At 47.7% G+C, this 71,387-nt stretch overlaps 2 protein-coding genes across 2 annotated transcripts; one reads left to right on the top strand and one right to left on the bottom strand.

Annotated features, from left to right (window-relative positions):
• The first annotated feature begins 7,757 nt into the window (after positions 1 to 7,757).
• HMGCS2 (3-hydroxy-3-methylglutaryl-CoA synthase 2) lies at positions 7,758 to 22,124 on the top strand. Its single transcript, XM_055312654.1, is given in 10 exon segments — positions 7,758 to 7,938; positions 12,546 to 13,000; positions 14,559 to 14,684; positions 15,253 to 15,417; positions 16,771 to 16,936; positions 18,461 to 18,631; positions 19,709 to 19,815; positions 20,649 to 20,774; positions 22,019 to 22,078; positions 22,081 to 22,124. Coding segments are annotated over 10 exon segments (1,524 nt in total). The 5' UTR covers positions 7,758 to 7,834.
• Positions 22,125 to 27,414: 5,290 nt separating this feature from the next.
• Positions 27,415 to 54,970, bottom strand: PHGDH (phosphoglycerate dehydrogenase). The gene is made up of 12 exons (XM_055312376.1): positions 54,700 to 54,970; positions 49,843 to 49,994; positions 48,035 to 48,100; positions 44,212 to 44,266; positions 44,013 to 44,111; positions 36,019 to 36,151; positions 35,403 to 35,551; positions 33,782 to 33,934; positions 30,797 to 30,929; positions 29,740 to 29,870; positions 28,623 to 28,860; positions 27,415 to 27,716 (listed from the first exon to the last, which is right to left on the bottom strand). Exons 1-12 carry the CDS (start codon positions 54,835 to 54,837, stop codon positions 27,562 to 27,564), a joined length of 1,602 nt encoding a protein of 533 aa, XP_055168351.1. The 5' UTR covers positions 54,838 to 54,970; the 3' UTR covers positions 27,415 to 27,561.
• Between the last annotated feature and the right edge of the window lie 16,417 nt (positions 54,971 to 71,387).

Raw genomic sequence — 71,387 nt, 5'->3', positions numbered from 1 at the left:
TAGCCTCAGCAATCAGACAAAAAAAGACATGAAAGGCATTCAAATTGGCAAAGAAGAAGTCAAACTCTCCCTCTTCGCCGATGACATGATACTCTACAGAGAAAACCCAAAAGACTCCACCCCAAGATTGCTAGAACTCATACAGCAATTTGGCAGTGTGGCAGGATACAAAATCAAAGCCCAGAAGTCAGTGGCATTTCTATGCACTAACAATGAGACTGAAGAAAGAGAAATTAAGGAGTCAATCCCATTTACAATTGCATCCAAAAGCATAAGATACCTAGGAATAAACCTAACCAAGGAGGTAAAGGATCTATACCTTAAAAACTACAGAACGCTTCTGAAAGAAATTGAGGAAGACACAAAGAGATGGAAAAATATTCCATGCTCATAGATTGGAAGAATTAATATTGTGAAAATGTCAATGTTACCCAGGGCAATTTACACATTTAATGCAATCCCTATCAAAATACCATGGACTTTCTTCAGAGAGTTGGAACAAATCATCTTAAGATTTGTGTGGAACCAGAAAGGACCCTGAATAGCCAGGGGAATTTTACAAAAGAAAACCATATCTGGGGGCATCAAAATGCCAGATTTCAGGTTGTACTACAAAGCTGTGGTCATCAAGACAGTGTGGTACTGGCACAAAAACAGACACATAGATCAATGGAACAGAGTAGAGAATCCAGAAGTGGACCCTCAACTTTATGGTCAAGTAATATTCGATAAAGGAGGAAAGACTATCCACTGGAAGAAAGACAGTCTCTTCAATAAATGGTGCTGGGAAAATTGGACATCCACATGCAGAAGAATGAAACTAGACCACTCTCTTGCACCATACACAAAGATAAACTCAAAATGGATGAAAGATCTAAATGTGAGAGAAGATTCCATCAAAATCCTAGAGGAGAACACAGGCAACATCCTTTTGAACTCGGCCACAGTAACTTCTTGCAAGATACATCCACGAAGGCAAGAGAAAGAAAAGCAAAAATGAACTATTGGGATTTCATCAAGATAAGAAGCTTTTGCACAGCAAAAGAAACAGTCAACAAAACTAAAGACAACCTACAGAATGGGAGAAGATATTTGCAAATAACATATCAGATAAAGGGCTAGTTTCCAAGATCTATAAAGAACTTATTAAACCCAACAGCAAACAAACAACAATCCAATCATGAAATGGGCAAAAGACAAGAAGAGAAATCTCACAGAGGAAGACATACACGTGGCCAACATGCACATGAGAAAATGCTCTGCATCACTTGCCATCAGGGAAATACAAATCAAAACCACAATGAGATACCACCTCACACCAGTGAGAATGGGGAAAATTAACAAGGCAGGAAACCACAAATGTTGGAGAGGATGTGGAGAAAGGGGAACCCTCTTGCACTGTTGGTGGGAATGTGAACTGGTGCAGCCACTCTGGAAAACTGTGTGGAGGTTCCTCAAAGAGTTAAAAATAGATCTGACTGTATCCTGTATCTGCTGAGTAATATTCCATTGTATACAATGAGGGAGAGTTTGACTTCTTCTTTGCCAATTTGAATGCCTTTATTTCTTTTTGTTGCCTGATTGTTCAGCCTGCTTCCAATATCATTCTTGCCTCCACCCATTTCCTCCATCCTCCTCTCCCAGGCATCCTTCAGACTCCTCAGGGATTGCTCACAGCTTTTTAAAAAGCATTCTCCGGATTCATACTTTTACTCATTTTGCCAGTGCTTTCTGGGTTGATTTGGGAAGAGGCATTCAACAGCTATGATTTTGCCATGTTGCCAAATGGAAAAAGTTTCAACGTAAAATGCTATGCAAATATAAAATAGGCTAAATAGGACAAATACTTGATAATTATCAAAATTCTGAGAGATCAGAAAAATATTTCTTATATAAATTGTGTATTTTGTAACATAGTATTTGTTATTGACATAAAATGACCGTGAGAACATAATTATTTTTTTAACTGCTTAAATATCTGTGAAGATAGAGATTTGGCAATAAATTCCAAAAAGTGATGACAGCTGACGCTGGGGTTTGCTCATCGAGACTCATGGGCAACTGTACCATCACTACACTGTGTCTCCCTCATGTGGAAATTGAATCCTCCCCATTTGAGACTACAGATCATTTTGCTACGTTTGTTCCCTTGGTGATACAACAAATGCAAGGTAACATCTGGAACAGTAAAACTCCAGAAACAACAAAACACCAGCACTCAGGGGTTTTCTGAGAAATCCCATCAGACTCCACGCCCTTTCCCCTACTTCTCTCAAGACCTCTCACCTAATTAGATAGTAATCTATACACACTAACTTCAAGCTTCAGTACTCCTCCATGAAACTTGAAACTCAGAAGCCTTGGAATCAAAGGTCTGAGTGTCTGAGTGTTACCCCAGGCAATCGCAAAAGGCAAGACCTGGCAAGTAAGACACTGGCTAACCAGTAACTAAATCACAAGCAGCATAGGCTCCTCCCTATTGACAGCAGAATTCACATGTAGGTATAGTGAGAGAGCCCTAGAAGTGGATCTATGACACTGATTTCTACTCCTAGCCCTTACCACAAACTAATCATATACCCACAAGCCAGTGTGCACTTCATCTCTCTAAGCCTCGATGTCCAAATCAACTTTGTAGAACTGTTGTGAATAGAGATTGCATGTGAAAGCACTTCAAAACTGATAACGCACCAGATATGTTTGTATTGTATGACTATGATATAAATATGGTTAATTTCCCAAAACATAAAGACATCTCTCCAGACTGTCCATAGAAATAACTTTCCTAAAATCCTGAAAGCATATTTCCTTTAGATTGAGATGTAAAATGCAAATCTCCATGGGAAGGAGGTCCACTTCAATTTATCAGTCACCAGAACCTAGGGTAAATACATTTTCCTCCCATTTGTTGAAATGAAGCCTCTGAGTTTCTGAGGTAGAAGAGAGACAGATGTGGCTAGAAGGGAAAGTCTACCTGGGATACTTGTTTATAATTTGCTCTCCTAAACCAGCACTCTTGATAGAATTACGTAAAAAATAAATATTGATTTGCAAGCCTTTCCTCTGGATATCTAAACTTTTTCATCCATAATAATCAATTTCTCTGATTCTTAATGTTTATCTAGCTCATGACACTCATTTTTGATTAATCAACACTAAGCTGAAAAGCTGCAGCCCAGGAGCTGAAAATCTCAAAGCAAAAATAAAAATGTCTATTTTCATTTAGGAAGTATCAGAATGTGATAATTCATTTAAGTGCTAGAGATGTGTCTTCTTTAAACAAAATAGCCAGATTTTGTCCTCTATTTCCTTCAAAACTTGGAGCAGTTAATAGAAAAAACAGTTACTTGACTGTGTTTGAGTACAATTACTTGACTAAGTTAACTAAATTCCCTTCACGATGGAAAGCAATCACCTGGTGGTATTTTGCTACCATTTCCCGAGTTTATACTTTATATAATGAATTCCCAGTACTTCCTCGATTTACAAGTTTCCCTTGTTTCAAAGGTATAACCACATGAAATTTCCACTTTTTCAGGTCAAAACTGGTTGAAGACTGGCTCAGATTATGCGCAGGTCTAGATAGTCTAGATTCAAAGCCCATTTCCGCTGCTTCCTAAGTATAAACCACAGGTGGTTATATATTCTTTTCTAGGCCTCAGTTTCCTCATGTGTATAATGGATGCTATATATATCAGTCTCAGTTGTGAAAATTAAATGAGGCAATGTATAAAAGTACTTAGCACAGGACCTGACGCATGGTGATTTCTTAGTACATGCTGACTTCAACAACAGAAAAGAGTAAAGTTGATCTTTTCACCTGTATTTTCAGTGCTTAGCATAGTGCCAGGTTTATTGTGTATACTAAATAAAGTTTATGCTAGACTGACTGGTTTTGATCTTCCATGTTATCAAAATGGTCTATTATGCATCCATAATCCTGTGTGAATATTTGTATATTTGGTCTCTAAGCCTAATCCTCCTATTAGTTTTTCAGTCAAATGGGGAGCGTATGGGAACCACCTGGAGCACTCCAGCATTTGGAGGAAGGGCAGCAGGGAGGAGTGGTAGAAGATCTGGAGAAAAATCATGGGAATGTCAAGCCCTATAAGGCAAATGAAAAGGGTATTTCAGGAAAGAGGGAGTGAGTTTTGTGAGTCCGGGGGCAGTTGGAGACTCTGTACTCCAGGGCTGTTTACTAAGGCTGCTATGTCCAAGCCAATGTGGACACAAGGCTGGGGCCCATGCACTCATCCTGTCCCTCTCTCAAGGCTCAGGTCAGAGGCACGGAGCTGGTAAGCAGCCCACTGACCACGCACATGCTGGACACATGCCTCAGGGCTCCCAACCCAGGGCCTCTACCTCCATCTGTCCATGCTTAAGGACCATGGCCAGCAGTGGACAGAGCTGAAGAAAAGCCAATTCATGGGGCTTCTGCCACCAGGCCCAATGAAGGCAGGCACCTACAAGCTGTCCTTTGACACCAAGGGCTACTGTAAGAAGAGGGGGCAGGAGAGCTTCTATCTGTATGTGGAGGTCGCTTTCACCATCACCAATGAGAGACACAGTTTCCATATGCCCCTGCTGCTGAACCCATGGTCCTACACCACATATGGAGGGGGCTAGTAGCCAAGCCATTGCCACTGGCCAACTGCTGGCCTTGTGAGCATCAATCCCATCCCCACAGCTCACTGCAGCACTATAACAGAGGGCACCAGGTTATGCTTCCTGTGGGAGATTCTAGTCCCCCAATGTCCAGTAGCAGCTGAGTCTCAGGCATCAATAAAGTCGATGCTGGCATAAAGAGGGAAAAAAAAGAATGAGAGGTAAGGATGTGAAACATTGAAAATAGACAATATTTTTAATGGTTTTTGCTATACAGTAGAGCATAGATTTGGTGGCACACTTGGTAAAACATTTATGGTCAAGAAGGAGTTTTTTAAAAATGGGATTATAGGGGATCCCTGGGTGGCGCAGCGGTTTAGCGCCTGCCTTTGGCCCAGGGCGCGATCCTGGAGTCCCGGGATCGAATCCCATGTCGGGCTCCCGGTGCATGGAGCCTGCTTCTCACTCTGCCTGTGTCTCTGCCTCTCTCTCTCTCTCGCTCTCTCTCTCTCTCTCTCTGTGACTATCATAAATAAATAAAAATTTAAAAAAAGGGATTATATACTTCTTATAAGTAGAAAGGAAAACTAATCAGAAGGAAGAGAGGGGGTAACTACAGGTCCACAGTCCCCATGTAGATCAGAGGTGATATAATCAGTGCACAAGTGGTAACCTTGACCTTAAACTTAACAGGGACTGTTCCTCTAGGTAGGAAGTGGGAAGGGAGAGTATGGGGTATAAAGGCAGGGAATTTGTTGAATTTGCTAATGGAAGACAGGTAGTTCTCTTCTGATTATTTCTATATTCTTAGTGAAATAGGAGTCAAAGTAATCAGCTCAGAATAAGCAGAGGATAGGGGCTGAAGAGAGAAGAGAAAGTATAACTGGCTCTGTTGGGACTGGAACAGCCAATGGACTAGGAAAATGTAGTAGAACTGGCAGGGTATGCTGGGGGTCCATTTAAAACATGTGGTTGTAAATTTAAAGCTAACAAATCAGTACAATATTGTGTTTTTCTTCAGCCATAGTTAGCTGCTCAGATATAGGCATAGAGGAGACCAGAAGTGGGTTTTACCATATTCAATGGTTTGCTTGGTTAGTCTGACAGAGAGAGTAATGGCAAGGTGTGTGCAAGAGACTCTTTATGGTAATGCACCATGGGTAAGCTGAGCTGCATAAAGAGATAAAAGAGCTCATTTAGAGGTTTGATAAATGGCAAAAAAAAAAAAAAGTGGAGGAGCTATTGGCTGTCCTAGTGGGAGAAAAACGTGGGCTTTAAAAGTGAGCTGGAAAGTGAGGTTATTAAAAATTAAGCTGAATGAAATTAAAATTTAGGAGGTGGTATAGATGCTGGATAAGGTCAGGAGTGTGAGTAGAGAGTGGGAGGCTAAAGGCATGGGGGGGACAAGATTATGGAAGTGGGAACTTAAGTGAAAGGCTGGAGTGGATGAATTATCTATGTGGAGATTGACATTTTCACGAATGCTGAGAGAATTGATGTGGAGAGGAAAACAGTGATTCATGTGCTTCAATCTACATGAATGAAGGAAGTAGAGCAAGATTGTCAGTTGACTCAAGAATGAAGGGTACTGGGTAGCTCAGAGTGATGACACGGGCTTGAAGAGAATGGGGCTTTGGGGAGGAGGGAGAGGAAAAATACTTTGGCAGTATCAATGCAGAGCAAAGAAGACATGAGCCTTAGTCTAAGCAGAGCGGTATCTTGGGTACAGGTGGCCAGGGGGTGGATTTTGTGGGGCAGGCAAAAAGCTCAACCACCATTTGAAAGCTGTATGTTGAGACAGAATAAGAAACAAAGGTCATTTTCAGAAAAGAAATTGGAAACAAAGAATTTTAAATTGATGATAGAACTTTGCAAAAGGCTCAGGGGTAGGGCATGGGTGACAGAGTAAGCTGGGAGGTTCGGTTAGAGCAGTAATACATCAAGGTGTGTGGGGTCAAGAATCTAAACATGACGAAAGACTCAGGAGACATGGACTTCTGGGGGAAACGTAGAAGGTCTCTGCCAGCAGGAAAATGAAGTTACCTCTGACTCCCCTAAAGCAAGAACCACTCTGGCTCTTCTCCATGCCTTCCAAAGAGTCACATTAGATGGGGGAGTTTTACTGAGTGAACCAATGAATAAAGGCATGACCCTCATAAAAGACAGAGGAAGACTAATGCCATGAATGAGAAGGTCAGATGGCAGGAAATTTTATTGATAAGCAGAGTGGAAAGACCAGAATCTGGAGTCAAAAGACATAGATGAGTCCCCAACCTGTCACTTAGGTCTTTGGGAAAGTCCTGCCATCTGACTACGTATGTATCACTGGCCTCATCTGTAAAGTGGACCTTTCCTCCCAAAGAGAGCCCCTTTGGGGATTCTGCACTGCTATTGTAGCCTTCTTGCAGTTCATTTGGAGGTTGTGTACAACTATATTTACATAAGAGTGACAGTAAAGAGAGGAGAGATGTGGTGTGTTCCACATCCTCTCTACCCCAACCCCTTGCCTGTGTGCCAATATCTCCTAACTACTTAAAGGCCACTATTAAAAGATTCATTCTTTTGGTTTTGAAAGATGTTCCTTATTATGCATAATGCATTAGAATAATAACAGCTAACTCCACAGAGAGCATTCTGGAACAGCAGCCAGAGACCAAGATGGGGCAGATGGGGTCATCTCAGGATGTGTGACAAGGAACATCATAGCCCCCTGAACTGGCTGGTCATAAGTAAGGCTACCAGAAGAGCTGAGAAAGGAGGAATCAGGGATCCCTGGGTGGTGCAGCAGTTTAGCGCCTGCCTTTGGCCCAGGGTGTGATCCTGGAGACCCGGGATCAAATCCCACGTCAGGCTCCCGGTGCATGGAGCCTGCTTCTCCCTCTGCCTGTGTCTCTGCCTCTCTCGCTCTCTCTGTGTGACTATCATAAATAAATAAAAATTTTTAAAAAAAGTATTAAAAAAAAAGAAAGGAGGAATCAGAGCCACCCATTCTTACACCTGCTCAGAATCAGGGCAGCTGTGTACAAGTTGGAGAGATGATGTTTTCCTTCAACTCACCCATGTCCTGAAAGACCTTTGGCCCAGTTTTAGAAGCCATCTGAGCCTTGATAAGCAAAGGCGGAGCTTCCAGAGTCAGGAGTCTCAGAGCTCTATAAAGCCCAATGGGGTGCTTGCTGGACAGCTCTCCCAAGGACTGTGAATTGTTGGTTCTGTGCTTCTACCTCTGAAAATGCAACGGCTGTTGACTTCAGTGAAGAGGGTCTTCCAAGTAAAGACAGCAATGACGGAAGCCTTCCTCTCACCAGCTAGCCTTCTTCCAGCAGCCCACCAAAGGTGAGTCACATTGTTCCCAGGGACTGTTGCAGGCCACTCTTTGAGAAGTGTCGTGGAACCAGTAAAAGATAGGCAGAGGGCTTGACATAAGGGAAAGTTCCCTAGCATCCCAGGGAAAAGTTGGCGAGTCTTGTGCACAGCCTTAGATAAGCAGGTTAATCTGCTAGGGTCTCAGTTACCTCCTCTCTAAACAGATGGTCCCTCTCAGTTACAGAGTTCCAGTATCCCAAATCTCTGATACCTGCTATTTATAGATGATGACATCTTTCACTGCACCAGCTGCATGAAGCCGTGGAAATATGAGTACCAGGGTCCCTAGCATTCTCTTCTCCACCACTGTTTCCCCCTTTCCCCCAAATCCTGCCAAGACCTGCAGCATTCTGGGTCAACTGCAATGTTAGTCAAACCAGCTCCTTCAAGTCATTGTAGCAAGATTCCAAGTGGACTAGGGATCAGAAGCATGATTCATGAAATGGGGAAATGGGATGTAAAGGTAAGATGGTGTGTCTGTGTGCAATGTGTGGTGCATAGAAGCACACATGCATGCCTTTTATTTGTAAACACTCCCTGGTTTGGCCCACATGCTTGAAGCTTGTGAACACTGATGGTAATTAATAGCTATAGCTAAGGTCTTGGGTCTCCAAACCATCCACTGGACTGTGGGACTAGCCCATCCCTCCCACTTCCACACTGCATTCCATGAACACATAGAAAAACGATGTTGATCCAATGTCTTTCCTTGCCTGGGATCCAGGGACCTGACTGTATAAATGTGTGGAGTAGGGAATGATGTTCCTTAGCCTTCTTATTTTCTTCCTAATTCTCTGCCATTGTCCACACTCTCCTCCACCCTCTTTAGACAGGGCACATGTCCCAGGTCAGCATTTAAGCTGTTATTGTATTTGTGAAGATTGACATGGATTTTTTTCAATAAGCCCAGCAAAAGACAAACTTTAGAACTCTTCCAACTTGCCCCTTCTGGCATCCTTGGTTCACATGTTTCCCTTTTCCAGGGTACTTGCAGCTCATCCCACTTTCTGTGGCCTGAAAGTATTAAAAATCTTTCTTGAGTCTCTCTGTGTCTCTCTTTCTCTGTTCATCTGTCCCATCCACTACAACCTGCACCAGCTCTAAATCCAACCCAAGAACTTCCATCTAAGCTTATGCTTCACCACTGATTAAAGAAGAATCATGCCCTCCACTTGGTAGTCCCCATCTGTTTTTCTCATGTGCTGTGTCCCTAATCCTCTTCACTCTTCACTCCCTACTTACTTAGTCACCTCCCGCTATGAATGCCGCCCCATGCAACCCCCTCTAATTCTTCAGCATCAGAAGTTCCACTCATCCTTCAAAGTTGATCTCAAATTTAGCCTCTTCCATGAAGACTTTTCTGAGCCTACCACCCACATGAAATCTCCACTTCCTCCAAACTCCGTAGGATTTTGCCTATATCCCTCTTGAGGCTCTTCTCACACTCTGACTCCCAGCATGTGCTTGTGTATTCCTCCCACTGATTGAGGAAGTCCTAAGAATCTTGATTTCCTCTTTTCTTTTCCCACCTTCTCTACCTCAGCACCCTCTCACTAGCACAGTGCCTGGCATGTAACAGTGAATTTTGAAACATGAGAGGAGGAGAGATGGAATAAAGAAAGAAAAGCTTAATGGTTTAAGCTTAATCTGAAACCAAGTAACCTCAGAACAAAACCAATTTTAAATTAAATACAGTGATTATTCTCCAGAGAAAATATACAACATTAGAAGAACACTCTTAACTGCAGTGGTCTGAACTTTCTGGAAGCCTCTACAAGCTAACTTTTTCTCAAGGCTCCAGAATCCATTTCCAGAAATAGCCCCCTACTAAGATCGTTACAAAAGTTACCAAGTGGCTGATTCTTGGAACCTCTCCTTGAAAGTTCAGATTTCTAACTGGAAAAAGAGTGAGGCAGTGAGCTCAGAAAAGGCAGAAGGAGAATGAGGCTGAGGGGGAAGCCAGCCAAGCATAGGAACAATGCTGGCTAATCATTGGCTCCTACATACTGGGGAGGATTCTCCACAAATATTTGTGAGTACAAACTCCAATTACCTGGGGAACACCAAATAAATAGGGCAGATAACTAAATTCCAAGCCTCTCTTGTCAGATACAGATGAATATTTATACTCTGCCTTATGATCTTGTGATCTATTTTGCCTCACAATGCTTCAAAGTGACATTTCTGATGGGAGAACTGGGGTTTACCAAAAGCCCAGACCTCAGGATTATTGACAAACATACTCAATCTGAGCTATAGTTTCTATGCTGTAGAGCTAAATGCATGTACCTGTGAAGCCATCCTGTCATTCACCATGGTCAGGAATTCTGTAGCCATGGGCAGCCTGGGTAGCTCAGGGGTTTAGTGCTGCCTTCAGCCCAGGGCCTGATCCTGGAGACCCAGGTTAGAGTTCTACGTCAGGCTCCCTGCAGGGAGCCTGCTTCTCCCTCTGCCTATGTCTCTGCCTCTCTCTCTCTCTCTCTCTCTCTCTCTCTCTGTGTGTGTGTGTGTCTCATGAATGAATAAATAAAATCTTTTAAAAAAGGAATTCTGTAGCCAGATATGAGTCAAAGGACTCTGGTGGCACTGGTGAATGCCTTGGTGGTCCCACAGTGGTGAAAGGACAGGATATTTCTAACACATGCATAATGATGAAGGTACTCTGAACATCGCTTCAATGCAGACTTTGATTTCACCATCTGTAAAATGAAGAATATCACTAACATCACAGGATTTCAGGTACTTTCATGTGGGAACAGATGGAGGTGGATTTGGTGATTTCTATATTTGTAGCTGGAAGGAGAAACTCCAGACTTTCACCAGGGGTATTAGTAGTCAGGATTGAAGACAAGTGGGTAGGTCTAGGGAAGAAACAGATTATCTTCTCCCTCTGTTCCCATTTAGAATTGTTCTCTCTGTCTTCTGTATTCTTACAACCTTTTCTTGTTATACTATGTATTAAGCTGTAAAATGTCTGCCTCTTCCATTAGACCATGCTCTCTTGGTGAGCACAAAGATGCCTTCTTCACTACTGTGCATCTGGAATCCAGCACTGTGTTGGATGTGCTCCATAAATATTCAGAGGCCCAATCAGAAAAGGCAGAGAGATAATTTGCTTCGACGTGGATGGACCTGGAGGGTATTATGCTGAGTGAAATAAGTCAATCGGAGAAGGACAAACATTATATGGTCTCATTCATTTGGGGAATATAAAAAATAGTGAAAGGGAATAAAGGGGAAAGGAGAAAAAATAAGTGGGAAATATCAGAAAGCGAGACAGAACATGAGAGACTCCTAACTCTGGGAAATGAACTAGGGGTGGTGGAAGGGGAGGTGGGCGGGGGGTAGGGGTGACTGGGTGATGGGCACTGAGGTGGGCACTTGACGGGATGAGCACTGGGTGTTATTCTGTATGTTGACAAATTGAACACCAATAAAAAATAAATTTATTAAAAAAAAAGAAAAGGCAGAGAGAATGGAATCAAGCAGGAAATTTCCTTAACAAGTAGAAAAACAACAGATGTGTTCTTGTGTAGTAAAAAGAAACAAGGAGGAAGGGAATAATGAAAGGAGCACCTTAAAACTGAATGAGATTTTTAAAGTCATGACCTATGAGGTTTATAACATGTGTAGAAGTAAACCATATGACAATAATAGCTCAAAGGGTTGGAGAGGATAAACCAAGTTAAAGTATGGTTTTCACTGTTCAGAAAACAGTAGAAGTATTCATTTAAGTTAGATTACAATAAACCAAGCATGCATATTGTAATCTGGTCATTATTAAAAGAAAAGGAAAAGACAAAATGGATTAATAAATACTTGCTTAATCCAGAAGAATGCCAGACAGAAGAAATAAAGAAGCAAAGGACATATGAGACAAATAGAAATGGTGAGATAGTAGATTCAATCCCATCTATATTAGTCATTACAATAAATCTAATTGAACTAGTTACGCCAATTAAAGCACCAATATTATAAGACTTGTGAAAAACAAACAAAAAAGACCCAACTATGGGCTGTTTGGAAGAGATGTGTGTTGGGGGTCCCTGGGTGGCTCACCAGTTTGGCGCCTGCCTTTGGTCCGGGGCATGATCCTGGGGTCTCGGGATCGAGTCCTGCGTCGGGCTCCTGGCATGGAGCTTGCTTCTCCTTCTGCCTGTGTCTCTGCCCTCTCTCTCTCTTTCTCTCTCTCTGTCTGTCATGAATAAATAAATAACATCTTTTTTTTTAAAAAAAAGGAAGAGATGTGTGGTAAATATAAAGACCCTGAGAGATGAAAGATATAAAAGGACAACAAAAGATATACCACGCAAACAGTAAAGAAAAACTAAGGCAGCTTTCTTAACATCAGGAAAAGTAGACTTGGTGGCAGGAATATCACAAAGATAAATTGAAGAGGGACCTTTGATAAGGATAAAAGGGTTAACCCAACAGAAAGATAACCACCTTAAACTTGCACTCATCTGATAATATAGCTTCAAAACACATGAAAAATGAATGAAATGATTACTATATTGTATTTTGAGAAGACTCACTGGAGACCATTACTAGGATTTTGATTGTTATTTCCACTACAGGCTTTCTACAATCTCTGCTGGCCCCTTGGCCAAAACAGACACTTGGCCAAAGGATGTGGGCATCCTTGCCCTGGAGGTCTATTTCCCTGCCCAGTATGTGGACCAAACAGACCTGGAGAAGTATAACAATGTGGAAGCAGGGAGGTACACGGTGGGCTTGGGCCAAACCCATATGGGCTTCTGCTCCGTCCAGGAGGACATCAACTCCCTTTGCCTGACGGTGGTGCAGCGGCTGATGGAACGCACACAGCTCCCATGGGACTCTGTGGGTTGGCTGGAAGTGGGCACTGAGACCATCATTGACAAGTCCAAGGCTGTCAAAACAGTGCTCATGGAGCTTTTCCAGGATTCGGGCAATACTGACATTGAGGGCATAGATACCACCAATGCCTGCTACGGTGGCACTGCCTCCCTCTTCAATGCTGCCAACTGGGTGGAATCCAGCTCCTGGGATGGTATGTGCTTCCCAAGATCTTATGTAAGAAAGGAACAGGGTTAGAGGTCGAATCCTCAGTTTTGTTTCTTCATTTCCCCAGCGATTTCATCAGGGAGGGGACGACAACCTATTCACACAGCTGCTGCTATCATCGACAACCACAATGATGATAAATGCTTAGACCTGGATAGCTTTATACTGTTAATTAGGTAGCCTGTTCACATAGCCCCCCAACAGCCTAGGAAGCAGGCATTATGCCTGATTTATGGGTAAGAAAAGTGGAGGATCTGATATCTGTGGCATGGATGAGACACCCAAACAAATCCAACATATTCCTATTTCTCATAAGTTTCTCCTGAGCCTCTGAGAGATGGAGATTTAAACAAGCTTGTGTATTAAAGAGAAAGCATGCTGGTAGAAATAGACCTAAAGAACCACAGGATAAAAAAACAAAACGAAGAAAAGAGTCACAGGACAAACTATTACATGGAGTATTTATTCTCTTACTCCCTTGCCTGGTTACTAGGAAATTATCTTTTGCTTAACATATTTTTTTTAAAAATTTATTTTATTTATCTGCTTATTTATGAGAGAAGGAGGTGGGGAGGGACAGAGGGCATGGGATAAGCAGACTCTGTGCTGAGCCCCAAGCCCAGTGCTGGGCTTGATCCCACGACCCTGAGATCATGACCTGACTGAAATCAAGAGTTGGATACTGAACCCCCTGAGCCATTAAGGCACCGTATATTTTGTACTCAATATATTATCCTGTATCTTGCTTAAATCCCTTAACTACTTTCAGCCTCAGAGCTCTATTTGGCAACCAGCCTTGCAGGGCTGGTAAAAGGACTGTACAAGAGATCCATGAATATTATCTGTACAGTCAAGGCACTTAGTATGTTTACTAAGTGGAAACTGGAATTTAAAACATTCATAATTAAAATGATTTATAATTAATATAATTAACGTAAGTTATAAAATTGATTATAAATTCTTAATGTTGGCAGGGACCTTAGAGATTATCTAACCCAATATTCTTTATTTCAAAGCAAGGCCAAGAAGAGGTGGATGATTTGCTGTGCAGTGCATTTCCAGGCTGCCATTCAGAGATCTTCTCACCCATCTGAAGAAGTATATATATATATATATATATATATATATATATATATATATATACATATATATATATTCCAACTCCAAGTATATAAATAAATAAATATATATATATATTTATATTTGGGGTTGGAGTTGGAATTGTTATAATTCTTAGAAGAAATTTCTTGGGTTTCAATGAATTTGTGTTGGAATCCTGACTCTGAATCCTTATCATGCCATCTATTAATTGTGTGGCTTGGGCCAAGTGACTTAAGTTCTTTGGGCCTCCATTTCTGTGTGGATAAGGAGGGAATAACTGTACCTGATATATAGACTTATCATGAGGAAAGAGATTTTTATTTTTGTTCACTGGTCTGTCTTCAGTACTCAAATTGTGTCTTGCTCACAGGAAGCACACAGTCTACTTGAAGTTTGGGTAGTGATCTGGAGTAGAGATAATTACTTCTTGTCTCTCATTACAGGTCGCTATGCGATGGTGGTCTGTGGAGACATTGCAGTGTATCCCAGTGGGAATGCTCGCCCCACAGGTGGGGCTGGAGCTGTGGCCATGCTAGTTGGGCCCAAGGCCCCTCTGACCCTCGAGAGAGGTCTGTGATAAACTGTGGAAATGTGGTACCAAGAGACTGTGCACAGCAAATGCATAGCTCCCAATCCCAAGTTGGCATACCCACTACACAGGGCTGAAGTATGGATTTGAGGATGACATGATTTGCCTTCAAGGGGCTGAACTGGGGAACAAAGGGCAGAGAGGAAGGAAAGAGAGGGATTAGTGAGGTTTCCTCTTCTGCAACATCATGCATTGTAATAATGATGCATGGAATGTATGACATTGGGGCTGCAGATGAGGCTCTTTAAGGAGCCTGACTGACAATTTAAGGTGAAAGAAGATAATTGGGTATAAGGAGAAAGGTTCTCCTTTGAGACTTTTGGCATCTATTCCAGATTTGGTTAAGGCCATATACGTATGGAAATGGAAATATAAATCTCATTTATATAAGAGTAACCATCTATTCAACTCCCTTTAAATTTGGGAGGGATGTTGAGTGGGCTCAGACAGAGAAATGCCAAGAAACTGTTAGTATATGGCTCTCTATCCTCTCTGCTCCATGGGGGCTGCATTATACAGTCCCTGAATCTCTCTGTGTGCCTTGCCAGGGCTTAGAGGAACCCACATGGAGAATGTATACGACTTCTACAAACCAGATGCGGCTACAGAGTACCCAATAGTGGATGGGAAGCTCTCCATCCAGTGCTACCTACGGGCCTTGGACAGGTGTTACACATTATACCGTCAAAAAATCCAGAAACAGTGGAAACAAGGTATGGGACTCAGAGGACAGAAAGTAGATATTCTGTTTCTGGGGCCATGAGTTGGTTCTAAAAGCTTTAGACAAAGTTTCTTCTCCCCTTCAAAAATGATCTCAAGGGAGTTGCTTCATGTTCCCTTCCTCCTACACCCTTCTCTGGGTCTATGCTAAAGTCCATCTGGAAGCAATCCAAATTCAAGTATGAACCTGCCTCTAACTTGAGCTAAATGAAAGAAAGTAAACAGCCTAAGGCCAAAGCCGCCAATAGGAAACCAGTGGGTGTCAGCCACCTAGGGAGGTGCTGTGGTGAATCAAGAATAACCACATCCTACTAGGGCTTGGATTTGTTTCTGTTGAAGTCAGGATTGATTTGACTCACAGTTTGTAATTTGCTACCTTTTAAAGTCTGATCGATGATGAAAATCTTACTTCTACTCTCAGTGTACTAAAGTGTTAGTGATTTTTCTTTGGATGGTAATGTTACAAATTAATTTTATATTCACCTTTAGTTTGAGTTTCCCTGCTAAGAAAATACGTACTGCTTTCATAATCAGGAAACAAACTTTATTTTAAAAGTTCAGAGCAATCTACTTTAAAAAACAGAAGGGTTCTTACCTGATTAACCATGGCCTGAAGGGCACCTGGATAGGCAGTTTTCAGTGTGGGAAAAGGCACTTGTGGAAGTGTCAGAGCACAGGCACTTGTGGAAGTGTCAGAGCACAGGGTGACCTTAGGAGCCGTGTCTTACCCCTTTCCACTGCACTGAAACAGATGCCAGCCATCACTGCTGGCCCCTATAAGTAAGCAGTGGACTTGGACTTCTCTACCTTCCATCCACTGTAAACTTGCTATTGGCTAATTGCTCTCACCAACTCTGAATTCTTTCAGCATTCTAATTTTAGAATATAGAATTTAACCTAATATAGAATTTGATTGATGCTGCTTTGGCTCTCAGTACTAAGAGACAGTGTGGGGTGTCTATAGGGTCAGAGACATGAGAACCTAAATCCAAAGCCAGCCATTTTCAAGCTGGGTAACCTTGGACACATGACCTATCTTCATATTTTAGAGACTTTGTTTCCTCCTCTGAAAAATAAAGAAAGTACCACAACACTAGTTTGATTTGGAGGAATTATCTGTCATAAAGGTTGGCAATAGTAGACAGGAAGAAAACATTTGTTTCTTTTTTTCTTTCTTTATAAGTAGAGTGCTTAGTAAAATGCTTGTAAAGTCAATGAACGAACCTTACATGTGTTTGCTGGAGTAGGAGCTGCCACAAGACTCTCAGCATACTTAGGTCTTGGGGTGTAGGTCTACGTGGTTCATCTGCCATAGCACATCCTTACTTTCACACTTCCTCTTCCAGCTGGCATCGATCGGCCTTTCACTCTCGATGACTTACAGTTTATGATCTTTCACACACCCTTCTGCAAGATGGTCCAGAAATCCCTGGCTCGCCTGATGTTCAATGACTTCCTGTCAGCCAGCAGTGACACACAGACCAGCCTCTATAAGGAGCTGGAGACCTTCAGGTGGGTCCTCTTTGGGGAACCTAGAGGTTCTTGAGGGCTGAGGAAGGAGGAGATTTCCTCACACCTTGAGTTTGTATCATCAGCCAACCCTGCGGGGAGGGGACAGTCCTCCAAGACAATAGAAATGACACCAAGTCCATATGGTCTGCATAAGGCCCTCCACCTTTTATCTCTAGAGAGCACAGGGAATTTGCCAGCATCTCTAAATAAAGTGGCTATAAGAAGCATCAGAGAATAAGAAAAAGGGGAAAGGGAGAGTGGATAAATCATTCAGTCAGTAAACATTTTGTGAACATCAACTATGCGTCAGGCATCATTCTAGACTCTAGGGATACCAAAATGAATGTGACTCCATGATCCTTGCCTCAAGGATCTTACAGTCTCTATGGACAGAAACACCTCAAAGCAAATAATCACAGTACAGGATGGCAACTTGGGAGCAACAGGCCTCATTCTCACTTGCCATTGTTGAGTTAATGTCTTGCCCTATTAACTTAATTTCCCTATCTATGAAATGGAGATAGTCCAGCTCACCCCCTTTGAAGAATATTGTTTATTGATGCATTACTCCAAGACATATAGAAAAGAATTATCTTCAATACACAATTCCCACTGGAAACAAAATATTCCCTTTTCTTCTTGGTAGCTGTTTAGTTCAAGTTTTGGAGTATTCTACCAATATTTGTCCCCATTACTAACTATTACTACTAACCCTGCCACTAACATCAAACACAAAACATCAAAATGAGCACAAACACTACTTATAAGACTTGCCCCATGAAAAAAAAATCTAACATATATCAAAGACAATAGTTTAATATCATTAATATATGGAAGTCTCATCAGTGATAAACACCCTAATAGAAAAATAAACAAAAGATATGGACCAGAAATTTCCTCAAAGAAGAAATGCACAGGATCCTATTTTCAAATGTGCTTACTCATTAGTAACAAATTTAAACAAGTTACCATTTTCCTTACACAGCCTTTAAAAATTTTTGAATACCCAGAATTGATGAGGCTCTGGGAAAACAGGCAACAGTGGATGTGTAAATTGATACAAGGGCTTTGGGGAGAAAAAGAAAACACAAAACAAAGGCCCAAAATGGCTCAGTAAATCCACGTGTGTGAGGGAACATGTAGCACTTAAACTGGGGAGGACAAGAATGGGTAGATTGGTTCTAGTAGGGCACATCATATCATGGCTCATTCTGCAGCCTTTAAAATGCTTAGAGATGATGATTTAAGGTCATTGAGAAAATTAGTTAGTGATGCATGCTGAATAGAATATATAGCATGCTTTTGTTTTCTAGTTAGCCTTATGAAAACAGGGATGGATCCACAAGAAAAATTGACCCAAATGCACTCTGAATGGTAGGACTTTGTGCTTGTCTGTATTTCCAAATATTTTGTAGTAAAAATATCTGCCTCAAAGTCTCTCCAGAAGCTCTTACTTTTCCCCCTTGCTGTCTCTCTCCCCTTCTGTGGTCTCTCACCTGGCCTGTGTCTCTGGCTGCCTCCTAGGGGGCTGAAGCTGGAAGACACCTACACCAACAAGGACATGGATAAAGCACTTCAAAAGGTCTCCCTGGACTCATTCAACAAGAAAACCAAGGCCTCCCTTTACCTCTCCACACACAATGGGAATATGTACACCTCATCCCTTTATGGGTGCCTGGCTTCCCTTCTGTCCCAGTGAGTACTGCGCTTAGCCCTGCCTCCTACCCCCCACCTTATGGTCTGAGGGGTAAACCAGGTTTGGTTCATCTTCTGATCCGGAAATTTTTAAGGAAGGAAAGATAGAAGAAAAGATAATGAAACTCATTTCAAAGGTGCATGTATAGGCAGATTTAGAATCAGTATTAAACAGTGGTCTCCAAAGTGATGATGTATAATGTTAAGGGATGTGTAAGATCTACTTGGATGGAGCAAGAAAATTGTAGAACTTTGATGCGTATTTTTATCTCATACATTTAAAATCTCTGTCCCTAGTAAAGCATGGTGGTTAGGAGAGTCTAGCTTTAAAAAAAAAAAAAGGAGAGTCTAGCTTTAGAACCCATAAATGAGGTCTAAATACCACTTATTAGCTTTGATCTTGGAAAAATACTTGACCTCTACACTCTACATGCTTCACTTGCTCCATCTATAAAACATGCACAATAACAATACCTACTGTCTAGTGTTTTGACAAATGTTAAATTATAAATGCATTTATAATTTATATTTAAAATGCATAAATATTAAATTATAAATGCTAATCCTCATCAAGTGCTTGGACGCTAGTTGTTATTTCTATTGATATTCTGTTTATGGGTTTTATAAGGAAATGCTTTACTATAGTACCTACACATAACATAGGAGATACATATATGGACTCAATCAAATTATTACTGATGAGGGGATGATAAAAAGGTACAACTGCTGAAACACTGCCAGAAAACCTGGAAGCCTTGAAGTGGCCTGACCTCCAAACCTCAGATTTCACTGAATTCTTCTTGTCCTCATAGGAGGGGAGAAGCTCTTTTTATGCCCCAAATTCTGTGATGCTCAATGTGCCTTTTGTATCTTAGATTTTGGCCAGTCTCCTGGCAAGTTTTCTTCTTTCTGAGTCTATCTCCAGGGTCTTCCAAAAGCTCATCTTTGTGCAAAATGCCTGGAGCCCATTTCTACTTGCAAGTCATTGACTAGATTGGGGTGATAAGTTTATGGTTTATTTGAAGGACAGAATATAATGCCAATGCACTTCTTGGGTTTTGATTTCTTTCCATGCAGGCACTCTGCCCAAGACTTGGCTGGCTCCAGGATTGGGGCCTTCTCTTATGGCTCTGGCTTGGCAGCAAGTTTTTTTTCATTTAGAGTGTCCCAGGATGCTTCTCCAGGTGAGTCCTGTCTTTCTATTGGCACTTCTGGTAAGATTCTTCAGGTAAAAGAAACCACTCTCTGCCTCACCACTACTGAGGCTCCCACCTGGACAGAATAATGTTGAGCTTAAGTATAGAGGAATTGGGGCACCTGAGTGGCTCAGTCAGTTAAGCATCTGCCTTCAGCTCAGGTATAGATCTCCAGGTCCTGGGATGGTGTCCCACAACAGGCTTCCTGCTCAGCGGGGAGTCTGCTTCTCCCTCTCCTTCTGCCCCATCCCTGCTTGTGCTCTTTCTATTTCTGTCTGTCTCTCAAATTAAATAAATAAATAAATCTCTGAAAAAAAAAAAAAGAACAGAGGAACTCCCTGAAGGGATTTAAGCAATGGAGTACATTTGTATACTATATGTAGTTGAAGCATTTGCCTGGCTACTACTTGGAACTAGGTTGAAGAGAAACAAAGGTGGAAAGGGGAAACCAGTCAGGTTGTTCCAGCAAACAGTCCAGGCAGGAGGTAATTAATGGCCATTTGGTTGCAACTGGTTAAAGAGAAGTTGATGGATTTGAGATTTTCAATACATGTTTTTGATTACTTTATGTCAGATGGGATCAAGGGTGTACATCTTAGCACTATGTGGGACATACCTGGAATAAAAGAGTGTGTCTCCCCATATGTTTCACTAACATTATGTTTGCTGATTTTTATCATTTCTCAATATTCCAAGTCACACACAGCACTTTCCGCCAGGGTTGGAGCTCCCACAGAACCTGGCTCTCTATTGGGCTCATGACTGGTTGCAGTGATAATGACAGTGAAAGCAGATTTAACAATCTTGCCTTTGATTCCCAGGATCCCCCCTGGAGAAGCTGGTGTCTAGTATGTCAGACCTGCCAAAACGTCTCGCCTCCCGGAAGCGTGTGTCCCCTCAGGAGTTCACAGAAATAATGGACCAAAGGGAACAATTCTACCATAAGGGTAAGAAAAAGACAGGGAGAAAGGAGAAGGAAATTTTCTCAGATTCTGCTCTGTCAGTGGCAGAGAACTGGGGATTCATCATAGGTCTGGACTATAGTGACCCGGACTGAGGATGTCTATGAGATATGATTGGGAGAAAATCTGTTAGGTCCAAAGGAGCAAAAATTGGGTGGCAAAGCAGAAGGCAGAGTGGAGAAGAGGTGGGAGGCAGCATGTACCTTCTTGGTATAGATTGTAGTTAACTACTCAAAACAGGATGCTGAAAATGCAGTCCCAAGAACACCAGACATGTGGTCTTGGAAACTGCTATCTATGCAACGGTTAAAAGAGCCCAGACTTTGGAGGTAGATATTCAAATCTAAACCAACCTGTGACACTCACTAGCTCTTCATCTTTGGGAAAATTATTGAAGTTTTCTCAGTTGTCTTACTTTTAAAATCATACCAACTTTGCAGGATTGCCAAACAGATTAATTGAATTAATGTACTTAAATAAATTATCAACAGATATTACTGTTTTTGCTCACCTGCCCCCTTTCCCTATCAAACATAAAAAACAAAATATTGCCCAATAAAGCAACAAAGGAAAAGGAGCTAAAGTTATGACTAGAGAGACTAGATGGTGGTTTTAAAACCAATACCAAAACAAAACATCTTTTCTCAAGCAAGAGTTGGGACATATGGTTTGCAGTGTGGTCTGAAAGAAAGACAGAATATGCGGAACCGGGAATGTTCCAGAAAACCTAGGCCTAGTAGTCATCCATCTTCTCTGGAACAGGAGACACCTTAGGGCAAAGAGGAAAAGCAATTAAAATAGAAATAGGACTTCTGAGATGAGCATTGGTGGACAAAGACCAAAAATAATACAATGAGTCAGAGCCAGAGAACTTAGGGCGTACTGGAAGACAGGGAGATCTGAGGTGTACATATACACTGGCAAGAGGACATAAAGAGGACTTCAAGAGAAGAAGGTCATGTTCACTGTGGGAAAACGTCATACTCCTATACCAAATTTCTAATAGCCAAGGCTTATGTACTTGATCCAAGATGGCTGCTTGGATCAAGTACATAAGGTTAGTACTAGATCTAGTACAAGGTCCAGGGCTCTGCTGGGTTGTGACAGGTGGCTTCACAGCCCCTTGCCACACAGCCAGGAGAGCTTCAGGTGGAGGCATCCTTAGGACTCTTTTCTCTTCCCTAACCCCATGTAGCTTTTCGTAAGTATTGCCTCTTCTCGTTCCACAGTGAATTTCTCACCACCTGGGGACACAAGCAGTCTTTTCCCAGGCACGTGGTACCTGGAGCGGTGGATGAGCTGTATCGCCGCAAGTACGCACGGCGACCAGTGTAAAGGTGGTGAGTGACATTTTGTAGGGTTGGTTTTTCCTCTGGGTGACAGGTGCAATTCCAATAGTGTAACCAAGCCAGACAGGGTCTACAACTCCAAAATGATCAGAAGTGGGGAGTTTGTACTATCAGGAGCACATAGAATCCATGGGACTCTTTTTTCTAGAAAGACAAAAGCTGGGGAAAGGCCATGTTTTTAACTCTGGAATGTGAAAACAAAAAAAACAAAACAAAACCTCATTTCCCTGATCTGCCCATGATAGGAAGATCCCCTAGAACCTTGATAGAAACAAATTTGGCATCTGTGAAGGAACCAGGCGATAAACCTGAACCTACAGAACTCCTTCCTCCAAAGGAGTGAGGTAGTAACAAAGAGGAGTGGCTTCAGAAAAGGTAGATACTAGTGTTTTGGCGACAGATTCATGAAGAAACAAGGTGTTGGGAATTCTGTTGGAGCCAGAAGCCTTGGCAGGAGGGGGCTTTGCCAGGCAGTTCCTCCTGGGGAACAGCAGTGAGATTTGGAAAGTCAGTGGAGAGGGGAGCGGAAGTAGAAAGAGAGAAGGGTTTCTGCAAGAGGACTGCCTGAGGGGGAGATGGGAGGATTTTTAAAGGAGAATCAAGTATTCAGAATTAGAATCGTACAGTTCATGGACTCAAACATCTGCCTTCAGTTTAACTTCCAAGTTGCTAAAATAAATAGAATGGAAGCGTGAGAAGCAATTTCTTCAATAACCCATAAATCTCAACAAATACAGTCCCCAAATAATTCTCTCTCTCTCTCTCTCTCTCTCTCGTGTGTGTGTGTGTGTTGTTTCCCTCCTTTGGTAGATGAAGGTTAAAAGCTTTGCCAAGGCCAGTATGTGAAGCAAGGGAAGAGGACAAGGTCCATGGGTAATGGAGATACCCAGATATAGCAGGAAGATGACAGGGTATGCAGGATGCCCTCAGTTCACACCACTTGGCCTCCTCTGCTAGGATGTTAGGTGCTCAGCAAGGTGGACAAGGGGTCTGACAGGCAGGGGCTGCAGGGTGTGTTGACACCCTGAGCTCAGCAACCAGGGCTCCAGATTTAGATTTAGCACTGCCAGGGAGTTGTTTGTTTGCTTGCTTGCTTGTGAAATGATTCTTGAGGGCAAGTCAATGGCAAAGAGGGGACAATTAGGTGTGCCAAGCTAGTTCAGTCATCAGAAGGAGAGATAGTGACAGAGAGAGAGAGAGAGAGAGAGAGAGAGAGAGAGAGAGAGAGAGAGAAATAATTTGGGATTTTCAAGGGAGAGTTTCTAAACCAGGTTCCCTCCCTCCCATGATCTATAGGCATCATACCTCTGAAGAGGAAAGCTGGGTTCCTGTCCTTGTTTCATGCTAATAACTCACAGGAGCAAGCAACCTACAACAATAAAATTTTAAGTGAATTAAAGATTTTATGTCGCTGTGGCACTCTGTGGAGTCTCTCCTCACTGTCCAGACTGTCCAGCCTGCTCTTCTGTCAGGCAGAACCATCATGGGGACCCTGCCCACGTCCCCTGGCTCCTGTGACATTGGGCACAGGTGGCTCAGAGGTCCAGGCTTGCAGCTGGGCAGGCTCCTGATGCGGGCAGGAGGGCCCCTCCGCATAGCCTTACCTCAGACAAGAAATAGGTACTGGGGGCAAGGGCAGAGGGATGCCCGGGGTGAGACTCACACTGAATGTCCTTCTTTTGCTTCTTTAGATTCTACAGATGGTGGTGCCTGGGGAATCTACACTAGCAGACTTTCTGCCCATGGATCATGTTTTTAAAAGCACACTCTTAGATGGAAACGGATTGGATTGGACACAGTTGTCCCCAGAAGCAGCGGCCCTGGAGGGTGAGGGGCCATCCTTAGTGGTCCTTCCTGCCTTTCTCTGCTGCAGTCACCGTCCTGGGCTAGTGGTGGGACAGGGGTCCTCTGTGGAAGAGGGAATGAGGAAGAGGGGAAGGCCTAGCCCAGAATCACCGCCCTCCAGACCTGGGATACAAATCCAGGTAACTGCCTATCGTGCTCCCTCGTGGCCATTAGATTTCTGTGCTGTTACATCTTTATTCCTTTCTTAAGTTTTTCTATCAATTTCCAAATGTTGTAGCTGGTACTAAACCCATAAAACACACTGCAAAAGTGAGGAGGAAATCAGTCTTGTATTTCTTGGAAACAAGAGCACAGATGTGCCCCAGCTGACATGCAGAGGAGCCTCCTGGACCTCCTGGCTCTGAGGGCCCCACTCTCTGGAGCCCCACCGACCCCCACAGCTGTAAAACTGTTGAGCACTCACTTCACACACACCTGCCTTAATGCAATTCCATTCTCCTAGGAACAGGGGAAATGTGGGGACACACAGCCTCTGCACCCAGCTTCCTTCACTGATGTAAAGATGCCATCATGCAGATCGGGCCAGAAATGACCTCAAGGGCAGCCGTAGCTCCTGGCTCAGAATTTGCCAGTGTTATCTGGGCAAATAAACACAGGGCCGAGGTTAATACAACATGCTTTCTGACTCCTCCAGCCAAAAAAGAGACTTTAGTTACCTAACAGGGAATGCTTCTGCCAGAGATTGATTTGTCTCCCTTGGATTAGGGCACCACTTTTTTCCAGGACCCTCGAACCAAATAGCCAGGGTTTGGGGAGGTGGAGATTGAGCTGGGGAGGGGTACAGAGGACACCAGGTCTTTTAAAAAGCTTCCTCAGCTGCCCTGCAGCAGGAGAGAAGATGGACTTCATCGGTGGGGAACAGGGCTGGCTGGGAGGGGGCTGTTTGGAATAATAGGGGGCGCTGGGCACATGGGAAGGAGACGCTGAGCCAGCCCATGTCACTGTTTGCCCAGGGCTGCTCCTGTCAGCACAGGCCCCAGAAAATCTGAGTGAAATCCCGATTGGAGCAGCTGGGACAGCCGGGGCTGACTTCCCCAGGCCCCTCCAGGTGCCTGCTGCACTCCTCCTGTTACACCAGCTGTGGCGCCCCCCTGCTGGCCCCTGCAGCCTGCTCCTCCCCCCCAAGCTCTCTGGAGGCCCTTAGTCTGGTTGGCCTTCCTGGTAGGACAACGCATGCCTTTCCTAAGATCTCTGGAGTGGCGTCTGTCGTCACGGGAAAAAGCCCCTACTCACCGGAGGTCTTGAGCTAAGTCTCTGGGCCTGTGTCCTATCCACACGGAGTTCACTGTGGGGTCTTGGTGCTGAAACTGCCTCCATCAGCCTTAGCAACCAGGACCTTCCATATCACCCAGTGCTGGGGCCGGGCCGGCCTCCACTCAGGAGTCATTTGGCCACAACGCGGGAGTGATGGTGAAGAGATTCAACAACGGGGTATCAGGTTGCCGGCCAGTTGAAGGGACGCCGCCGGGACCCCTGCACAGAGGCTCATTATCAGCCCTGGTCCAACTGCAGGCGCTCAGGATGCCGGGGCTCGGGGCTCGCTGCCCCCACTGCACAGAGAGCGGCTCCGGGCCCCACCCCCACGTCTCCTCCACCACCTTTGGTCTCGAGCCCTCGCGCTCCCCTCTATGTAAGGTCCACATGGAAGGGAAAGATTTTCAGTTGCCCTGTCCCACGGTCACCCTAGGTCGGCTCCGGCCATTTCTTTGTTTGCCCAGGTAAGCTGGCAGGTAAAGACTTTCCCTGTGTAGGCCGAAGATTGCCCTGGCTGACTAGGAGCAGGAAAGAGGATGAAGGAGTCACTGGACAGGGCGCTAGGCCGCGTGACACCCGGGCCCAGCAAGGCCGCATCACCTGGGGGGCTACAAGGGCTGTGAGGAATGGCCGGGCCCCCGCTGCCACTGCTGAGCCGGGCGCACGGAATGACGCTGCGCTGGAAGCGGGGTGCAGAGGAGATGCCACAAACCAAGAGCAATACCGAGGAAACAGCACCTCTGTGGGGCGCCAGCTGGATTGTAAAATCTTGACGCTTTTGACCCGGGGGTTAGGTGGACAGCCCCGGGACAGGGGGTGCCAGGAAGTCGTCCCAGCCGTCACATGCCACCCGGGCTAGGAGGCTCTTGGGCGACGCTCAAAGAACTTGAGCTCCCAGAACGTGCCCTGCCTACCTCCGAAGTAGTGGCGTGTCCGGGGAGTTTTGGGGAAAGAGGCCGAGACACTGAATACTGAGCTCAAAGTTTCACCCAATGTTTATCAGTCCCTCCTGTTTTCCCGGGATCGGCGAGCGGCCTCAGGGGAGTCCTTCTCAGCGCCAGGGGTTCAATGACAGGCGGAAGGAGGACCTGCTGCCCACGCGCAGACGGATGGAGACACTCGTGTTCACCAGGTGCCTCGGGCACTTGCCACGAACCCCGTCTTCGTCCCTTTAACCCTCCCTGGGGCTCTGAGGCACCCCATCCTTCTTACTGAGGAGGAAACACAGGCTCAGGAGAAGTAAACATTCCTTGAAGGCCTCCCCCTTCCGGGTCTGCTGCAGCCAGGTCGGAACACACCTGTTCTCCGAGGCACTGCAGACGCGCTGCAGCCCCCCCCCCCCCCCGCGCGGGGCTTCCACGGACCCTTTGCTCAGTCACAGCACAGAGGCCACAGTGGCGGTTCACAGCCGCCAGTCTCCATCAGCTGCCCCAGGCCAGCCTTCTCAGTCCAGACGGGAGTCTCAAAAACAGGTGCCATTCGGGAGGCCCAAGCTAGGGAGGGATCACCCCCTACTAGTGGGGGGAAACCGTTTCCTTAACAGGTGAGGCCCTTAGGCTCAGGGAGTGCCATTCTGTCACGTTTCAGGAAAATCATCCTACGAAGAGTCGAGGAGTCGAGGAATATACTGTCCCACCCGTACTGAGCTGGCTTTGGGAAATAGGCAACTGTTCCCATGCTTGACCCCTGAACGCACTTCCTCTCCCTCAGGAATCCTTCCAAACATCAGATACCACCTCTGGACTCAACCGAATTCACACACACCCCACCACACCCAGCGGCCTCTGTGTGCCGTCCCTCCCACCGAATGGGGACCGCTGTGCCAAAGGTCTGGGTTTTAGCCCTCCTCTTGGGCAAATCACCCACCCCGGTCCCTGGCACGTAGTGCTGTGCGTGTTGGCTGGCATGTTTATTAATGTGCGTGTATATACCAGATGGAAGGGATCTGACATACCGAGTTGACTTCCTGTAAAAATGCCTCTGACTAATCTGAGAGACAGACAGGAGAGGGATCCCTCTTCTGAGCACACAGCCAGGCAGGCACTTTGCCCACTGCCCCCTCCCTCCACACCACCTACCCTCCCTGCTGCCCACAACTCGGCCCACGGCTCCCCTCTGGTGGCTCCTCAGGGTAATAACAGAGACACACAGGGAGATTGGGCGCAGGCTCTTTATTGGCTGCTTATCACTCCACTGTAGGGGTCAGCCAAGGTCTGCAGAGTAAGCAGTGTCAGCCTGAGGATTGTGGGCCTCCTCTCTCTGGATCCCAGTGGCCAGGTTTCTTCAGAAAAGCCCCCCAGAGCTTAGAAGAGGAACTGGAAAGCCTCAGTCACATGTTGCTTCCATGCTTCCAGGCTGGGCAGCAGGGAGGAGATGCCCATGACGTGCCAGGTCTCCCCATCTGACACCACCGAGGTCTGGTAGGACAGCAGCTGCACGCCTGCCTCTGCCAGGAGGCCTGGGAAGTAGACGGGAAAACCGCTGATTGGCACAAGGCAGGGGGGGAAGGAGAAAAAGAGGCTGGGAATCGGGTGGGAAGCCGTGGGCCTCTGTGATCAAAGTTGCAGTGGAGGGTGATGGGGTCAGAAACAAAGAGCTGAGAGATGGAAGAACAGGGCATCTGCCCAGCTTCCCTCACTACTCAGAGACCCTTTAGGAATCCCCTGACCATCGTGCAACGTAGGGAAGGAATGAGCCAGCCACAAATTGCTAGAGCAATCTCCTGCCATGCCGGGCATCAGATTTATCCAGACCAAGAGCAAAGGAGAAAAACAGGGGAAAGTTCCTTTGGTCAGTTGGCAAGGATGGTGAAATTAGGCCTTTCGAGGTCTGTGGACACAACCGCCAAGCCCGGAAGTGCTCCAAAACTCCCAGTGGGCCGGTGCCAGGGTCCTGAGGCAGGTTCAAGATGCCCCCAGCTGCTGGAGCACCCGCCCAACATGCTTTGTTGCAGTCAGGCTGGCCCCCAGGGCCTGCGGTCAGAAGAAAGAAACCTGCACGCAAAGGCTCGGAGTTCTGAGGCACAGCCCTGCAGGCAGGTGCACACTGGGAGCTGAGCATGGTGAGCAGGCGGGTAATAGGGACTCTGGGGCTCTAACTCTGCCGCGGGGCTCTGACACAGGAGAGACGGCGCTTGCCCTCTGAACTCTGTATCCATTTCCCAAATGTTCTGGAAACGGGCAGGACAGATCTTCTGTATGCTACAGAAATGTGCTGAGGGATGGGGTGGGACCGAAGGAAGCAAAGGTCCATGAGGCCCAATCCCTGGAGAGGCCCCCCCCCGCCACACACACACACACACACACACACACACACACACACACAGCCTCAAGGACACGGCAAGCCCTACGAGACCCCTCCTCACCAATCATGGTGGGCAGCATCTCAGGATGAGACGGCTGAGCCCGGAACAGGAGCAGGGGCAGGCCCCTGCGCAGAGGCACTTCCGGTCTGAAGACAGCTCCGTTGAGCGCGTGCAGCACAGGTGTGGTGCCCTGCACCCAGCCCGCCGCCTGGTAGGGGGCACCTGCCAGGGCCACGGTCAACAGGCATTCCCCAGAGCCCTGTTCCCCGGGCACAGCGGGGCGGTGGGAGGTGGTTACCTGCAGGGAGAAGGCGAGGACGCACAGTTATGCCTCCCAGCTGCGTGGCATCTCCCCTCCGTGTCCACCGAACAGCCGCTTTGCGCAGCGCCAGCCTGGAGGACACGCTCAGCCACTGAGGCCGGAGGAGAGGGCCCAGGGCTCTGCCTGGGGCCCCTGAGCCTTCGCCCCCGGGACAGCCAACGCCCTCCCTCAAGGGAGGGCAGGAGAGACCTGCGGGTCCAGGTGAAGGCTGCGAGCTGGAAGGAGGAGGAAGGGGGCAGCCGGGCCGCTCCGGCTCACCGCTTCCCGGGCAGATCAGTGGCCCAGTGCAGCGGGGAGCAGAGGAGGGGAGTCACGGGAGCTCCGCTGCCCACTGCCCCTGCCAGCTGCCACCGGCTGACACGCAGACTGTGATCTAACAAGGGAAGCGGCGGGGAAGGCACCACAGGGGAGGCGCGGCGGCTGCAGGCGCTAAGCAGCTATGCCGGAGCTTCCAGAGCTGGCAAGCTGATCTAGAAACTGGGTGCCGTGGCCAAAGGAGCCCGGGATGGAGCCAGAAGGCGAGCGTGCTGGGCGACCCCCAGCTGGCGCCGGTCCAGCCCGGCTCCTCGTGTTCCTCAGCTGTGCAATGGGGGCGCCGCGGCCGCCGGCCGTGCACGGGGCACGCCTGCACAGAGCACCTGCAGGAGTATTAGTTCACTCGTAGCAACGCTCGGAGCAAGGCGGCACTCCCGCTTCACGGACGGAGGGCTTCGGGCTGCCCGTCACGGGTGCACGGTGTCAACAGCGGGACCTGCCCCGGGGCTCCCACTCCAGGAGCAGGGGGCGAGCAGGCTCTGCAAAGGGGGGAGAGGGGGGCGGGCGGACAGGAAAGGAGCGGGTTCCGGGGCCACGCACACTGAGCCCGGCCTCCTGCACCAGCAGCTTGGCGTTCACCAAGTTCACATCCGCCGGACTGGAAGTGTCCTTTAGGAGGCCGACAATGACTGCAGGGCTTAGGCAGTTGCCAGCGTTCTTCAGGGATGTTCCTGGGGACAGAGAACCTACAATAAGGTGCTGTTTGTTGAGCAGCACAGGAGCCGGCGGGCACTGACACCCAGCTTTGGGTCAGGGACTCCTCACTGCCCGGGGCCCAAGCCCCAGCCTGCGGGCGAAGTTCCGCTTCCCTCTGGAAGGCACCCAGTTCCCTGCCTTGCTTCCTCTGGGGATCCCGCAGCTCTGACCTCCCCTATTTCTAGCAGTGCCCAGGTCTAACCACCCCCAAGCTCTTCCCACGTGAGCAGATGCTCAACGGGCCATGAGGGGGACCAGCCTCTGCAGGGTGTAGGAACTAGAGCCCTGCGCAGTCTCTCACTACATCTGCCTACGCTGGGCCCGCTGGGAAAGTGGCCGGAGCCTGCATAGTCGCAAAGGGAGACCGAGGCCACTCTCTTTGCTCCCACCCCCAGCTGAGCAATGCTCCAGGGACCGTCAGCTCGCCTCAGGACCCACCTTACCGTGTCACGGGGCACACCCTGTCCCACCACCCTATCTGGCACACCTGCCCCGACTCTCACTTTATACGTGAAGAACCCAGGTTCAGACAAGGGAAATCTCACAGCAGGCAAGCCACAGGGTCAAACCCAGAATCAAGATCCTGTCGCTTAAGCTGGGACTCCCTCCCCCAATCCTACTGCTCTCCCATGAAACTGTCTCTCATGGAGGTTTCTCTTGCATGCAGAACACGTGCATCTTAAGAATACTGTACAATCGTGACTTGTGAAAATCACACATATTTCTTAGTATTTTCTGGACCGTCCCCTCTGTCCCCATTGGGTAGTGAGTGAGCCCTATGCAGACAGAACGGGGACTTGGCGTCACAAGAGCTATGTCCAGTCCTTTCCCAGCCCCTCGCTGTCTGGGACCTGCTACAGACACAACCCTCTTCCCTCCCTCTGCAGTGTCCCCAACTCACCCTGTGTTACCACCTGGATGGTCCCTTTGGGGGATCCAGCCCAGGCTTGCATCAGCGTCCCCAGAGCTTCTGCGAGACCAATCCAAGGCTTGGTGTGTGGAGAGAAGGCACTGGTAAGGGCCTGGGCATTCACCTGCACAGAACGGGGAAGCAGAGCTGAGGTCGGCACGAGGCAGGGCAGGGCTCCTGAGCACAGCTCCACAGTGGGGAGCAGAAGGCACAGGGCTGTCCTGGTTTCGGGTGCCTGGGGTGGGGAGCGTGGAGACAACTTCCATTAGCCACCACAAGACTTCTGCCTTCAGCTTGGGAGAGCTGTAGAGCCAGAAAAGAGCACAAAATTGCCAGAAGGGAGAAAAAGGCATTTCTCTGCACCCTACCCCCACAAACTGTGCCCACCTCACCCCTTACACAGGAGACCGGTTTTTCCTGAGATGATGGGTCTGGACACCACAATAGGAAGGTGGTCTTTGACTTAAGATGTGTGGGGAGTCACGGATCACTGGGACCTAGAGGGGTAGGTCGCTCCAAGACGCCTTCCCTTTTACTTTACACCTCAATTAAAAAAGAAAGTGGGGGCGCCTGGGTGGCTCAGGCGGTTAAGGGACGCTGTCATGATCTCTGAGTCCTGGGGATTGAGCCCTACATCAGCTTCCTACTCAGCCGGGAGTCTGCTTCTCTCTCTCTCCCGCCCTCTGCACTTCCTCAGCACTGGTTCTCTCTCTCTGTCAAATAAATAAATAAAAGTTTAGGAAAAGAAGAAAGTGAGTGTTTACACTGTCATTAATCACTTTGACCAAATATCACAATTTGCAAAGCTGGTTTCACATATTTTTAATTAATTAATTATTCATTCATGAGAGACACAGATACAGGCAAAGACACGGACAGTGGGAGAAACAGGCTCCTCGCAGGCAGCCTGATGTGGGACTCAATCCCGGACCGGATTACACCCTGAGCTAAAGGCTGAAGCTCAACCACTGAGCCACCCAGGTGTCACTGGATTCACATACTCTTTTTTTTTTTTTTAAGATTGATTGATTGAATGATTGATTTATAATAGACACACAGAGAGAGAAGCAGAGACACAGGAGGAGGGAGAAGCATGCTCCATGCTGGGAGCCCGACACGAGACTCGATCCCGGGGCTCGAGGATCGCGCCCTGGGCCAAAGGCAGGCGCTAAACCTTACTGAGCCACCCAGGAATCCCCTGGATTCACATACTCTTAATGATCCTATCACTCTTCAAACCTTGGCCCATGTGGAGTCAACCAGGAGGCCTGGCAGGCAGCTAAAGGAGACAAAAGCCACATTTCCTCCTAAAGCTGTAAGTCTAGGGTAGGGTCTGGACGGCGGGACCGTCCCAACAGGGGCTTGATAACAAAGCCAGCTTGTCCCGGGTCACAATTTCAATTCCAGTTTGTGGTTCAAGATGGTCTGGCTCTGAATGAAGCATTGGGCACTTTTGTGAGTCAAACTGACCAAGGAATCTAAGAAGGATTTAATTCGAAACCTGGGGGGTGATATAAATCAAACAGGCTGCTGGTGTTGGAAATGGCCAAGGAGGCAGGCAGCCTGGCTTGGGGGCTCCTGTGGTAGGGCTCCTCTGCTCCTCTCCAACAGGATACAGAAAGGACCAGCGTGAACCAGGAGGCGGGACGAAGGAAGGCCAGTGCCGGCAGCAGAGATGAAGGGCCATGGGCCAGTGGGCTGGGCTGAGCCTGCAGCCGCTGGAGGCAAGTGTCCTCCGGGCAGCACCTGTGGGCAGCGCCTGTGGACTCGGGGATGCTCACGGCAGGTCTAGAGAACCAACAGGAGGGCTCTAAGAGGCAGGCGCCATTGAGCACCAACCAGACCCTAATGTGAGTCTGTGTCTAACGTTACAACCAAACCGGGAGAAGATGCAGAGAAGAATTAGGGAGGGACTTCCCATGTGACACAACTGTCTTTCTTTCTAAAAGCCTACTGGAGGACAACCAGTCACTTTGGGTGGAGACTTAAATCTGCCCCAGTTGAAGGCCTTTGACCAAGAGAGTTTACTTCTGGTATAAGATGGGAACAGTCTATGCTTCCATTTGATGGAGCTGGTGGTAAGGAGCCCCCTTCATGAAAAGGCCTGGACTGCCACCTCCACCTACGGACTCCATGGTAACCCCTGAGGGCTGCAACAGTGAGGGCAGAGGCCTGCCCGGCAAAGGGCTGCAGAGGGACAGGTCCAGCCTTGCCTGGCTGGCAATGGCCTCAGTCCCAGCACGTCACCTGGGGAGAGCTGCTCAGAAGAGAGATGTGCAGAGGGAGTGAGAAAGTGTCCCCCACACTGAGGAGCCACGAGATGCACAATAGAGAAGGGAGAGGCACAGGTGGACGGGCCACGTGTTGTGTTTGAGCACCGTCCTGTGGGTCCTTCAGGGGAGTAGCTGGCTCCCCTACTCTCTCGGGGCGTAGCAGGCAGGGTGGCCCGGAGAGCTGGGCTATCACACCAGGCCTGGCAGGCTGGACAAAGCACCCTGTGTCTTTCCTGCTACTGCTCTGTCCTCCGCAATGAAAATCCCCACGCCGAGGGTCAGCCAGGAAGGTCAAGGACCAGCCCCAGCCCCCACCCGCCATCCCCACGGCGTCCAGCATCGCCCAGGCCACGCTCCTTCATTCTCAAAGCATGTGGAGAACAAAGGAGCCTTTCTCTGGAGCCCGGACCCTGGGAAGAGCCACAATCTCTGCACCAAGGCTACAATACGGCAGGGCCGAGCCGCCTGCCTCCCTGCAACCAGGCTGCAACTAGTAAAGCTAGGGACAGGGGGGCTCCCGCCGCCCCACCCAGAAGCCTGGCTCCAGAGGAGGCCTTATCCTCTGCCCCCAGGGCTGAATCTGGTCAACACACCACTGCTCACCAGAGCTGTCACCATGCCCCAATCCGGACACCACCCGCCCTCCCGGGCCTCGGCTCCTCCCTCCGACCTCCCGGCCCCAGGCCCACTTGGCCATACTTACGACGCCTGCCAGAGATTTCCCCTTCACCATGTCCACAAACTGGATGGCGATCTCTTCCCCGCAGCGGCTCTGGGCCTCCTTGGTGCTGGCGCCCAGGTGGGGGCAGCTGATGACGCGCTCATGGTCCACCAAGGCTCGGTCCCGTGGCGGCTCCTGCCCAGAGAGAGACAACCTCTCGGTCGGCTGCCCAGGGAGGCTGGAGGAGAGGCGTGGGGCCGAGGATGCCTTCTACTCTGGTTCTGCTAGAAGGTTCTACGCCTTCTGTCTCTGGTTTCAACAGCCGGGTTCCTCGTCAACACCTCTCTACAGCAGAGTGGACAGGGCTAAGGACAGGATGCACATCTCGGCTCCCCCGCTTAGACCTATGTGCCTTTGGAGAAATCTCCACCTCTCTGAGCCTCGGTTTCTCCATCTATAAAATGGGTGAATACTACCCAGAACAAAACACTGTCGTGCAGACTGCACCCCAGTAATACAGGAGGTTCTCAGCCAGTGAAGCTACTGTTTGTTACCGGTTTTTCCCTCGAGCTCCCCCTCGCTCCTGAATCCTTGCAGCACTTCCAGGCCCTCTGCACAGCTGTCCCATCCTGGCTCTCACCACGACAGGTGGTCCACCTGGGCACCTCTGCCCACCCCCTCTGCTCACTGAGCACAATGTATTGCCCCTGGGAATGTCACTCAGGCCTCTTGTCTGGCCACCTGGGCCTGTGAGTGCTGTGCACTTGGTAACAGGTGCCACGAGAAGGCCAGAGACAGGCAGGGGAAGGTGCTGATCAGGGAATGTCAGTACCAAGAGGGCCAGGCGCACGTCTGCCTTCCAGAAGCTTACCAGCTAGTTGTGAAAGATGACCAGGAGTATAAACCCTGTGTGCTCAGGACAGGGAATACACAGTGAGGGCAACACAGTGCTCAGAGAGGGCCGGGGACGTGCCAGGGCCCCACCGCAGATAACCAGCAACCCTCCAGTGCCTAAGCCAAAATCCCTGCTCTTTGCCCTGGATCTGTGATGCTGGAGTCCAGTGGAAATGCACTGTCCGTCATTCCTCTGGTGTAAGGTGGGGGGGTGGCTCGGGCGAGCAACGACGGGGTCTCTGGGTCCGACAGAGAGACTGGGGAGAGCAGCCCCCCAGGGCACAGGGGACCCCTTCTGTCCTTTCGCCTCAGGCTGCCCTCCCTCCCCAGAAGACACGAAGGAAAGGAAAGCCAACAGACACTGGGCAGAATGTCTTTGGCAACGGGATTCATTTCATCAGAGACCTGGGTCAATAATTAAGAGACCTTAAACCCCGCCCCAAATGCTCTCTCTCTGCCGCAAACCCTCAGCCTCAGAACGGATGTGCTGCACGGTCCTCCCTGCAGTCATCAACAGGACACCAGCCCAGGGAGCCTGGGACCAGGACCTGGGTCCTATTTAAAATCTGAGTTTTGCAAAGACCACACGGCGGCCTGTGCACCGCACTCCGGAGGGCTCCCCAAACCACAAAGGCGTTATTCTTGGCAGCATAATTCCTCCTGAGTGCCGTGGAGGCCTCCTTAAGGCAAAGACCTTCTTCGTGCACACTGGGCTTTCCCGGTCCTGGGCCCCTGTGTTCACCGCTCCTCTCCTCCACCAGGCACTCACCTCTGTAAACACGTCCAGCGCGGCACCAGCACACTGGCCAGACCGCAGGGCCCGGAGCAGGGCCCCCTCGTCCACGATCCCTCCCCGAGCGCAGTTCACCACGCGCACCCCCTTCTTGCACTGGGCAAAGGTGCTGTCGTTCAGCAGGCCTGCAAGGAGGGAAGGGCTTTCCTGTGGCACCGCTGCCCGGGACCCCAGCACCAGTGCCAGCAGCCCTCCCTGCCTCATACCAGCTCCTTCCCCACACGCCGACAGCCTCTCTGGTCTCACCTCTCCCTTCTCACAGGCTCGGGGGCAAAGGCCCTGTTGTGGATTTAGACCAAACTCAGTCTAGAAACATCCTAGAGTCCCTGAGATCGTAGTGTTTGGAGTAAGTCCCGGAACCAGAAAGGCCAGCAGCGGCCCCAGCAAACACCATGGGGTCACGGGTCGTACGTGTCGAGCCATGCATTTCCAGCTAGCTCATCCCTCCTCCGTGTGATGCAGGATCAGCTAGCAGAGCATCACTCCATGCTCGAGGGCCCTAGTCCGCATGCCTGCGGAGGCCCAGGCTGAGGGCCCACCCTTCTCTGGTCTGTGGCTTCCGTGGCCGACCCACAGGCAGGGCCGCACATACCTGTGGTGGAGGGCAGCAGAGGTGTGTGCACAGTGATAAAGTCGCAGAGAGGCCAGATCTCCTCCAGGGGCAGCTGCTGGACACCAAAGGAGGCCGAGACCTCTGGTGCAATGATGGGGTCATACCCTACAGTCTGGTCAGAAACGAGAGAGAGACGAGCAAATGTCACTGTTCCTCATTAGTGCTGGTATTATTATGATGGAGGCCATTTATCGGGCTTTTACCAAGTACTACTGCTAAGTCTGTCCAAATACGGTAATACAGCAAGGGTTGATACTGTTCTACTTTGGAGCTGAACAAAGTGGCGCTCTCTATTTAGGAGGGGTTGGCCCAGAGTGTGAAGGGAGTTTGTTTACCTCCAAGCTCTTAAACATGAACAGATGCAAGAGCAGCGTGTGTGTGCGTGTGTGTACATGTGCGTGTGTGAGGTTGGATAAGGGGGAGCTCAGAACCCTTAGCAAACAGGGAACCCAGGAGAGGCAGGACAGCTACGTGGGGAGCAGAGACACACTACACTAGCAGGGTATAACCAGGCGAGAGAGGACAGGTTGGCCACAGCCGAGGACCCTCAGGGCCAGAGAACAGGCAGGGGCCCTGACTCGTGCACAGACTGAGAAAGAAGTAGGTTGGGGCAGCGGTGCAGAGCAGGGCAGGCAAGGAGACCAAGACCGGTCGCTGGGGAGGAGTGCTGACCCGCCAGCGGGCAAGGTTTGGTCCCATCCTGAAGTGCCTTTAAGAAGGCTCCAAATGCATCTAGTCTCGGAAGGCATAACCTGGTGACTCACCACACAGAGGCCTCAATGACTGAGGACGGATCCTTTCAACAGGGCAGGAGTGACGGAGAATAGGGAGCGAGGATCAGGAGGAGAAAAAAAGGAGGCACCAAGGCACCATAGAAGGCACAGGTCCCAGAAAGAACCTTCCTCAGGGCAGATCCCTGCCTGCCCCGATTTACCAACGAGGAAACTAAGGCAGAGAGGTGAAATGATTCAACCAAGGTCGCATGGTTGGCAGATGGTCGAGTGTGGATAAGAAGAATGTCTGGATTTGGAAGCCTGCACCCCTGGTGCCCACCCTTCTAGGTGGGGTGAGGTCAGGGGGCTCACAGCCCCACCTGAGCAACCGGGTAGAGTCGATGGAAACATGTCCTGTATCAGAACAGTCTCGGGCACCAGTCACACATCTCCTCAGCAAGGGCAAGCCTCTAAAGGTGATCAAGCCAGCACCAGCAGCTGGGATTCGAAGAATCCACAACCACCAGGACGCAGCCACCTCTTGACACAGCAGAGACATAATCCACTTTCTGTCTGGTCACCCCGGGAGGCCCGCCGCGGCTCCCTCCTTCGGCTTGGCCGGGGCCGCAGCACCCACTGGGGGAAAGAGGCGTAGGAGCCTTAACAATCTCAAAGGCATCCGTGTCCTCAAGAAGGCAGGACGCAGCTGCAGGAGCCAAGGGACGGACGCTGACCCAGGAGACCTGGACCTGGGTCCTCAGTACTGAGTGAAGGAGCTGGGTGGATGATTTCAAAGTCATCGCCTGCTCCAACACTCAGTAATTCAATATTCCTTGAAAGGACAGTTCTCTTAACCCTGAAATGTTAGGGGCGAACCCTAGAATGTTCAGAGGTGGCCTGGCACTGAACAAAAGGTAACAAACAGAACAGAAGGCCTAATACTTGAAACCGCCATCATCTCTGTGTGGGGGAACTCATTTTTGTTCTCCTTTATGCTTTCCTGTGCTTTGTAATGCTTCCCCTGCTCATCAGGAATTTCCTTGTGGGAAACAGAAACGTCATCTCGAAAATACTGGCAAAGAGGATTCCTATGTAACAAATTCCGCCCTTGCAGAGAAGAGACTGACATGGTCATGAATGAGGAACAAGTTTCAGATCACATTTTTCATCATCAGCCTGTGGAAGAAGCAAAGCCAAGGGGGAGTTTTTGGGGGAGAGGCTGTAGGATTGAAAGCTCACAACCACCAGCCCCAGTGGTCATTCCCCCTCAGCTGTAACCTACTCGTTTCCAGGGGAACAAGCAGCGTCCAGGGGAGGAGAGAGGATCCCTTACAAGTGCTCTTTGTCTGCCAGCTCAGGGGCTGCCTGGAACAAGGGCCCTGTTCATCTATAATCCAGATGTACTTGGTTCACGTGAGCGGGGGAGGACGGGGACCACCAGCAGAGGCCACAAAGCTGACCCCGATGGAGGCGAGCTCCCGCCACTCTGGGGCTTGGGGCCCTCGGGAGTCCAGAAGCAGCATGGAGCGCTGGGAGGAAGGGTCCCGGGGGCGGAGCCGGGCCTGGTGCCCCTGTGCTGGGTGCCTGCAGCTGGTGGGGAGCGGACGGGGAAGGAGGGGAGCCGCATCCTCCACAGCGGTCAGCAGGGTCTGACTCAGCTGCCTTTCTCTTGTTCGGCTGCAGACAACTGCAGGGCAGAATTCGGCTGAGAAAACGGTTTTCAGTTTTCACTCGGGAGACCCAGGGCAGATGGCAGCTGAACACGGCTAGGAGCTGGGATTCTTACACCAGGAGACCACGTTGCGGGGAGTCGAAAGAGTATATCGTTGGGCCCAGGGGAACAATGTCTGAGTAGGGTCCTAACGCACCCTAGAAAGGGTCAGATGTCCCGATACTCACAAGTTGCAGCACTTCCAGGTATGTACCCTCTGAAGACTACCCTACGGAGGAGCCTGAGGGAGACCCACCAAGGGGTTCTCCACCTGAATCCCGGCCTCAGGACAGGCTCCTAACGCTGGGGAGCAGGGGAACCCCAGCTTTTCAAGTGGCGCTACAGAGCCACGTCCTAGCTGGTGTCATAGAAGGCAGCCTTGTGAGGATGACTACACCTCCCCTGGGCCTCTGGCTTAACAGTGGATGCCTGAGAGCAAGGAGGCTTTCACGGTGGAGGGGTTCCAATAAAGGAGCCTCATCATCACATCTCCTACTGCCTCACAGCTAATTCTTCTGGCTGAAGATGAGAACTCTCTTCCTTCACACAGTGACATCTTACTCAGAAACCCACTATAGAAAACGATCAGAGCTGCAGAGGTGAAGGCCCAGAGCCCTACCACTTACTCTCTCTCTAGGGTCCCATCCCCATGTCCCTAAGGTAGCTTCCCAGAACTTGGGGCTCTGGGAAGAATGTAAAGAAATCAGTACTCTAGCGCAGTAGGAATTCCAGTTACCAGACTGAGCTAGGAGCATCCTGAGGAGATTTCATCCCGAGGAAGGTCGAGCACAGTGACAGAGCAGAGACCGTCTAACTCACCTGCATCAGGCATGACGACAGTGGTGGTGATGCAAGACAAAGCGTACTAGACTGGAAGTCAGGAGACCTGGAGCTCAAGCTGGACTCCACCATTTACCAGTCCTATTATCTCAAACATATCATATAACCTTCCTGGGCCTCAGTTTCCTTGTCTGTAAACCTGGAATAAGAATATTGACCCTGCAGGGGTCACTGCAAGCACAGTCTCTGACACAGTAGACCTCAGTAAACATTAGCTGGGCCTGAGAGAATTGGTGACATCTGGTGCCTCAGGTTCAATGTCCATCCTCTGGGATAACTTCAGAGTCATCACAACACGGCCACCAAGAAACTGTTAGGAGATCCTGGCCTGTTCCTCACAGGAAACCTTGGTAAGAGAGTGCAAGGCTCAGCTCTTGGCTGGCTTGGCCTGCTAACACTCTAGCGGGCATGCTGGCATGACTTGAATGAGCTGTGCCTCCAGAGTGTACAACATAACATGTTCAGCAAATGGGTTGAGAAAAAGCTTCAGGCAGAAAGAACACCACGGAGCATCAGACTCAGATGACTCACACAACCAGCAGGCTGCAGATGGCCAGAATGATTCTGACACCCACATCTGTGCCATGTGGCTCAGAGCAAGTCAGGTAGCTCAGGTGGCACGTGAAGATTCCTCTCCAGGCCTGTCTGGTTGGGATGGGGGCCTAGGTGGGCTTTCTCTCCCCAACACACACCGCCCCCGCCAGGTGCTGTGGGAAGCCAGGTGGCTGAGCTCCCTAGCAGAGCTAAGGTCTAGGATCCCCGCTTCCCTGAGTGAGCAGATAGTGACAAAGAAAGGACGGGAAAGGAAAGGGGGCAGTCCCTACCCAACGTCTGAGCACAAGAGGGACTCTGTTGATTGCTCCTGTGACACAAAGGGGTCAACTCTTAAATCACGATGTTCTGGAAGGGTTGGATATTAGTTACCCAGCCTAATTCGTGACTAACAGCCTAGGGGACAGATTATAGCCCAGGGGACATCCCAGGACCAGGGAAGGAAGGGGTGATCAAAATCATCTTCACGTGCTTTGCAGCACTGCCCGAGCCACCCAACCAGAACTACTCAGGGTGCCCTATGCCTTCTGGTCCCACTCTGTCTTTAATAACAGCGTGCCCACGAGTTACTGTAACAAACCACAGTCCTTAATAATTTTACTCTATTTCCTACGATCACACAAAAAAACTGCCTGCTAAAGACCATTCCGCAGATAAAGAAACTCGTAGCCCGTGGGCAATGGGTGCTCAGAGATATCACAGCTTTAAAGGCCATCTGCTTCTACCTCTCTGCCCATGCTCACACCTCGTCCTCACATACCGGCCAAGTGCTTAACCAGTCTCATGTGGAGTATCTGCAGTAGTGGGAGACTAACTCTCTCATTCCATTTGGGGCCAGCTCTGGCTGGAGCTCTGTCCCCTATGGCTTGTACCTACTGGTCCTCCTTGGAGAGCATGACTCTTCTATAGAAGAGCTAGTTGATGGCCTCCCAAGTCATGACGGGGCTGTGACCCCAGTGCCTTCAATCCTTCCTTAGGAAGTACAGACCATAAGGAATGTCACCGTCCCTGTGCTGGAAGTCATACTTCTTTTAATGCTACCAAAGTCACATTACCTTTTCTATTAGCCATGCCACTGTGAACCACACTGCTTTTCTGTCAACCCAAGGTCCCCTCCCCTAGAAAAGCGTTTTAACAACACCTCTACATCCAAATGTGTTTGGTTGCTTTGGGGGCCCATATAGAGGGTCCTGGTAGGTATCTTAGCTCAACTTCTTATTAGGATGCCCAACCTTGCTAGCCTTCTCACATCATTTAGGATATGATTCCACAGTCTTAAGAATTAATCACCTCCCCCTGCTTCCTGTCACCCAGACCGCTGATGAGAAGGATGGATAAGGCATAGCCCTGCATCATCCTGTACCATCTCCCTTCAGACTGAGACGGAGCTTTCCTTCAACCCGTTACTAAGCCTTCGCACCAAGATTACAGTCTCCATCTTAACCCCAAGGGTGTCAGGGAAGATCTCACCAATGTCTCACTAAGTCCACATTTCCAAACAATCTAAACATCTGTCCTGGAGGAAGAAGCCAAATAAAAGCAATTCGTCCACACAACAGAAGCCCATGGAAGAGTTTACAAATAGGGTAAATTTATTTATTCCAAGATCTACGTTTTACCACCATGTACAGTATTGTATTTTCTATAGGCATAGACCCCCCCCCCACGCACACACACAATGGGAAAGAACTCTATGTGTTCCACATAAATGCACAGAAAAAAGTCCGAGATGATACACAGCAAACTGATGTTACGTCACAGGTAACTGGGAGCAGACCAGGATTGGGGTGGTAAACAAGGAGATGAGGATCTATATTTCAATTTTTGTGAAAATCCCTTCACCTATTACATGACTAAAATACAATTTTTAATCATTCAGGTATAAGACCCCTAAGGATGTCCATGACGATCGGTTTAATATTGGTTTCTAAAGAGAGAACAAGGCCAATTTAAAACAACTTGTGCTTAGTGAACACTGATCATGGTTTCCTGACTGGATGCTGATAAACTTTTTTTCACAGCCTGTTTTAGAATCTTCCCTCCTTGCGCTTTCGAAAATCTTGCTTCCCCAACTGTTCAAACACCAACTGAGGAGCTTTGGATGATGCAGGTCCATAATCTGTCTGCCCCGAGGCAAAATTCATCTGGACAGAGATATCAGTTAGGAAGCGCAAAGTGAGCCCTGAGCATGAACAAAGGCCACTTGGGCCACTGCAAAATGACCGGGGCTGCTGGCAAGGCCAGGGGGCGGGTGACCGTTTCAAGGTGTGTTTCAGCGGTTTATAAAGATCATGTCCCAGAAGCAGGATAGCCTACAGGGACCAGCCAGATATCCCGACAGAAGAACCCCCGAGGGGAGCAGTGCCATGCTGCCACATACAAAAGCATGCAAACCCTCAAAGTCACGCTGGGAATTCGGGCGTGTCGTGTGAGGTATGCCTGGACACACAGAAGGACATTCATGAACAGGTTCTAGACATTTCTGATCAAACACATGTCTGAGGGGTGTCAGCCACTTCCACTGAGATGCTCAGAATCCATATCCCTCCAAGCCTCTCGGGAGCAGCCTGGCAGCAGCTGAGTAGCTGAGCACAGAAGCTTACTGATCACGTCCCTTACTCAGCAAACGAGGTGGGGCTTTTTGTCTGGGTAAGTCACTCCCCCAAAGTCTCAAGTCCTTGATAATGAAGGCTCCTGAGCAAGCAGAGTCCAGTGAGCTGTGGCGCTGTGGGGAAGGGGAGGGAACTTAACAGAAGAGCAGCTGGGCCAAACAGCCTGTCCCCAAGTCTCTGTCTCATCAATGAGGCGCTCCCCTGTCTGAGTATGGCACTCCGAGTTTTACTTAACCCCCGGCCCCTGATTTTAGAGGATCAGAATTCCAGGTGAGCTAAGCCTTTACTTTAATCCCTCACAGAAGAGGAAGAGAAAGCTCTCCTTGCAGCACGGGGCACCTGGCCAGCCCTGCACAGAAGGGACTGGCTTTGGTTTGTTCTCATGATCAGTGGATCCTGCTGGGCCACAGCCCCCTCTCCGGGATCTAGAGCAACGTGCGGAGGCTTAGGAAAGATGTCTGGCTGATGTAAATAAGTGTGTGGGGGAATAAGGACAGGAGGGAGAGGAAGATGTTCCGCGTGGTGTAATGGGATGCCCTCCTGTTTACCTTCCACTGCTGGAGGCCTCAGCAAAAATTCACAAACTCCTGACATCAATATAAAAATTAAGGGTTAATCCATAGGGTTCCCTTTAACTCTATGAAGCTGGGGGGACAAAGAGAAAGGGAGGAAGGAAAGAGAAGGGAAATGCCAGAGCAGCTCCATGTAAAGTTTTCTAGAAATGATCTGATTGTCAAAATGGCTTTTTTTTTTTTTATGTTTAACGAAAGCCTTCCTGGTGGCAGTTTGAATATATCATCCCCCCCACGGCAGAGAGGGCATGAGGAGTGAACAAGGAGATGTCTGCTAGCACACCTAGCCACCCTGTCACCTGCCCCTACAGGTCCCCTCCCATGGCTCTGGGGCCACCGCTCTGCGAGGTCTCCTGGCTTGGCCTCAGGGTGTGGCACTGCTCTCGATGACAGCCTTCCCTTGACCAGAAGAACCACTGAGTCCCCAGAACAGGGTAAAGCAGGGTCCTGGAGGGAAACAGGGGTCAGGGAGAATTTCTGAGAAATGCGTGAGGTGCTCCAGCCACCACGGGATTAACATCGTGTCACGGCATTTGCACAATCATCTTGCCATCTCTTCTGACTGTGGAGTGGAGCCAGAAGGTGGATGGATACCGGCTCTGCTATAAGGCTACAGATGTGCTCCTGTTTGTCTGAAGTATCACAGGCAACAGACGCAGCAAAGCAAAGAGCCCTTGCGGCAGCAGAGGAGAAGCAGCACAGGATAAGAGCCCCTCTGTTCCGCTGGGACTCAAGGCAATTACTGCCCCAGAGCTGAGGGACCTCCACCAAGGATGCCCGGACTCTGAGTTCAGGTGTCCAGAATGACAGGCCAACATCCTGCCTCCCCGGCTACACCGCCTACTTCGTTAGAGGCTCTGAAGGAGGGTCAGCCCCTCCTAGGAAAAAAGCCTTTACCTTTTCTCAAGCAAACCTGCCTCTGTCAAAACTGCTGCAGGGAGCCCCACACCAAAGGGCCTCAGCAGCCTCTTACCTTCATCCCAAAGGACTGCATTCGAGTGGCCACCTCTCTCCCAATTCTGCCCAGGCCAAGAATTCCCAGGATCTTCCCATTTAGCTCTGTTCCCATGAACTGCAACCAAACAAGCAAGAGGCAAAGCGGCCAGAGTAAGCCCCAGGAGTGAGGCCTCGGGCGCCGAGCTGGGCGGGACGAGGCAGGACTGGCCGCTCACCTTCTTCCTTTCCCACTTGCCGTCCTTCATGGAAGCTGTCGCCTGGGGGATGTGCCTGCAAGGACAGACAGGTTCAGTGGGCCCACATGGGAGGTGATGTGAGGTCTGCACAGCCACCCTCTCTGTCAGTCAGTCATTCCCAGGGCGAACCAGGCTCAGGCCTGGGTACAGAGACCCGGAGCAGAGCAGAGGAAAGCCTGTCAGGCACACCTGATGTGGGAGCCCCAGGATTTCTGTTCCCAGCTGGGAGTCTGAGAGTCAGTCAACTGCCGAGTGACAAGCATGTAGAAAGCAAGCACCAATCCTCCACGGTTCACAGGGATAACAAAATGGGGGTACTGAGGGGCTCTGAGAACATCCAGTGCTCCAGAAGTTCAAGGATTTTCATTTTCCTCTTTCATCCAAGCCTGCAACCTACACTTTGCACCGTATCAGCAGACAGCTGGGTATTTCCCCTTCCTCGAGAGTTCCTGAAACCCCAGCAGTCTCAGGCTGCACTGGAATGGGGGGAGGGGATGCTATAGTCCATACCACCTCTTCTCCAAACCACCCCCAACCCAGCCTCTCTCCTCTGATTGGTTAACACGGGGGTGGGGGGTCTGAGTCTCCATGTGTTTCTGGAAGGGACGGAGGCAGTTAGGGCAGAGTCAGAGGTGAGAGGACAAGATTACGTCACGTGGGATGTGGTCACCCAGGCTTCTCTGGAAGAGAATCTGGGAGACGGGAAACAATGTTTAAAATGTTTAAGGAGTCCATGCTCTATTTTAGACACTCCATGAGACATGCTTGGAGATGCTTTAGCGCATGTAACGCTCACAACAACTGCGTGGAGACAACTGGGGACTCAACATCTTGCAGGACATCACCCTATTGGAAGTAGTTGAATGGACTCAAAGAACATTCCCAGCAGTGAGCCTCCTCCGTATTTAAATGCAGTTTTCCTGTAGGCCACAAAACTCAGAGTGGGGTGTGTGTGTGTGTGGTGTGTGTGTGTGCCCGGGCGTGCGTAAGAGGGAGAGACTCCAACATAATGTCCCTGTAGCTCCATCGCTGAGTTCTTATAAAAAAGCATTCTCTCATGTCTACACATCGCCAGGACATGCTTCCATCTGCGAGTCCAGCTGACGGGGGATCTGTGCTCCTGGGATCTCGTGGGCAAACTCCCAAAGCCTCAGTAACAAGCCTCCTGGGGAAGAAGCTCCATCACCGGATGATGGGCTGCTCTGGCCCATCATCCTCAGTAGAGGGTCCTCGTTTCAGGAATGTCGCAAGGACAATGAGGAAGTGCCCCCTCCTCAGCGAGGCTAGCCCGCTCACCTGCCCCTGACCAAGTGAGACAGAGCCCACCCGGCTCCTCTCAGGTCTGGCTCACGTCCTGCTCTCGGCCCTCCTGGCCCCACGGTGCCATCTAAGAGAGCTGCATGTGGCAATGTGGGGCATGGGATAGCAGGCCGCTCAGGGATCCTCTCCAGGCTTTAGCACTTTGGGGTCCCCACGGGGCCAGTTTGGGGAGGACCATGATGTGGGGGAGGGGCATCCCAAGAACTGAATGGTAGCCATCCTGACTTAGAGAAAGAGAAGGTAAGGTGGGAGAGATGACTTCAAAGCAGGTTGCATTCTCCTCTTTCTTTCTGTGTCATTGTTCTGCTCCTAGACCTCAGGAGCCCCTGCTGTGAGTTCAAAGTCCCCCACTGTGAGGCCCATGCAGGCCCCCTCTCCACCCACATTGCTCAATGTTCTCAACCTTCTGTCCAGAACTCCCACTCTGTGGTTGCTGCCCTGCTGGAAAAGCAGTCTGAGCAGACACACCAGAAGGTGTGGGAGACTCCATTCCTCCTCAATAGGGTGCTTGTTTCTTAGTTTTGATGCATCTTTGATGAGAGAGGTCATTGGGTAAGAGGTTGGAAATGGGCCGCTGTCTTGAAATCATTCCACTTTATCTACTCTCTTAAACAAGGCTGGTCCTGCAATAGGAGAAAAATTATTTCTGGCTCCCAAGCCTTTCCTTCCACCTCCAGAAAACCAATGAGAGAATTAAATAGATAGAAAGCTGACAGATCAGTCCCTAACTCAAAAACAAAACCAAAACCAGCACTGAATTTAATAGCACAAGTGAAACCAGGGCATCGGGCTTCTCTGGGAGAAATACGTCGAGCCCAGATGTTGTGGGAGATCCAGACAGCCAGCTCCCGGACCCCGTCCTGGCTGGGTCCCTTCTGCTGTGCACGCTGCCCATGCTCTTTGCTTTCTCCAGTCTCCTCTCCTCTCTTCATTGGCTAGTGAGTAGCAGTGAGGACTTAAGAGCTCAGGTAGAAATCTTGGGGAGCATCAGAACAAAGGTCAGCTCCTCCAGACCCCGTCCCAGCAGGAGGGAGAACAGGTCTCCAGAGGGGAAAACAGTAATTTCTTGGCCCCAGAAGCTTCAGGCCTGAGTAGAGAGAAAGAGCCCTGGCTGCCTGGGTCCCCTGGTTTAAGCATCCCAGGCTGTGTGAAGGGACCTAGTGAACTCCCTGCCCTGTCCACCGGCCCCTCGCCCTCCCCACTGGCCACACAGGTGCCTGAATTGCCTACTCGACAGCAGTGCTCAATGCCATCATTTTCTACCCAATACAGTAAGACTCATGTACATTCTGTGCTACATCCGGTGGTTCTTAGGCTGTGCCCTCTACTCAAGAGCCCCACACCCCAGAGTTCCTGCTGGAAGAGCAAGACACTTCCCCACTTGAGTTCCCTTGTGTTAAGAATCCACAGGTTGGCACAGGGATCCCAGAGCAGTTCTTACTCCATCCTATCACAATAAAGATCTGAAAGGTTAGTGAGAGAGGTAAGCCCAGGGTCAGAACAGTCAGTGAGGGACACAGCCCAGTGGGGGAATCCAGAGAGAGCTTCCTTGATGAACTAATACTCGAGCTTAATCTTGAAGAACAAGAGTTACCTGGATAAAGATGATGGGGAAGACTTCAGCTGAAAGTTATGTATTGATATTTCAACACTGGTTCATTGATTGTGACCAATGCACCATTCTAACGTATGATGTGAATAATACGGAAGACTGGGTATGACATATGTGGGACCTTCTATCTTTACGACTTTTCTTTATATCTAAAACCCCTAAAATAAAAAATTTGTTAAAAAATCCCTATGCCAAATTTCATCCCATACCAATGAAATCAGAATTTCTGGGGTGCAAGTCAGGCATTAGGATTGTTTCAAGATCCAAGATGTTATCAATGTGCAGCAAAGTCTGGGAACCTCTGGGGTATGAGAAGTCTCTGAGGCATGGAGGTTGCTACATTTTGGCATTAATTCACTCAATAATGTTCTGAACTAAATAAAAATGTTACATGTTCACTCTATTTTATAACCTGTGTGAGGTTGTATTTTTAATAACGACTGTAATAAAGTACTGGAACGACTTGGAAAAGAAATGATGATGGAGAAGGATATTCCAGGGAGCAGAAACCATATCTGTGAGGCTTGGAGGTGCAAGAAGCCAGAGGATGGCGTGGACACAGGAAATGCCCAAGGAGGAGAGGAAGGTGGCACATAATCATTTTCTCGGTGAGCCTGCTCCCAGGTAAGGAGCAGCCATGCCGAACACAGCACCCTCCCCCCCCGCCCACTCATTTGTGAGAAGCTGTCTGACCTTTGTGTGCCAGGACCAGTGTATTGAATGTCCCATAAAGATGGGTGGCCTCGAAAATTCTCGGCTGTCTGCACAGTGTCAGGCTGAAGCGTTTCTACCCTTCTTCAGGGCACGTTATTTGGGGAGTCGTAATCATGGACACAGAAGAGGCTGGCTCTGCTGAGAAGATGGACTTACCTGGCCAGGCACATGATCATCCCGCAGGTGAGCTCTGCAGCACTCAGGCTGTTCCCATTGGGGGTGCTAAAGATGGAAGAGGAGAGGGGATGTCAGTGCGTCCAGAGCCCATCTTCCCACTCCTGTCCCAAGAGAAGGCCGTGAGTGAAGTGTGCTCAGGCTCCTGCCCCCTCTGCTCACCTGCTCTTAAGTCCAACCCCCAACCCGCAGGCCTCCAACCTGGGCTCTCCGATGGACACCTGCCCTAAACCCAGGGGAGGGAAACCCCCTTGCCCTGGCTGCATGTTTCACATGGAGGGACTTCAGTTAGAGAAACACACTTGGCCTCCTACCCAAACTCCCTTCTCCCAAGGCAGAGAAGAGTCTCATTCGATGGGGAGATATGTGGGTGGCTCAGCATTTCTCTTCCCTCGTTTCAGGATCCACCTGCCCACCGAAACCACAGATTCCCGCTACTCTATGCCATTGATCTTACTGAGGCTGTGCAGAAGATGTGTGAGCAAGCCCATCAAACTCACGTCAGCCCACTGCCTACACACCTTCACCTAGTTGCCCAGCCCAGCCTCTATCAGTGACAAAGCTAGGATTTTTATCTTCACCTGTTTGACTTCTCCTATCTCTCAACAAGTTCCAAAGTGAGAACGCTTCCTCACACCTTAATGCACAGGGCCATGTTGACTAGGCCCATGCTGACTCTGCCCATTTCACAGAAAGGAGAATAGAGCTGAAACCCATGAATCAATTTTTGTTTTTTCAAAAGCTCTCTCACTCCTTTTTTTTTTTTTTTTTTGTTTTTGAACTGTTTATTAACACACGTTTACCTTTTTTTTCCTTTTTCGGATCTTTTCATTTCTGGAAATGAAAGTTACAAGGAGGAAAAGGCAAGAGATCTTATCCCCCCCAAAAAAGTCAAGAGTAAAGGATTCTCAGAGTTTGTCTTTCTACCGAGCTTCTTGCCTAACCCTGCGAACAGGCTGTACTAGGATGTAGGAAGGGGTGCAGGGCTGAGGGCTCTGCCTCTGTGTCCAGGGGAAGAATGTAGGACGGGTTACCATTTAACATTTCTTCGGTTGGATGTTGACCTCAGTCAGATGAACAGTCAGTTCACCCATGCTCTATAAGAGGAGAGAAAGGAGGGGAAATTTTGGGGGACACTGAATTTCCTGAGAGAAGGGAGAAGGCTTGAGGACGAAGAAGTGGGCAACAATGACCTGGCCGCATCATCTAAGGGCCAGCCGGGAGCCAGGAATGTGTGGCCCAGCCCTGGCATGCAGTCACAACCTCTGTTCTGAGTTTCTGCAAAAACAGCCCTCACCCTTCCCTTCTTGGCCCTGGAGTGTGAAAGAGAAACTGCGACCCTGGCTGCTGAAGGACGAGGGCAATGAGGAAAGGAAAGGATGTAGAGCCGCTCAACTAGCAAAGGCTGTGCATCTGCACAGGGCAGAAAGCAAAGCAGAGCTAAGGAAAACCCTGCTCCAGACACAGCAGCGGAGGGGGAGGGGTATCCCTGGAACAGGGGATGCAGGTGGATTCACTAACAAACATTCTTCTAATTCCCCAACCAGGCTGCAGCGCAGATGTCTGTGGGGTGGGTTTGTCCAGTGATTTGAGATCACAAGGACCGCCTCCTCCTCCAAATCCTGGGGAACCAGGACGCTGTGAGCAAGACCCGACTGTCTGGACTCTGCCTGGACCAGGCATCCTCGTGGGAGCCCTTCTTACTCTGACCCGGTCTTCACTAACCCAAGTGTCCCCCTCCCCACTCGTGGTGAGCCTCTACACCCACCCCCGGGGGCTTCGCGACTTACTTCATGACCAGAATGCCCTTCCTGGTTGCAGCCTCCAGGTCCACATTGTCCACGCCTGTGCCAGCCCTGCCCACCACCTGGAGCTTCTTTGCTGCGTTGATGACGTCAGCAGTCACTTTGGTGGCCGAGCGGATGATGAGGCCTTCACAGTCCTGGGGCAGAAGACACTCTAGGTCCACAGCCGGTCTTCAAGACCGCCTTGCACCCATTCTGCCAGGGTGGGAGTTCCTGCATGCTGGCCGACTTCGGACGTATGCGTGCAGAGAAAAGAAGCAGACAGCATATGCATCCTAAAGGGTCTGCCATCAGGCAGGCCTGGGGTCAAATCCAAGCTGCATCCCCCATGAGCTAGGATTCTGAGGTTTGGCTGCCTTGAGTGTGTGAGGAGGAAGTGAGAAGTGATAGAGAGAGCGACAGACATGCTCTCTGGCCCTCCTCAGAGGCCATCACCTCCTCCACTGGGCCCCAAGAATCTGGCCTCCTCAAGTGCTTTCTCCAAGGCCACCAGCACCCTCCCCAAACCTTAGGAATCTGCCTCCCACAGCGGTGGCTGCATGCTCTCCAGCAGTCCACCCACCTCGTGCTTGCAGGCCCCAGGACAAGCACAGAAACGGCACTACCAGACTTCCACAGGCACAGCCTTCGCCATGGAGGGATCTCCCTCAGGATTGTTACCCTGTAGTCTCTCCACACTTTTCCCACAAGGGTGGTGTCCCTCAGACCAGCTTTCTTTGAAGCCAGGAAGTCTGAAGAGTCTCCAGTCAGACCAGTACAGATGTTCATTCAGAGCTCACCTGACCCAGGTAGGGCATCTGCCTTTGGAGACTCCCCTTCGACAGACCCTGGTCCCACATCCTACATGGCCAGGGCCCACCAGCCTTCAAGGTCGCTTAACACCCTCCACTACCCCCACTTCATTCAATTGCATCACCGATCGAGATATTCAAGCAGCACCTATTGATGGCGACTCTACTGGCGGCCTATCTCTGTGACCCCTCAAGACCCCTGCACTCCTGGGTACCATCCCCTACTCCGGTCAAAGGTCATCCTTCCAAGACTCCACTCCAAGATGCCTGTTCCTCTACTCTCTGTTACGCAAACTGGAGGCCTTTGCAAATCCTCCCCCTTCCACAGTGCAGTGTGCTGTGACTACAACTTTCTTTTCTCCAGGGCTCTGCAGTCCATTTTGGCAAATCTCAAAACTGCCCCCATTCTGCTGTCTACTGCTCTCTGCAGCTGCCTTACAGCTGGAAAAAGGCCACTGTTCTGCTGGATTTATGGCTGTTCTAAGCAAACTATGCTAACTCAGCAGTGGAAAGCCATTCACGTTTCTCAAGTTCAAACATGCCTCCTTTCCCAAGGAGGACAGGCTTGGCCTTGAGGGTAATTCTAGCATGGCTGGTGCCTCTGACATAAATCATAAGGAAAGTCCAATTCTCCAGGTCATTGCTGCTCAGCTAGAGAATGCAGGGAGCTGTCGGTTGGCACAATATGTGAGAACCTGATTTAGGAAATGTCTATTTAACTTTTGCAAATTAAATCCTAGTGCAAAAGGATGAGAACTTGCTAACTTTTTTCAAATATTGATTTATTTATTTTTGAGAGAGAGAGAGAGAGAGAGAGAGTGCACTCAAGTGGGAGGAAAGGCATAGGGAGAGAGAATCCTCAAGCTGACTCCCTGCTGAGCACAGAGGCTGACTGGGCCCTCAGTCCCAGAACCCTGAGATCAGGACCTGACCTAAAATCAAGAGTCAGACCCTCAATTGAATGAGCCACCCAGGTGCACCGGAACTTACTTTCAAAAGATGGACTCTTGCATGGAAAAGTTTCCCATTCTTTATCCTTTTTAAAATTCTGAGCCAAAAATAATAAATGTGCTCAGTAAGTTAAGTGCATTATTAGCATGTGGCTTATTGGCTATTTTTTTTGCTATTCAATAAAACAAAGAAAAATGTACGTATCACATATAGCAAGAATATTTTTTCATGAAACTTTACTGTGTATTGTACACATAAGTATGTATATACTGAGTTATGATGTATAATGAATTTCTTCTCGTCGGTCGTGGTCAAAGTTTAAAAACCACGGATACATGGTAAGATTTAAAGTTTCCTGCGTATTAGGTTTATTTAAGATGTCAGATCTGCTGACGGAAGAGGAGTTCCCGGTCTAAGAGTTTGTGAGTTCTGAACATGAAGCTTTACTATTCTAAGCCAGGGTTTTCTGAACTTTTTTGAATAAGACTTATGGGAAGAAATATATGGGGACACCTGGGAGACTCAGTGGTTGAGTGTCTGCCTTTCACTCAGGTCATGATCACAGGATCCTCGGATGGAGTTCTGCCTATGTCTTCTCCCTCTGCCTATGTCTCTGCCTCTCCCTGTGTCTCTCATGAATAAAGAAATAAAATCTTTTTTTTTTTTAGAAAAAACGAAACATACGTGTAAGTTGTGATTTTATACTCACAAACTACACAGACAGCACAACTGCCCATATAATTGAAACCAATTTCCCGACACACTACTGATTGTGTAACTATCTGCTTTGCTTCCTGGTATTTCTTATTCTGGTTTTTAAAATGCTAATCATGACCCATTAAACCCACTTTGCTCCCCAATACTGTACTGTGACTTGCGTGGAGTCTGAAAAGCACCATTCTCAGGGGTAACTGTACTTCCTGACCATGGAGTCAGTGAGAGCAAACTGTGCCTGCCCAGAATACCAAGGACTGGGAAGAGAGGCCGGGCCTGGGCAGGCAATGAGCTCCAACTTCTGTCAATATGAAAGACTTAATGGGAGAGGGCAGGGGCCACCAACTCAGACACCTCCCCACCCAGAATAAGAAGACATAGTGTGGACACGAGGCCTCTCCAGGTTGAGTAACTGGTATTCTGACGTGAACGTTTTACAAAGACAGACAGGAAGGCTGGGGGTTCCCAAACTGTCCAACGAGGCCGCCAGCCAGTAGACAACAAACACCCTCCTCTCCTGCCAGGAGATATCAGTGCCTTTAATATATCCTCCAAATTGCCGCTCCAGATCCCAGCAATCCACCCAGCCAACTTCCCAACTTCTCGGAACCCCTCCACTAGAGGAGAGGCCTCCAGTTCCTCTCAATTCTGCCTTTACACCCCCCCCCCCATCCCTCTCTTGAAATCCTAGAAATGAGGATTTCTAATTTCCACAAGAAAGCTGCAAAGCCCCAAGTGAGGCCACTCATCCCACCCTGTTGCTCTGGCGGAGGGAGGGTCAGAAGCTGGTCTAGAAGCCACTGCACTGCCTTCTGGCCATTGCCCTGAGCCAAGGCCACTGATAGCACCCGTACAAAAGAGGAGGTGACAAGTGTGAGGTGCCTGCCTCCCATCCAGTCCTACCGTGTTCCAGGATCAGACCCCAAGCCCCTGTCCCCCACCCCATTCAGGCTAAGCACCCGTGTTGTTCCACTTTTGCAGCGGCGGAGAAGGGGGAGGCTAGGCTGCTGGGGGTCTCACTTGGGGCTTTGTCTGTGTACTGTGTCATCTGGTCAACCCTGGAGCGCTGGCCAGGCTCCCTGACTGGTCCACAAGCCTCTTGAAGGCAGGGCCGGGTCAGCCGCTTCTCCGAGTACAGGACAGTACAGGGCTTACTCTCCAAGTAACCAGATACAGCACCGGGCGTGGGTGCGGTGGCGGTGGTAGGAGGGTAGCCTCACGGAGAAACACAGCAGCAGGTGCCAGGGCAGACAAGGGAACGCGGTGGGTTTCCAGCACCGTGTGGTTCCAGCACAGCTAAAGCAACTGCAGCCGCCTCTGTGGTTTTCCATTCAAGGGGCCCTCCAGGGAGAAAATGGAACAGGTGCATGTGCGCTGGGGCCGCGGGGGGTCGTGGGAGCCGGAAGGTGGGGTGCTGGGTGCAGGAGCCAGAGCGAAGAGGTCACGCAAGAAATGTCCTAAGGCTGCACGAGGCACCAGCCTCGCAGGACCCTTACAAACAAAGTAGGGACAGATCCGAAGTAGATTGCGCCAACTCTGCAGCACAACGAGCTGGCCCGAGAGAGGTTTGCTAAGACACAGAAACTTCCCGGGGGCTTTTGGGATCGGGTTCTAACCCAGCTGGTCATTCCTGACCGCGGTCGAGGCCCACGCGGAGGCGGGCCGGCAAGAGGTAAGTAAGCCGGGATCCCAGTGGGGGTGGCGGCGGCCGCATGGGCGGTCCCAGGACCTGGGGCGCCCCCCGCCCGCCCCCTTCCCTCCGAGAGCTCCCCGGAGGCCCGGGGGCGGGGAGAACTCGCCGCAGTCTTGCATCAGACGAGAGGCGGGCTCGGGGTTTGCAGCCCCGGCCCGGTCGCCTCGCGGGCGCTGCAGCCTCTCCAGCTGCCACGAGACAGGCTGGGGCCCCGCCAGCGCCCCCCGAGGAACGGGGGAGCCGCAGGCCGAGCAGTGGAGACGTAGTCCGGAGGATGGCGGGTCCCCGGGCTCCCTGCGCGGAAGCCTCACCGCTCCCCTTGCCCCGCGGGGCTGAGAGGCGGCGCAGCGCTGCCGGGGCCGCTGCCGCCAAGGCGCTGGGGAGCCGCGCGGGCATCCCGCGTGCAGCCCGCGGGCGCGGTGGAGCCGCCTGCACTTCGCGGTGCTCGCCGCACGGGAGCCGGCTTGAAACTCGCGGTTGGAAACGGCGCGCAAAGTTTGCATCCCGCCGCTCGCCGCCCTGCGTTCCTCCCTCCGCCGCCGCGGCCCCCAAACGCGGGAGGCCCGGGACTGCCTGGGGCCGGGGCCGGGGCGTGGGGGTGGGGCGCGCTGGCCCCGCCGCGGCCGGCCGGCCGGTTTCTGCAGGGGATGCCGCCGAGCTCGGGGGCTCTCGTCTCCCTCCCGCTCGCCTTACCTGCAGCTCGGCTATCAGCTCCTCTTTGCTCAGGTTCTGCTTCTCCACCACCTGCAGCCCTCCATCTTGCAGGATCTGCCGGCAGCAAGGGTCCAGGCTGTCACTGATGAGCACTTTCCGCAGATTTGCGAAGGCCATCGCTGGAGTCAGCCTCGGAGTAGGCCCTGGCGGGGCAGAAGCACCGAAGGGAGAAGCCGCGGCTCAGGTAGGCGGGCAGCTGTAACCCGGCAGGGTCCCGGCCTCCCGCTCCGCTCTTCCCTCCCCTTTCTGCTCCTACCGCCTCCAGCGTCCTTCTGATTGGACCAAAATACTCAAACTCTCGGTGACTCCGCCTCGTCCTCCCGCCGGAGCCTTCGGTTCCCCGCCCACTTCATTATTCTCCAGCGAAGAAGTTCTCAGTCTCAGCCAAAGCCCTCCCTACACCTGGGGAGCCTATAGAAGCCCAAGGTGCGCGGACTGGCCGATCCATATCTCAAAAGAAGTGTCTGTTCTCGCCCCGAGAGCAATGCTGCACGTTCCCTTCTTTCATAAGAACATCTTCAAGAATTCCTCAACAAGAACTTCTTGAACGCACCTGTTGTGTGCAAGGCACCGTGCTGGATGCTGAAGGGGCTCGGCATCCTCCGGGAGGCTAACACAGACGGTACCAAAGGCAGACACGGAAAGTTACATAGTGAAAAGCAATAGGAGGCTTTCTGAGACCTCACAAAGCCGTTTTTAATTACAAATGATTGATGCAAGGAGAGTTCTGGGTTTGAAAGAGAACGAGGACTGGGTGCATTTAGAGCAGGCAGAATTTTTGTTCAAGCTCCTCATTCTCTTCCTCCACTTCCTCTCTGATTATGAAAAAGACAAAAGGAATGTGAGATGCCAGTCTGGTCTAACTTATATGTTGACCAAGGAGGCACTTCCCAGCTCTTAACTCCTTTATCTTCAAACCCCACAGCAAATGTATCTATCCCCTGCCCCTCTTTACAGAAATATTGGGGGGAAATCCATTTTGGATTCTTTAAGGCCATCCAGGACCAGAAGCAGAGTCAGGCATGCTCCTAGGTGAATGAGAATTCCAATTCTCCAGCCTTGGAGCCATCATTACCCAGCATCTGTCTTGGTCCTGAGAAGCACCCAGCGTCCCCTAGAGGCACCAGGAGGCTTCCAGCAAGGCTGCCTGCAGGAGGAAGCTCTGATGCTCCTTGAAGGCAAGCACCCTGAGAGGCCTGAGGATATGGAGACAAGCAAGGCATTATCTGCCTTCAAGCTGCTCTTAATCAATTGCCTACTCTTGAGAGCAGAATAGGAAATAGGTGGATAGAGAAGCGGTGACATTTACAAAGGCCCAAGGTGTGAAGAATAGCTGAAGGAGGGGGCGCCTGGGTGGCTTAGTCCCTTAAGTATCTGTCTTAGGCTCAGGGTATGACCACAGGGACCTAATATAGAGCCCCACAGGAGGTACCTTGCTCAGCAGGGAACCTACTTCTCCCTGTCCCTCTGCCTGCCCCTCCCCCTGCTTGTGGTCTCTCCCTTTCCTTCTGATAAATAAATAAATAAATAAATAAATAAATAAATAAATAAAATCTTTTCAAAAAGAAAAAAGGATGTCTGAAGGAGATGCCTAAGAATACAGGACACTAAACTGCAGAGGGGCCATGGTGCTCAGCAGGGGCATTGCCCTGGGAAGGAGTTTGAACTGCCCTCCGTAGTAATACAGAGGAACTGAGTGATTTTTTAGAAGGGATATGCTTACATTAATTGAGCTGAGCCCTGACACTGCTAATGGAGACAATATCCCTCTGCACCACTCCCCATTCCCATCCTTCACCCCTATCTCCACTATCAACTGTAAGTTGAGGATTTTCCTTTTATCATCAGCCTAGGAACAAAGGAAATATTCTCCCCTCACCCCTGGTATGGTTTCCATCCATAAAACAAGAACTTTGGCCTTCTTGGAAGTATTAGGGAAATAATTCTACCATTCTCTCCAGCCCACTCCCTCCCTCCCTTCCCTGAGCCCCAGTCCCTTGGGAAGAGACAGAGTCTGATTAGTAAGTTTAGGGGAAAGGTCCTAGCACCAGCCCAGGCCAGCCCCTGCTTAGCTCTGTTTTTTGCAGCTGAAGCCCACAGATAATGTGCCCTACCCTGGTTCCGTGTGTGTGGTGAGCCCACCAGGGCAAGCCCCACCCTGTGTACCCTCAGGTGGAGTACAGGATAGGTGGAGTCACAGCTATCCAGTTGCTCTGCCTATAAAGGATAAGGTTAATGGGGGAGAAGGATGGAGGAGAGGTAGGAAACTTTTTTTTTTTAACTTGGAGCCCAGATGTGATCTCCAAAGTCACATTAGGAGTAATAAAACAGGTATTTTGATAAGTGGAGGATGAATTGTCATCTGCAAAACAGCCACATCTGATTCTGAAATTACTGATAATGTGACCTTGGGCAAATTACATTGCTTCTCTTGGACTTAGTTTTCTTCTGTGTGATATGGAGCTAACAGGATAGTGTGTACTTCATAAGGCTGTGTGACAATATGCAAAACACTCAAATGAGTGCAATCTGTAGAGCTTGCCTTTCATTCATCCATTCAATCATTCATTCGATCAATCAGGCAGCCAACATATATTTATTAAGAACTATGATGTGCCCGGAACTGTTGAGGAAGCTCAGAATGAAGCTTTCAAAGGAATAAACATGGTCCCTGCTCTCATGGAGCTATATTCTGTTTGGGGCCAGAAAATAAACAAACAAGTGACAAATACACGTGTTAACAAAATACGTGAAAAATGAACAAGGTAATCTCAGGATGTGAAAGTGTGATGAAGAACACAAAACTGAGTGACAATATAGAGAAGACAGGGTGAGTAGGCATTTATTTTAGACTTTATAACTAAGAAGGGCCTTTCCAAGAAAATGATACTTGACACTGAAATAAGTCAATCTGCAAAGAAAGGAGGAAAGAGAATTCTAGGCAGAGGGCAAAGAGAACAAGTTTGGCACATTCAAGGAACTTGCGCCCAGATATTCCTGTAGCACCTACCGTGTGCCAGGTACACTGCCATGCCTGGGATAACAGTGCTGAACAAATCACATACAGTGCTTGCCCTCAGGGGACTTGCAATCTAGTGTGTGAGCATGTGTGCAGTGTGTGGCCTGCATTGGGTAGTCAGGAAAATCTCTGAGAAGTGCAACACTTAAGCTGAGGTCTGCAGGTGGCGACGGAGCCAGTGGAGAACATTTGGAAGGATATTCAGGGGAAAGAGGATCGTAAGAATGAAGTCTCTTGCGCAAGAAAGAGCATCTGTCATATAGAGACCAGAGGGGAATGAGGCATGAGATGAGGTGGAGAGGTCAACAGGCAACAATAATTCAGGCCATGTGAATTGTTAGGGCATTTGTGGATGCAAATTAAAAACTCAAGTTAAACTGGCTCAAGGCATCTGAGGAAATCAAATTGTGGACAGAAATTAGCTCAGATGGTGTCATTGGAAATCTATCTCTCTCCCTGTCTCTGTTTTCTCTTGGTTTCCTTCATTTCCCAAAAGGCAAGATGTGGCAAGAGTCAGCACTTAGTGAATAATGTAAGATTCAGTCATATATATTCTAAGCAGTTTAGCAATCCTAGAAGATTGTACTCATTTTCTAAGAATTGCCACAATATTTTCATACTTGGTCCTCACTGGGTGAAGTGGGGTCATGTTTCTGTCCCTGAACCTATCACTGTGGCCAGGGGAATAGATATGCTGACTGGTCAGTCCTGAGGAAAGCACCCACTTCAGCTCTCAGGAAAGGATTTGTTCCATCTGGAATATATACTAAGAGTATGAAGAAAGTCTCCAAAGAAAACTTCAGAGTGCTAAGCCAAAAGAAGGGAAATAGGAATTGGGGGACAGGCTGGTGACACCAAAGGTTGACCACTTCACCATGCTAAGGAGTTTAGATTTTATTCTAAGTAGGATGGGAAACCACTGAAGTTTAGTTATAAGGAAGGGAAAGTATTATCTAAGTTTTAAAATGATCATTCTGTATTTACACCAAAAAGACTCCTTTTTACAGTGTTCTTTCTATTATCATTATTTTGATGATGACAATGGAGGTACAGTAAGAATTTGAAAAAGCAACATTCTGACAGTGAAACTAATAAGAATGAATGAATAATCAATGAAGTTAACCACCTGAGAAAGTAACCCATCATGACAGAAGGTATATGTCTGAAAGAAGAGTGTTGGGAACAACCAGGTCAAATTAAGAGAATACTGTTTCATCCAAATACTACTAAATGTTAAAAAGAAGAAAAAACATCTATTACTACAATAAATTGCATTATAATTTTTCTGCAGGAAGAATATATTAACGGAAAAGCTGGTCTGTGTATTCAGAAAGATGATCCATGGTGAGTTTGCTTTTACCCAGCACTGTTTCAGGACAAAGAAAGGAAGACTGCATGTGACAGGCAGGAGTGGTCAGTAGCAAGGTGTACTTCGAAGTGGTCAAGGGAGATTTCACCAGATTTATCAGAGTCTGTATAAAAATATCCCTTCTGATTGTGCAACTCCTTTCCTTTGCAGTTCTTCCAAGTACCTATTGTATTTCCCAGATACCCTGATGCCTGTAAAGGGTTGCTGAGTGGATGTGTTTCTCCCCATTGCCAGGTCCTGTGGCCAGAGGAGAAACAAATAGAAGCTAAAAGGCTGTGTTTTGAAGGGCTCTGGTCAACAGGAGAATGTTGTCAAGTGACAAGTATTGAGGGAATCGGGCAAAGTGACTAGATAAACAATCTGCCTGTTCAAGAACACAGGAGTAAGGGGGAGCAAAATGCATGACCCCCAAATTTGCACTATGGCATGTGGATTATTTTGAGCTAAAGGCCATCAAGACCCAGCAGACTCAAGAAAAACTTTTACCTCTACAAAGAATTCTAAAAGAATTCGACTCTGCCTAGAAGAAGAGCTTGCCAGAGACAGATTTTTATCTGAAAGACCTATCCACACAGTAGGGCAAATATCTAATTACTAAACATTTGCTCTGTTACAGTCCTGTGAATTAACTTCTTCCCCTTTGAAGGCCAGGCGTCTATGTTATTCCTTAGCTCAGGAGGCTATATAATCTTCTATTGTCTGGCTTGACCTTGGCTCTCATATTCTAATGGGGTTTTGGTACATAAATAATTACATTTGTTTTTTCCTGCTAATCTGTCTTATGTGCATTTTAATTAATGGGCCAGCCAAAAGAATCTAGAGGAGTAGAGGAAAAATTTTCCTTCATTGTAGGAGAATTCAGATTTGTACTCCTGTCTCTTGTGAGTTAGGGGAGTGGTAGTCTCTGAAACTCATCAACACAAGTTTTCCTCAGACATCTTAGGCTCTCGTCTTCTTACTTTTAACTACAATGTCTCAAAACCTCTTTAGGTCACTGAACTCTATAAGAATCTGAGAATAGGTACCAACCCACTCACCTTCTAAATTGTTCATACAGTTTTAGGAATTCGTACACCATTTACAGCCTACTCATGTGCCTCCTGGGATCCCACGAACCTCTTGCTAGAAGCCCATATTGACATGGATTAGGAATGGTAACAAAGTGTAAAATAGTCATAATGATAATATAAGTATTTATTGATTAAGGTGTAACTCAGAAAATCCTCACAATTCTGTGATATAGGTGACACTATTAGTTGTGTTTTATGGTAAATCTGAGACAATATTTAGCCCACCTTTACAAATTGGAGAAGTGAATTGACTTGCCAAAAGTTACATGACAATAGGTTGTAAAGATATGATTAAAGCATTTCCTTTAATCTCTAGTCAAACTTCTAATTGTGTTGTCCTTGCATCTTTCAAAATAAAATCAAAAGTCTTCCTTTTTCTAAAATAGTATACTCAACTTAGAAACAATAATACAGGGGTACCTGGGTGGCAAAGTTGGTTAAGTGTCTGATTCTTGGTTTTGCCTTAGGTCATGATCTCAGGGTTGTGAGATCCAGCCTGTGTGGGCCTCTGCACTCAATGTAGAGCCTGCTTAAGATTCTCTCTCTCCCTCTATCTCTGCTCCCCTCCATGCTTGCTCTCTCTCTGTCTCTCAAATTAAAAAATTGTTAAAAAATAAAATGAAGGAACAGTGCAACAGGCTTTCAAGTTATAGCCTTTTTTTTTTTTTAAAGAAAACTCTAGCCCAGTATGAGGCTTGAATTCACGACTTTGGCAACAAGAATCACATTCTCTGCCAACTGAGCAGCCAGCCCTGTGGGGTACTCTGATCAGATAGGGGAGTTCATTAAATGTTCACCCAAATGGGTGGGGACTGGCGGTGACAGTGGGGAAAGAATTCACCAAAGCAAAATAAAAGTGATAGAAGTTTATTGAATATACCATAAGGAAGCAATGGACAGGATAGCAAAGGAGAGACTGCAACCAGTTAAAAGTGAGGGGACACAGTTATAGGGCAGATGGAGGGAGTATGGGGACATATGGAATTCCCCCAAAAAACTTTTTTTTTTTAGTAATCTTAGGACTTCTGCCTGATTGTAAAGGGTCAGTTAGGGTCTATGGCCGTTTTGAGGTGGGTTGCTTAATGAGCCCATTGGCATTCAACTTGTGGTTGCTGTGGGCCCTTCTGCCTTGCTCAGGTTTCCATTGCTCAAACCTGTTGCCTAAAAGTGGCCTCTTCAAGGTGCCCTTCAAATTTTATAATTATCGATCACAGGCAGAAAACAGGATTCTATGTTGCCTAAGAAATTGTCCAAGATATTGGTATTTACTGAGAAATATAAATCTTGGTCTGATAAGTAGAATTATGGCTCCCCAGAGATGTCCACACTGTAATATCCACAACCTGACTAACTTACATAGCAGAGAAGACTTTGGGGATGTGATTATGCTACAGAATGTTTGGTGGGGAGATGGTCCTGGATTGTCTGGGTGGTGTGATGTAATCAAAAAGGTCTCAAGGGAGGGAAGCAGGGGAAGTCAGAGGAGAGAGAGAAGGCCATGTGGTGATGGAATCGGGAATTGAAATGATGTGCTTTGAAAATGGAGGAAGAGCCACAAGCCCGATATACAGGTGGTGTCTAGAAACTAGAAAAGACAAGGACACAGGTTCAGCCCTATAGCTTCTGGGAGGAGCAGTGATGCTGACACCTTGGCTTTAGGCCTATGAAACTGATTTCTGTCTTTGGAACCCAGCAACTCCAAGAGAATAAAGGTGAATTGTTTTAAGCTACCGATTTTGTGATGATTTGTTAAGCTGCAATAGAAAACTAATAAACTTGGAAATCATGTGAAGTGAAAACAACAAAATTTTACCTAGACAGAGAGATTAAGCAGCAGTGAAGCAAGAAGAAATTTTAGAAGACAGAGAGGGTAGAAGGAACATTAAATGGACCCTTCCCTACTTTGCCTCTTATTAGCCAGGGAATTTCACCTTAAAACAAACAAAGACGATTCTTGGGTAGTCCTAGTCAAGGCTCAAATGAGACAGAATGGACAGGACCTGAGGAATCTCTCTCCTTCTCCTCCCAACTCCTCAAGCATCTATTTCCTGGATGGTTAGTTGATAAAGGATGCCTGAGTACCATACATTATGTGCAGTAAGGAAGACCAGCAGGAGATAAAATTAGAGAAGTAAGAAGGGCCCTGAAGGAATATGGCCTTGTAGGCCATTGAACTGACCTTGATTTATTACTCTGAAAGGGCAAGTTATTAGTAGGTTTTGAGCAGTGGAGTGAATTGGGTGTGACTCTGAATGTGATTGACAAGTGTGACTTCTGAGGCCAGAGATGAAAGAGAAAATGAAGGACAAGGTGTGGCCCAACCCCCAACTAGTTCAAGAGCTGGATTGTGAGCTATGGGAGAGCAGGGCCTGCTGGCCATCACTCTAGTGCCTCCTGGGCCTTTGGCTGCATCGCTGGCAGAGATTCTGGTGTCATCATTGTGAGTGCCGGCAGAGTAGTAGAAGGGAGGCAAGGGGCAAGAACCAGGGAACTCAGCCTCTCAATGTTAATGTAGTGTAAGAACATAGACACTACGTCTAAATAAAAGAATCTTCTGTGGCTTGAGGTACAGTCTTCTGACACACCTTTGAAGACTCAAGCATTGTGACCAATGCCTAGAGGTGTAGTTTGATCCCTCAATGCCACTAGGGTCATGAGCAGAATTGGGTGGGGAGAGGATCCTGGCACTGTCACTCCCTTAATGTTTACCATGTACACAGGAAGTGACATTGAAGACAAAATGGATATCTCTACATAGATACCTGGCTGAAAGTTTCTTCCGTTTCGTGTCCTGTCATCACCAATATGAATCAGACACCTGTGGAGGGCAGAGCCACTTTCCTATATATGCCTTAGTCAACTCAGGCTGCTCCAACAAAATACTACAGACTAGATAGTTGAAACAACATTTGTTTCTCACAGTTCTAGAAGGTAAAGTCCAAGATTGTGGTGTCATTATGGCTGAATTGTTGGTAAGAGCCCTATTCCTGGTTTACAGATGGCTTCTTCTTTGCTGGTCCTCACATGGCAGAAAGACAGCACTCTGATAACTTTATCCCCTTGTAAGAATACCAATCCCTACATGGAGGCTCTATCCCCATGACCTCTTTAAAATCTAATTACCCTCTTCAAAGGCCCCATTGCAAATACCATCCCTTTTGGGTTAGAGCTTCAATATATGGAATTTTAGGAAGACATAAACATTCAGTCTGTAGCACTCTACAAAACCTTAGCATTACACCCTGAAAACATGGGCTCCAAGGTTAGGCTTCCTCAACATCTATCAAGCCCAAGGGGTCCATACTTCTACAGCACAGTGCCTAGGTGATTTCAGAATACATATATATATGGGAGAGATGAGTTACAAATTCAAAGTCTCCATTTATTCAGTTTGCATTGGCTGTACTGCAGAAATTAATCTCTATTTTTAACAGGTTCTTCGATTTCATTACTCTTCCAGATAGCAAACTTTCCATCCATGACCTGGAATTACTCTTTTCTCCTCTAAGGTCACCTTCTGACATATATGAATATGAATATATCATATTCAGGTGAGAGGTAATCTTTCTCCAAGACTTAAATCTTCAAAGAGGCAGTATTGTTTTCTACCCAGGCTCCAGGTCCAGTTCTTTAACTTCTGATCAAAACATTTATTGTTGTATTTTAGGATAATCTGGAATAATTCATTGATTAATTTACTCTCATCTAGACTTACTCTTCTATATAGGACCCCTAATCTCTTGTATTACAGAATGAGAAAGCCTGGGGCAAACGGGTTGCTATCTTTAATGCTACTGTCAATCAACAAATCCAGAGGCTCAATGAATCTCAAGCTCAAGATACATGAAAAAATATTACACCAACGATCATGTAGGCAAGTTGAAAAAAGGGCAAATCCTTTTTTGGACAGACGTTACATGTAGAGGAACAAAGGCGAGAATGATGGCAGATTTCTTATCAATGCAAGCAATAAGAAAGCTTAACAATGTCTTTAAATCCTGAAAGGAGAAAAAAATTCTTTAGCCAGCAAACACAGTTTTCAAAAATGAAGACATGTTTTTTTGACATATAAAAACGGAAAGAATTGATTATCAGCTGTAAGAAATATTAAAGGAGTCCTTCAGGCAGAAGGAAGATGATACTGTCTGGATCTATAAAAAGCCATGGAGAGCCCTGGCAATGCTAATTATGTGGGTAAATACAATAATGTTACATAACTTGCTCAAAATTAGGGAGTGGCAGACCAGGGGCTTGGTGCAAGTCTTTTGACACCACGGTTAATTTACCCACTGCATGAAGCTGTACATAGCAAGCAGCATGCCATTTATGAATGGACAAACACTGTTTACACACTTATTTTGTACAACGTGTTATGTGGGATTGGTAATCTGAAGAAATGCAGGAGTAAATAAAATACACACTCTGTTCCCAAAGAAATTTGCATTCTGTGTAGTGAATTTGACACAGGGAAAAAAGGATAAATTTACAGAAGAGCAGGGGAAGTTCTGCATCTTCCATGAGATTGGAACTCCACCATCAAAATTTCACATTAAAACACTAGTATCAGAGGCACACTTTTAAATCAGGAGCAAGGCCTCCTCATCCATTAGGTATTATAGGCTAAGGGCTCAGGACCTGGGATGGTCCTCAAACAGTTCTCAGGATATTTCAAATAGAGTCTGGCATTAGAAAATGTAAATAAAATCATTACACTATTCTTTCATATGAAAAGCATTTACTGAAGGCTTCATTATGAGCTGTAGTAAATGTTAAGATATGAAAACTAATAAAGCATTATGTTATTATCATCATTAAGTACCAAGAAAATGGAATGGACCATATGTTTGGTGGTTTGCTCAGAGGTGGGCTAGATCACTGGCGGCTGGCATTTCTGGAAGACTTCATGGAATGGTGGACTGGGTCTTTAAAACTGGATAGGATAGGATAGGATAGGATAGGATAGGATAGGATAGGATGGATAGAATGGGACAGGATAGTCACTGAAGTAGAATGGGCCTTTCTGGAGGTTTCTAAGCACCTGTGTGGAAACAGTAATGTGCATCAGAGATAGGTGGAGATGAAGATGGGGAAGCGGGGAGGTTGGCTTGCCTGTAGCAGATGCTTTCTGTTGGAAAAGAAAGGAGATTAATTTGGAAAAGGAGGTTATGGAAAAACCTTTTATGTATCAGTGGAGTTTTTAACTTAGAAATTGGCACAAGCCTGAGAGAGGGAAGAGAAAATAAGATAACTGGTAAATTCTAGAGTCAAGCCCATGATTATATCCTCATTAGCAATTTGGTCCAACCATCTATGTTCCAATTTATTAGATGATGTATAATATATGCCCATAAGCATTTGTGTTTCTGTATTCTCCAGGAGGCAGACAGAGACTTTTAGGACATTAGATAGGCAGAGAAGATGTAAATCAGCAATCTGATAATTAGAGTTCATAAACATTCAGTTTGGCTATGTAGTGGCTACTGGATTTGTGATAAGTCACTTCTCTATGTAGCTCATTGTCTTCATCTGAAAGCAGAACCATTGTGAATATGTCCTGAAAAAAATAATGTGAACATGGTTTAAAAGCAAGCATCCTAAACAACAGTTCCTTGGTACCACTTTTCCATGATGAGAAAAAAGAAGCACGACTCTTCTGGGTGTGTTTGAAGAGTACATACTTGATAAAAAAGACAAATGTGTTCAAAGATTATTGTTTATTTTCTCTTATTCTGAAACTATTTTCATTGAGACTGTTTTTCTTGTAGGCATTTTATTGATTGCTTGTTACTTTACTCCAGTGTCTCTTTGTGCTTTGCCTATTTGTACGAACTTATGAGTCACCTCAACTATAAGTCAAACAAACAGAGTTGAAGCATCTGGGGTAAATATTCATTCATTCATTTATGTATTTGTGTATTCACATTTATGGCTCAATTAAAATATGCCAGAAACTATGTAAATAAGAGAGAATCTGTGGCTTTGAGCTGCTGATACTCAGTGGATCACACAGGCAGGTAAATCAGTGACACAGAAAGTCTGGGAAATGCTCTGGTGAATGTGGTCTCAGATGCACTAGTGGAAACCAGGTCAGCTGGCAGGGTTGTGGGACTGGGCTGAGGAAGTCCCAATGCTGTGGACACTGAGCTGAATATTGAAAGCCCACAGCAGCAGTCTAGTAAGTATATCTATCTCACTTTATGCAGAGAGAATGGGATAGATAAGAGTACCAGTGTGTGAGGAACTACGGCATGTTCTGGAAAGCGCAAACTGATCAGTAATATCAGAGAGTAGGATATAAGGGGGACTTGATGTGTAATGAGGCAGGAGGATGGACACTGGCCAGGTCTGGAATAGCCCTACAATCAAGGAGTGTGCATATTATCCAAAAAGAGATAGATAAGTACCGAAGGGATAGACAGTTGATTATCTGGAATATATAAGAGGGACTCTACTTGTGGATGTGTTGACAACATTCAGGTATGAAATATTGTGGAATCTTAGATCCTCTTTGTATTGTCTGGTTCTTTTACTTCTCTTATTAGCTATTGTTACTGAATGTCTCTGGGCTATTTCAGTGTGGCTAGCGTTTGGAACAAGAGAGTTCCAACAGTGCCCACCAGGCACTAGTTATTATTATTATATGTACTTTGTATCTAGATACTTTGGAGAGTTGGTAACAGGCAGCATTTCTAATACATTTGAAAAATCAAATGGCTATTATTAGCAAATCTGGCAAAAACATGTAGCAAGGCAGGAAATACTTTGAAAGATCAGATATAGGTCTGTGAGTGTTCTAGAATGGAGTGGTGTCCATAGTCATGAGTTTGATATAGAATCATAGCAGAGACCAAAGGGACAGCTTGTAAACTGGAATCTCACCCTGAGGGTCAATAGAAATCCAAGAATAATTAATTTCAGAGAGTGGAAAAACTGGTTTGTTGAAGTTTGGGGGATATTAATAATGCTCTGTTTCTCCAGTGATTCTTTCCCTAGGGGTAACTGGATTGCTTGACAATCAGTCTCATTACTCACAACTCTGCTTTTGCTTGGGTTGGCAAGGTTGGGAGGCATCATTAGATACCACCATCATACATTAGCAGCAGTGAAACATCTGGATAGTCTTCCTCAGGTCACACTAGGAAGTTAGGTCTGTTCACCAATCAAGAAACATTTACAGACCCTATAAATGTCTGGCACTTTGTTAATACTAAAAATAAAAAGTCTCAGTTATTATACCCCAGTGTTTGGTATACAGTAGGTATACTAGTGTACGGCATGATGATTTATTGTGGAAAGGATGTAGAAATAATCTTACCATGCTCCTAGGCTAGAACTCCTGCTACAATATGTTCATGCTCAATCCCCTGCAGCAGGTCCTGCTAGTGGATCATCCATCCTGTTCTTCTCTAAGACTCACCATCCTATAGGTACACAGAGAGACCACATTTTCCAGGCTTGTGGAGTAGGTGTTATCACGTGACTGAATTCCAGCAACAAAATGCAATCAATGAGATCCCATTCCAATCCTGGTCCTTCAAATCCCCTCATAGTTTCTACTTGTAATGAGAGTAATGAGAGTAGAAAATGCTACCCGACTTCCCCCCAACCCCACCCCCAAAACAACTATCAAGTCTAAGCATTTATCAGCTATCTAAAGATAATTGGAATGTACTGGATAATGAGGAGTAAACTCTGCTTGTATCCAGAATATATAGAGTGTAACTCTGTAACAAGGAGACAATCTGATTTATTTTATTTTATTTTTTTTACAATATGATTTATTTTATTTTATTTTTATTTATTTATGATAGTCACCACACACACACACACAGAGAGAGAGAGAGGAGAGAGGCAGAGACACAGGCAGAGGGAGAAGCAGGCTCCATGCACCGGGAGCCCGACGTGGGATTCGATCCCGGATCTCCAGGATCGTGCCCTGGGCCAAAGGCGGGCGCTAAACCACTGCGCCACCCAGGGATCCCTACAATATGATTTTTTAAACAGGCAAAAGATTTGAACTGATAGTTCACAAAACAAAACATACAAAAGAAAGCATGTGAAAATATGCTCAACCACTAGTTGTTAGGGCCATGAAACTAAAACCAAGATTCTACTACACACCCACTAGAATGGCTAAAATTAAAAACACTGATGAGTTCCAAATATTGGTAAGGACGTGGAGCAACTCGAAGTCTCTGACACTACTGGTGGAAATGCAAGGTGGACTGCCATTTAGTAAACACTACAGTGATGTCTTACAAACATATACTTAACCATATGACCCCGTGGTCCCACTGGTCCCACTCTGAGGTATTTTACACAAGAGAAATGAACATGTCTGTACTCATAAAGAGATATGCAAATTATAGCAGCAATCTCATGATAACCAAAAAGTGGAACTCATTCAAATGTCCATCGACTGAAGAATGGATTAGCAAATCATGGGATATCCATACAATGAGACACTGCTCAGAAATAGAAAGAAGTGAACTGCCAATACAGTCATCAAAATGAATTATGCTGAGCAAAGGAAGCATGCCACCAAATAATACAGATTTTATTCCACTTATGTGGACTTGAAGAACGGGCAAAATTTATCTTTATTGACAGTTGCCTGGGGCTAAGGGTCAAAAGAAGGGACTAGATATAAAGGGGCACCAGGAACTTTCTAGGATGTTGGAAATGTCTATATTTTGATTGTCACAGTGGTTATGCAACGGTATACAATTACCGAAAGCTCAGCAAACCGAATCATTAAAATGGGTGAATTTTATTTTACGATACCTTCACGTGAACCTCTGTCTCCCACTTATTTGCTGGTAAGATCAGAGAGGCTTTGGAAGCCATGTGTTGACAATAGTAAAGTCCCATCACCCGGGTCCTCTAGTGAATAAGTGGGACAGAACCCTCCCCAACATTGCTGAGCAAGGGGATACAAATAGGAATTGGACATCGTTCTTGACACAAAAGCTCAAATAAACTGGTTAAATAATATTTAGATGAACATGCCAATGTCTTGCAGCTAAACTCGGAGCGGATTTGAGATTTGAAGTCAGGGATTCCACCTCCAAAGTTTATACTGATAGCCACAACACTGCTATCTTTCTACTTGCTTTATGGAAAATAAAAAATGGATAAAACCAAGAAAAATCCCCAGCCTAAATACTTCTGATTTGGGATATGCTCAGTACTGATTCCCCACTCTGATTATTATATAAAATACTACTGAGGATGGGCATGCCAGTGACATTCCTTTGGTGTTTCCCTGGCTCTCTATCCCCTCAAGACCTCTGAGATCCTCTAGTAAATCCAGTTGGTCCCCACTTGCAGATTCAGCTCCATCCTTGACTTAGAGATTGACTGATACCTAGGAAGAATGTAAGGAACGATAGACTCAAAGTTCACTGACTTGAATCAAGTCAACCTCCTGCTACTCCTGCTGGGAACTCATACTTTTGTTTGTGGAATATGTGCTTATTTCAAAATCACCACCTTCTACTGTAATACTGGTGACTGGGTATCTGTGTTGTTCCCCTGAGTCTAATTTCCTGCCTTGACTCCCAGCTCAGAATGCTAGCTTCTGTCTTGCTTCTTTCAATCCTAGAGATTATAGTCCTGGCCTGACCCTCAGTTCCCAGGTTAGGTTACTGCTGTCATCTGATATCCTGTCAGGCTTTCTTGAGATGCTGCACCACCCACCTGCCTGGTTACTTTCCTGGTACAACTCCCAGGACGTCCTCATGTTACCTATTACTGAAGCCTATCCCAATGTGGTAGAATGGCCAGATTAGGGGTATTAGCCTTCATGTGGTTGACCCATCACTGATGCTAACAGATTCCTAGTTCTGACCCTAAACCAACCGTAATCCAGCTGAAGGAAGAGAGATATGGATGATTGGAGGAGATAGGACCCAAGCAAAAGTTAGAAGTAGGAGCGCTTAGTGGTCACATATGATCTTAATAACTCATAATGGCCAGGGAAGCTCTGTATGGTACTGAGCCACGAGTCCTTAAGACATTATAAAAGGTGTGTTTTGGAATCTTGGTTCAGGTTTGCTGGAAGGTGTGATGTACTTTGGGAGAATTAGTGGTCAACAGGCCTGTTTCAAATTAAATTAAATCTATAGGGTTTGTGCAGTTGCCTTACCCCTCATTCACATAGTGGGACTTCTTAACCTGGAGCCCATGTATTCCTAGGGATCTACATGTAGGCACTGGGAATGATATGCCCATGAATCTTTTTCTTGAGGGAGGTCTTAGTTGCTTAGGTCAGATTCTCATAGGAATTTGTGACTGACAACTCAAGAAACTTTCTCACAATACCAGCAAGTCTGAGCTAAGGGGTCAGACATTTTTCATCAACTTTTTCTTTCCACACTGAGTTCTCTAGACCTTTCAAGCTGAAAATAATGTGAAAATATGTAGTTTAAGTAAAATAAAAATTATACATGTTCATTACATGTAACATGTAATATGCACACATACATAATTACATATATTATATATGTTTGCTTATATATATCTCAGGGTCTGTATTCAACCCTGCTCTTTTTAAAGACCAATTGACAAAGTGATTCACTAGCTTGAGCACGTGGTGCTTGATTGAAATTAATTTGACTAATTTAACAGCACTGGAGGCTTCTAAGTAATTGAAAACAAAAAGTTTAAAAGACCACACCCTGGGGAAAAAGTTCAGAATGCATAGGCTTGATCTAGTTTAGATGCACGAAACACATGCTGCAAAGATTTGTAGCAGAAAGAAGCACAGGAGACAGCTGGGTTTGGGTGGGGTGGGATTAGGGGCAAGGGAGAGTTGCTCTGGAAAATATTTTACCTAAAGAGAAATGCCTTGGTTTTCTCCTTAAAGAGAAGTTCATCATCCTGAAACTTCAAAGAACGAGTACTCCTGACCTGAGGTTCACACTGAGCTACAATTATCAATTGACATTGTTTAAAAACCAGCCATGCATAGACGTGGGCATAGGCCAGAGCCATGGCGAGTCAAAAGAGCAAAAAGAAGCTTAGAAATCTTCTAGTTGATAGGTCACTAACTACCACTCAAAAACGCATTTGTTTTTTGGCCCGCCGAGTGTTTCTTTTCTTTTCTTTTTAAGATTTTATTTATTTATTCATGAGAGAGAGAGAGGCAGAGACATAGGCAGAGGGAGAAGCAGGCTCCTTGTGGCTCCTTGTGGGGAGCCTGATGTGG

Source organism: Nyctereutes procyonoides, unplaced genomic scaffold (assembly GCF_905146905.1).
Source record: "Nyctereutes procyonoides isolate TBG_1078 unplaced genomic scaffold, NYPRO_anot_genome, whole genome shotgun sequence".
NCBI lineage: Eukaryota > Metazoa > Chordata > Mammalia > Carnivora > Canidae > Nyctereutes > Nyctereutes procyonoides.
This window is presented reverse-complemented; position numbering and strand designations above follow the sequence as displayed.

What these genes read in the sequence shown, in the direction of transcription:
- PHGDH (XM_055312376.1), bottom strand. Translation starts at nt 54,837, where the DNA reads ATGGCCTTCGCAAATCTGCGGAAAGTGCTCATCAGTGACAGCCTGGAC. An exon ending in CGCTGGACGTGTTTACAGAG is followed by an intron (nt 33,935 to 35,402) that starts GTGAGTGCCTGG and finishes CTCTCTGGGCAG; the next exon opens with GAGCCGCCACGGGACCGAGC. An exon ending in CATCCAGGTGGTAACACAGG is followed by an intron (nt 29,871 to 30,796) that starts GTGAGTTGGGGA and finishes CTCTGTCCCCAG; the next exon opens with GAACATCCCTGAAGAACGCT.